The sequence below is a fragment of the Vigna unguiculata genome, chromosome 11, assembly GCF_037176805.1.
Source record: "Vigna unguiculata cultivar grain cowpea cultivar isolate G323 ecotype 2 chromosome 11, ASM3717680v1, whole genome shotgun sequence".
NCBI classification, from domain to species: Eukaryota; Viridiplantae; Streptophyta; class Magnoliopsida; order Fabales; family Fabaceae; genus Vigna; species Vigna unguiculata.
This window is the reverse complement of record NC_140802.1, coordinates 17,421,952-17,494,040: the sequence shown is the minus strand read 5'-3', so window position 1 is coordinate 17,494,040 and position 72,089 is coordinate 17,421,952. Positions and strand designations below refer to the sequence as shown.

The 72,089-nt window shown below is 34.4% G+C and overlaps 4 non-coding genes and 1 pseudogene across 5 annotated transcripts in view; all 5 read left to right on the top strand.

The window, feature by feature from the left end:
• Positions 1 to 1,750, top strand: part of LOC114170621 (cellulose synthase-like protein H1) — an 8,059-nt pseudogene extending 6,309 nt beyond the window's left edge. The window contains exons 5-9 of the transcript XR_014986367.1: positions 1 to 49; positions 157 to 274; positions 398 to 585; positions 661 to 1,011; positions 1,099 to 1,750. The exon at positions 1 to 49 is cut by the window's left edge and continues 164 nt beyond it. The product of XR_014986367.1 is annotated as a cellulose synthase-like protein H1 (transcript). The remainder of the gene's footprint in view (positions 50 to 156; positions 275 to 397; positions 586 to 660; positions 1,012 to 1,098) is intronic.
• A 46,015-nt stretch (positions 1,751 to 47,765) lies between these two features.
• Positions 47,766 to 47,839, top strand: TRNAP-UGG (transfer RNA proline (anticodon UGG)). The gene has a single exon. It is a non-coding gene; the product is annotated as a tRNA-Pro (tRNA).
• Positions 47,840 to 48,004: 165 nt separating this feature from the next.
• TRNAW-CCA (transfer RNA tryptophan (anticodon CCA)) lies at positions 48,005 to 48,078 on the top strand. Its single transcript has one exon. It is a non-coding gene; the product is annotated as a tRNA-Trp (tRNA).
• A 9,212-nt stretch (positions 48,079 to 57,290) lies between these two features.
• On the top strand, positions 57,291 to 57,361 carry TRNAG-GCC (transfer RNA glycine (anticodon GCC)). The gene has a single exon. It is a non-coding gene; the product is annotated as a tRNA-Gly (tRNA).
• An 8,154-nt stretch (positions 57,362 to 65,515) lies between these two features.
• TRNAS-GGA (transfer RNA serine (anticodon GGA)) lies at positions 65,516 to 65,603 on the top strand. The gene has a single exon. It is a non-coding gene; the product is annotated as a tRNA-Ser (tRNA).
• Positions 65,604 to 72,089: the final 6,486 nt, after the last annotated feature.

Genomic DNA, 72,089 nt, shown 5'->3' with positions numbered 1-72,089 from the left:
TGGGATAAAAGACGACCCTTTTGGAAATCAGAGGGTGTCTGCATTTGAGGTGTTTTTCTTAGTTTTAAATGAAGCTCCAAGCTTTCTCTTCTCAAGAAAATTTTATCAAAAAAGATCTTTGCGAACCAACATTTTCTTGTTTAATATCTAATGCAGTACGTAATACGGGGAATGGCAGGACTTCAAGGACCCCATTATTCAGGAACTAACACATTCCACAGAAGAAATGTTATTTACGGTCTTTATCCTGATGAAATCGAAATTGGCAGAAAAGGTCTTTCCCTCATAAATCACGAAATTCTCTCATTCATCATCATACTTTTTCATGATCCAAATTTACATTGTGCTTATTAATAGTTGATTCTCATATATATGCCTTTTTTTTTTTATTGTTTAGGAAAATTGAGAGAAAAGAAATTACTAACACAGCAATTTGGAAGTTCAAAGGAGTTTATAAAATCAGCAGATCATGCTTTGGATTGGAAAACAAACTTTCATAATGAAACCATTCCTTCAGATTGTATTGAGGCAGCAGTTGAAGTTGCTGGATGTGAATATGAATGCGGTACTTGGTGGGGTGAAAAGGTACACAGACTAAACAAAATTACTTTTCAAACTTTTTTATCTCTGCAAAATTTAAATTTTTGTTAAAATTTTTAGATTGGATGGATTTATGGATCAATCGTAGAAGATGTACCAACAGGATTGAATATTCATAGAAGAGGTTGGAGATCAGAGTGTTGTACCCCAAATCCAATTGCCTTCACAGGGTGTGCTCCAAGAGGATTACCCTCTTCAATGGTGCAAAAAAAGAGATGGGCCACAGGTCTCACTGAAACCTTCTTTGGAAAACATTCTCCTATTATGGGAATTATCTTTGGTAAGATCCAATTAAGGGAAGGTTTATCTTATTTTGGGGTGGTCGATTGGGGCTTGCGTGGTGTATTTAATGTTTGTTATGCACTCCTACCGGCATATTGCATAGTCACCGATACCACTATCTTTCCAAAGGTTAGCTCATACATAAAATTTCATCAGCAGGGTTATAGCATTCACTATATAAATGATTCACAGAGTTTTACTCATATTTTATTCCAGGGACCTGGTCTATGGATTCCAATTGCTCTTTTCGTGATTTACAGCGTACACACTCTTTTAGAGTACCTTAAAATTGGGTTGTCAATTAGAAATTGGTGGAATAATCAAAGAATGACCATAATAACAACCACAAGTGCATGGTTTCTTGGGTTTTTGATTGACATGCTTAAGCTAGCAGGGGTATATGATCCTGTGTTTGAAATAACGGATAAGGAACCCTCAAGTTCTGATGCTGATGGAAACGAAGCAGATGCTGGAAGGTTCACCTTCGACGAGTCTCTAGTTTTTGTGATAGGCAGCACCATTTTGTTGGTGCAATTGGGAGCCATGTTGATAAGGTTGTTGAGGTTGGAAGCATCTCATAGTGGAAATGGTTGTGGAATAGGAGAGTTCATATCTAGCACTTATGTGGTTGTGTGTTACTTTCCTTATCTGAAAGGGTTGTTTGGCAGTGGAAAATATGGGATTCCACTGTCCACCACATGCAAGTCAGCAATCTTGGCTTTTATCTTTGTGCACTTATGTAGAAAGTAACGTTACATGTTCGGTGGTCACTGTTCCTATCTTTAGTTTGTTTAGGTGTCGTTGTCTGGAAGTTATTACGGACTGAAAGGTGACAAATAATTTGGAGAATACTATCACTTCTTCGTCAGCTTCTACACCAACTATGTTAATTGAACAATGAATGTCAAATCTTTAATATTAATTCTTCAAGATTATAAATTATCATTTATATTATAACTACATTTTTAGTGTGCCTAAATGTATAATTTTATATTATTAGTCAAATAAGAATTACTTATAGTATGATTTTAATTTACATAATTTATTATTATGATTATTATTATCTTTCTGTCACGTTCTTAAAATAAGTGTTTTTTTAAATTTATATATATATATATATATATATATATATATATATATATATATATATATATATATATATATATATATATAAAAGTTAGGAATATTTTAAAAGAATATACCATATAACTTGTGAATGTTAAATTTAATAATTTTTTGGTATAAAAGTTAGAAATTGAATTGGTATCCAGTTATACCAATGCTGGAATTATAGTTTTTTTATTGCACAATTCGTAGATATTCGGATTATATAATATAGAATTCAAAATGTACATTATTAATTTATATTGTAAAATTTGTAATACATTAATGATTGTAAAATCTGTAACATAAACTTGGAATATAATTTGTAAAGTCTGTAACATAAACTTGGAATATAATTTGGGATGTAAAATATAATTCAAATTACGTAATGCATAATGTAAAATTACATTATGAACTCTGTAATGTGTAATCTATAATACAACATTAAAAAACAATCTAAAATACAAATTTTATTTTAAATTGTATCATTCATAATGTAAATTTAAAATAGAAATTATATTTCGAATTTTACATTCCGTAATACAAATTTAGATTACAAATTATTAAATTCGTAATATAATGTAAATATAGAAAGGCTTTTATTTGTTTGGTTACTTTTGGAAAATGATCTAGAAACTGAGATTCTATCGGTCATGAAAATGGGGGACCAAACTAAGGCTCTGAGATTTTTAATTAACGAGGCATGGAAATGGGGGCCCAAACTAAAGCTCTGAGATTGTTAACGAGGCAGTGTAATAATTCATAATGTTTATTACTTGTCGTACCAAATTATTGGCGTTGAGTCATCAACTTTTCAAATAATATAGACACATTTCAAATAATATTGACACATTTTGGAATTATTTGTGTAACTCACTTTGTGGGACTCATAGGTTTGATTTGTTGGGTGGAGGCTTGGTTGTAGTAGTAGAGAATAATAGCATTGTTCATAATCGAACATGGTGGTCTGGTTTCTAATTCTAGCAATGGAAGTGCGGCGCTGTTCCGAAAGTTGGGGAAATATTATGGTTTTTAATATATTTTTAGTTTAGGATAGTTAATTCATGATTAAAATACCTTTTTGTCCTAATTTTCGTCAAGTTTTTTCAAACAAGTCCTAATTTTGATTTTGTGTTCAAATAAGTCTTAATTTTCGTTAATTTTGTTTAATTGGGTCCTTTTCTCCTAACATCGTTTAAATCATTAATGGTCATGAATAGTGACGGCTACGTGTCATTTCGTGATTTTTTGAATTTTTTTATTATTATTATTTTTTTATTTTTAAATTTTTTTAAATGTACACGTGTCAACCTAGTAGCGTGCCACGTGTCACTTCATGGTTTTTTTTGAATTTTTTATTTATTTATTTTTATATTTTTTTAAAATGTCCACGTGTCAAACCAGTAGCGTGCCACGTGTCAAAATCAATGTTCTATATTCAATTTGGTCCCTATATTTGTTCATGACCAAATTTAATTTTTATATCAAAATTATAATGATGTGAATTTTAATACATTATATAAAAATATTTAATAAAAAAATGTGAATTTTAATATAAAAGTTAAATTTGATTTCAATTTTGAGAGAGACCAAATTTGTTAATGTTAACAAAAATTGGGACTAAATTGAACAAAAATAACAAATATAGGGACCAAATTGAATATAGAACATTGACTTTGACACATGGCACGTTACTGAGTTGACACGTGGACATTTAAAAAAATTTAAAAATAAATAAGTAAAAAAATTATAAAAATCACAAAGTGACACGTGGCACGCTACTAGGTTGACACATGTACATTTAAAAAAATTTAAAAAAAAATTAAAAAAAAATTAAAAAAAATTAAAAAAAATCAGAAAAACCACGAAGTGACACATGGCAGTCACTGTTCATGGTCGTTAATGATTTAAACGGTGTTAGCAAAAAATGACCCAATTAAACAAAATTGACGAAAATTGGGACCTATTTGAACACAACACAAAAATTAGGACTTATTTAAAAAAATTTGGGAAAAAAAAATATTTTAACCTTAATTCATTTTCTTAGGACTATGGGGTGTTGGAAGAAAATATAGGCCTGTAGAAAGAAATACCATCCTTGAAATTTGTATAAGAGAAATGAGTTTAAACTATTTGTTTATAAGGGTCTGCACCCCAATGCTTTCTCTTGTACTCCCAATTTCCTTCACTAATTACATTTATATCCTTATGAGTCAAAGTTGGTAAGATAAATTAAAATACTTACTGTCCGATGTTTTTTAATTGAAACCTACACCTCCAAATTTTCACGTTTTTAAAACACAACCTCGGCCTCTTCCTTCTTTCATCTTTACAACGACCTTTTTTTTTCTATAATGGTGTACTATGCTTGAGCTTCAACATTTCAAGTTATGTTCTCTCTTGTTTGAATCTGTGGCCCCTTTGCACTCGTGTCTCGTATCTCTTTCTTCATCCAGGTACGAGTTCACTCTAACATATTTTAGGTTGCACATATCATTTTTAATGCATAGCTATATATATATGTCTTGTTGTTTGTTGATATAAGGTGTTCATTGTTTATGCATTCTTTGGCTTCGTTTATATTCTTGATGCATTCAAAATAAAAATCGTGATTAAATACCGGATATGGACTTCCGCTTCGGAAAAACTTAATAAAAAAATATTGGTTGTCGATATTCGATAGCTTTCAAAATCGGATGTCGAGATCCAATCTACATCGTTTATAGATGTGGTCATCCGTAATATAAAACACATTTTTTTAAGACTAAGTGACTCCAGATGTCGATATCTAGTATGTCTAAAATTTGGTTGTCAAGATACAGTTTGTATTTACAACACTATTGGTTGTAGACATTTGGTATGCACATAAATCAGATGTCGACATCTAGTATGTTAAGAAAACGGATGTCAACTGCCATCGAATGTCAATATCCGGTGTTGGTGAAGTCCACGGATGTCATTTCATGAACCGAATGTCGACTTTCGGTTTATATACTTACTGGTTGTCGACATTCAATATGGATTCAAAATATATATATATATATATATATATATATATATATATATATATTTTTTTTTTAAATAATTGTTGATGGTGTATTTTGGTCTTCTACATTTTTTTTGAAGGTCGTATATGATTTTGTTAGTTTTAGAAATATTCATTTAATAACTGTAACTTTTTATTTTTTTAACAATTTGATAAATCTATTTAAAATAAATTATTAGAATTTTAATTACGAATGTTTCAAATATGGTATTTTGAGTAATATTTATTTTCTTGTATATTTTTTTGAATTTTATTAATTGAATGGTGCTTTTATAATTTTATAATTTTGGTGATTTTTTGTTAATTAATTGTAGGTCATTTTAGTTATTTGAGTTTTTTGGATTCTACGGTAAATTCAAGTTTGGTGTCAAATTTTCTTCTTTCATTAATGATATATGCGAAGGAGATTATACTTCTAAGTTTACAACCAATGAGATTCCCCCCACACGTGAAGATTTATTACAATGGGTTCGAGGAGTTGCCTTTGATCTTGGTTTTGTTGTCATTATTCTAAGATCCGATAAATATAATGGACAACTAGGAAGAAAGATGTATGTATTATTAAGATGTGAAAGAGGTGGAAAATATAGGAAATACATATATGATGCAGAGCCTAGTTTATTTAGCACAAGAAAATGTGAGTTTCTGTAACATCATTACTTAAGTAATTTTAATAATAAATAATTAAAGAGATAACATTTATTCAACACATTTCCCAAGACGCGGGAAATAAGAACTTAATTATAAGCGCCAAAATGTTTAAAAACATAAATTTAATCCATCCATACATAACCAAATACAAAAACCAAATTTAATATCCAGATTACAACTTCATAAAATAACTATAGAAAATAAAATCCCCCAAGCTGCCTCGCTCCAAAGCTAAGTCTCATCGACAACTCTTGCAACATCATCTGCTCCCATGTAATGAGTTACATGACCATCGCCAAACACACAAAGATAGGGTGAGCTTAACAGAATAAAAGTGCAATACACAAAACATAATTAACCATTTAATATTTCATACACTTCTAAAAATGTCCCATTCTTACACACCCAAACTTCATCACTTGCCCTGGACGCCTTTTAGGTCCACACCCTTTAATGATTACATTGACCGATCTTTGCTGCCACGAGTGTCTACTCACCCCTCCGATGAGTTCAAAATTTTGCCCTCATTTAATATTTAAATTTGGGAATTTAATTGAATTTTCTGTGCTTAAAGATTGATTTAATTAGGATTTGTGATTATTGGATTTATTGAGTAAGTTTGGTAAAAGTGGCGTAAAAATTGATTTTAGTTGCATAAAATATTATTGGATATTCTAACGTTTGTTAATGCAGCTGGTATTTATTTTTGGTCATTAATAGTGTGGATTTAAAATATTCAAAGTTACAAAATAAGTCCAAAATCAGGAAATTCTGGAAAAGAATAAATCAGGAGCTAAATGCACCCCCAGATTTTATTTGCACACTCCTTCTAAAGTGGACCACCAAAAACCTGTTCTGCACCCCAAGTTTTCACTAACTTGCACCCCTCTTACCACTTAAACTCCACTCAACCAGATTATGCCATGTGGCAATCCTCACCTTTTAAAATTAGCCAACCAGAGCAAGCCACGTGGCAATAATCCTTGCACTAACAGGTTGTCCAATGGAAGGCTACCACGTCATCATTTTCATCTCCCAAAACAAAAACCCTAATTTTCCTCAAACCCTAGCCGCCACCATCAATCTCCACGGCAGCCGCCGCCGTTTCTGACCACCGCGCCTGCACCTGCAACGCGCATCCAGCGGCGCCGTCTCCGTCAGCCACCATGGAAGCTTGTTTTCCGACCACCATCGCGCCTCAGCCATGGCAGCCACCAACCATCTTCAACCTCCATCTCCACTACAGCTTCAACCTCCATTACAGCAGCTACCAACACCATGCATGACGAGCCACCACTGCAGCACCGTTTGCACAATCACCGTGAATGAAACGCAGAAGCGATGCGACCACCACCTGCATCCTTGCGAGAATCAGAACCAACATCACCTTCTCGCCGGAAACCACCGCAACTCCGTCCGCAACAGCAGTGAACACCAACGTTCCAGCAGCCACCAGCGTGACCAGTCACGGCCACCACAGATTCTCACGCAACCACCGTTCCTGCAATCTCGCGAGCAACATCACCTCCACGCACCAGATCGGAGAAGAAGAACCTCTGAATCTAAACCATTTTCCATCTTCTCCGAGCACCACCACAGCCGCAGCTGCATCTCCATCATCACCAACAATCTCACTAGAGAAGAAGACGAACATGCACCAGTTTGCATCAACCATTGCAGACGCGAGATAGCTTCATCTTCTCTACAGCAGAGCCAGATTCACGTTCCACCATCCAACCACCATTCCTGCAACCTGCGCCGGAAAAAAACCACCGCATCACCACGTCGGAGCAGCCGTGCCATCACGCACAGCCAAGGGAGGGAGAAAGTGTGAGAGTGAAACCCTAATTATGGAGAGAGACTCTCTACGCCACGTGTCAGCCTGCTATTGGACAGTCAAACTAGTCAACTGGTCAACACTGGTCAACTGGTCAAAGTCAGCAGTCAACTCTGGTCAAAACTGCAAAAATGGTTAAATAAGAGGGATAGAATTGGAAATTGGATACGAATTAAGTTGCTAATTAATTAAATAAAAATAAAAGATTTTAGCAACTGACAGATAAAGCCCAAAGTCCAGTTCAAGCCTATATAAAGAGACTTAAGGGAACAGATAAAACCCAAAGTCCAGTTCATTTGATTAAATAAGTTTTTGCCAATAATTGAGACTTTAATTTGATTAGAGGTAATTACTTTAACTAAAATTAGTTAAGACTTTACTTTGATTAATTAAGTTTTCTATTTGGTAAAGAAACAAAGGAATAGACATGATTAGACATAGTAAAATTAATTGAGACTGTACTTTGATTGAATTTACTATGGACAATCTAACAATTCTCACTTTTAATTGAGATTGTACTTTGATTAAAAGTGAGGATGCCAAGAAATGAATTGAGTCTTTACATTGATTGATTTGTAAATCAACAACAATAATTAATTTAACAATAATCTCTAGATAACCAATGAAGAATCTTATTTAGAAAAAGCAGTGGAATTGACCTATTTACTATTACTGTGTTTACAATCTTCCGTGTCATTTTCTCTGCACATCAAAATCCCCCTATTTTTATAGTTGCTAGTTTTAATTGCATTTTTAAGAATCAAATATTTGAGATCAATTCCGTATTCGTTGTGAGACGACTCAGGATTATCTTAACCCTAACTATTTTGTTCACTACTAACTAGCAATACTGAAGTTGCTAAAGTAGTGGTAATTTGATCGCCTAACGACAGCGATATCAAATTTGGCGCCGTTGCCGGGGAGTATGGTTAGTATTTCTTTTATTTTGATTCTGTTTTTATTTATTTTATTTTATTTTTTATTTTTATTTATTTATTTATTTTACGCATATACGTTTAATAGAGTTTGTTATTTTGTAGTCTTTAGTTTTCTTTTAATATATTCCAAGCAAAGTTCTATTTTTGTTTTGATTAAGAATTTCTTTTAAGAAATATTTTAAGACTAGTTTGGAAAACTCTGTCTAGGAAAGACTTGGTATTTAAGTTGTCCACTGTGACGCACCTCTCTTTCCTGGGAGTAGACCTAACGATATCTTAACTCATTTCTTTCTTGAAATCTTTCTCCAAAACAAGAATAGGAAGAAAAAAAAACACACAGGGAAACACTTTCAGGTGGACTGCATAGTGCATGACTCGGGCCAATCCGGGTCAATTCTATCAACTTGATTCAGAACTTGAAAGGAACTTGCGTAAATCACGTAGGAGACTTGAACTCAGGTGTTCTACTGAAGGAGCACCGTCACTATCTGAACCTACCACTGAAAGTGTACCACTAGAATCACCTCCGGTGATTAACATATCTTCTAATCCATCACCTGAACCAGAAATTCAAGAAGATAGAATGGAAGAAAGAACAATAAGAGAGTTGGCTTCACCGGATGCAGCAATTACACAAAACATGTGCATCCAATATCCAGATGGAGAATGTGAGCTTAAGTCTAGGTTAATCCATCTTTTACCCAAATTTCATGGATTAGCAGGAGAAGACCCGTACCATCATTTGAAGGAATTTCATGTTGTTTGTTCATCCATGAGACCTACAACAGTGACAAAGGAACATATCAAGCTTAAGGCTTTTCCATTCTCATTGCAAGATGCCGCTAATAATTGGTTATACTGCCTTCCACCAGGATCCATCAATACTTGGGAGACTCTGAAAAGATTATTTCCGGAAAAGTTTTTTCCAGCATCTAGAGTTGCTGCTATTCGCAAAGATATTTATAGGATAAGGCAACAAGAAAGAGAAAATCTTCACGAGTATTAGGAAAGATTCAAAAAGTTATGTGCTTCCTGTCCTCATCACCAAATAAACGAGCATCTCCTCATTCAGTACTTTTATGAGGGACTGAGTATCATGGATAGACAAATGATAGATGCTGCAAGTGGAGGGTCATTGGTGGACAAAACGCCAATAAATGCAAGACAATTGATTGAAACTATGGCGTCGAACCATCAACAATTTTCCACAAGGAGTAATTCTATAACTCTATTGAAGGGAACCCATGGAGTAGAAGCTTCATATGTTGCATATCACAAGAAAATAGAAGGGAAGTTGGATGACTTAGCGGCAATGGTAAGGACCTTGACAAACTTACAAAAAAAGCCTATCCCTTCTAATTTATGTGGAATTTGTGCTTCTACTAATCATCCTACAGAGGCTTGTTCTATGTTAAAAGAGACAGGAACGTTAGACAATGAACAACCTCAGGCATATGCTGCAAACATCTATGGCAATAATAGACCACCTCGGTAGCAATACAACCATGATTTATCCTCCAACAAGTACAACCCAGATTGGAAGGAATATCCCAGCCAGAAATGGGGAAATCAACAGCCTCAACACCAAGAAGTCTATGTTCCACCTCAACAGAGGCAACAACCACAACCAGCTGCAACCTCTGGTGATTCAAACATGGAAGCAATGATGAAAATGATGGTTGACATGATAAAGGGACAAATCAATGAGTTGAAACAAACAATGGAAGCAACCAATCAAAATTTGTAGAACCAGATTGGACAAATGGCAAATGAGTTAAATCAAATGAAGTCTCAACAAGGCTCGAGCAATTTGCCTACACAAACTGTAATCAACCCGCGAAATGTAAGCGCTATTACTTTAAGATTGGGTAAGCAAATACAAGGCCTTGGGGATGCCCAAGAAGATGAAGATAAGGACAATGAAGTTGTACCTAATGATGAAAGAGGAAGATCAGATGAAGCAACACAAGCAACATCTGAAATGCCTGCACCCAGTGATAACTCCAGGTTGGTATCCCCTGATACTTCCTCTAAAAATTCTTCTCCTTATTCTCCTCCTCCTCCCTATCCAAACCGTTTGAAACCAAAAACTAAAAAGATGGAGAAGTTAGACAAAGAAATCTTGAATACTTTCAAGAAAGTGGAGATAAACATCCCTTTGTTGGATGCTGTGAGACAAATTCCTAAATACACCAAGTTTCTCAAAGAATTATGTACACATAAAAGGCGTATTATGGACAAAGAGGTAGTGAACATGGGAAGAAACGTGTCTAGCTTAATTAAGAAGCCTGCAGTCAGAATGCCGCAAAAGTGTAAGGATCCAGGTATGTTTTATGTTCCTTGCATTATAGGAAGTACTAAGTTTGACAATGCTATGTTAGATTTAGGAGCTTCCATTAATGTAATGCCTTTATCAGTTTTTACTTCACTTCATCTTGGACCTCTTAAGTCTACTGGTGTGGTCATTCAATTGGCCAACCGTAGCACAGTGAACCCTGCAGGTGTGCTAGAAGATGTGCTTGTCCGTGTGGACAAGTTAATTTTTCCTGCATATTTCTATATCTTGGACATGAAGGATTATGAAGGAATGAGTTCAACCACAATTATCTTGGGAAGACCATTCATGATGACAGCACGTACCAAGATAGACGTGCATGCAGGATCCTTGACTGTGGAGATAGGAGATGAGAAGGTGCAGTTCAACGTGCTAGAAGCCATGAAGCACCCAATTGAAGACCATTCTTTGTTTTGTATTGATTTATTGAGTAATGTAGTGAACAATTATGCTTTTGGACTTTTGGACGTTTTATCTGGTTTTTCTTCTTCTTTGGATTTTTCTTTTTCGAATATTTCGGGCTCAATTTTAGACGAAAGAGAAAATTGTAAAACAGGTGATATTGAGGACGCAGTGTCACTATTTGATACCTTTGTGGCGTCCGAATGTGATGCTGAGGTGGCTGAAATTACCTTAGGCAGTAAAATGTTGCCATTTGTGGAACAGCCACCCACTTTGGAGTTGAAACCTTTACCATCTCATTTGAAATATGTTTATCTTGAGAGGGATGGGAAACTCCCTGTTATTATATTTGCCTTGCTTACTGACGAGCAGGAACAAAAGCTATTGTAGGTTATCAAAGATCACAAGCGAGCAATAGGCTGGACTTTGGTAGATATTCCTGGTATTAGTCCTTCTTTCTACATGCACAGAGTACTCTTGGAGGAGGATGCTAAGCCAGTAAGGCAACCTCAGAGGAGACTGGATCCTCAGCTGATAGAGGTTGTGAAGAAAGAAGTCACCAAGTTGCTACAAGCAGGTATTATATATCCTATTTCTGACAGCACTTGGGTGAGTCCTGTACATGTGGTCCCCAAGAAATCTGGGATCACCATGGTCAAGAATGAGAAGAACGAGTTGATTCCTACTCGTATTCAGAATAGCTGGAGGGTCTGTATTGATTATAGAATATTAAACCAGGCCACCAAGAAAGACCACTTTCCTTTACCATTCATGGACCAAATGTTAGATCGATTGGCAGGTAAGTCTCATTACTGTTTTCTTGATGGACTCCCTGGGTATTTTCAGATTTGTATTGCCCCAGAGGATCAACATAAAACTACCTTTACTTGTCCATTCGGTACATATGCTTATAGGAAAATGCCATTTGGCCTTTGCAATGCTCTTGGAACATTTCAGCGATGTATGATGAGTATTTTTACAGATTTGTTGGAGCATTGTATTGAGGTTTTTATGGATGATTTTAGTGTATATGGTTCATCTTTTGACCACTACTTGTCTAATCTTGCTAGAGTCTTAGAGAGATGTGAAGAAACTAACCTTGTTCTAAATTTTGAAAAATGTCATTTGATGGTGGAACAAGGTATAGTTTTAGGTCACGTTGTTTCCAAGAATGGTATATATGTAGATCCTGCTAAAATTGATATTATTTCACAATTGCCTTACCCCTCTTCTGTGAAAGAGGTTCGATCTTTTCTTGGACATGCAGGATTTTACAGGAGATTTATCAAGGACTTCAGCAAGATATCCAACCTTCTCTCCAACTTGTTGTGAAAGGATGTAGCATTTGACTTTGGAGAGAGGTGCAAAGATGCGTTTGATACATTGAAAAAGGTGCTTACCACCACTCCTATCATCCAGCCACCTGACTGGACATTACCATTCGAGCTGATGTGTGATGCATCAAACTTTGCAGTAGGAGCGGTGCTTGCACAAAAAGATGGAAAGCTATCACATGTGATATATTATGCTTCCAGAACGTTGGACACAGCGCAGGCTAACTACACCACGACTGAGAAGGAATTATTGGCTGTTGTGTTTGCCTTGGACAAATTCAGACCGTATATACTTGGTTCCAAGGTAATTGTTTATACTGATCATGCAACATTAAAATTCCTTCTAAAGAAAGCAGATTCGAAACCAAGGTTGATCAGATGGATGCTACTGCTCCAAGAGTTTGACATTGAGATTCTAGACAAAAGTGGAGCACAAAACTTAGTAGCCGACCATCTTAGCAGGATTGAAAATGGAGAAGATAATATTCCTATTCACGATGACTTTCCTGATGAAGTCCTCTTAGCATTGACTGCTGTGAAAGGTATGTTTCCTGAACCTTGGTTTGCTGACATTGTTAACTATTTGGTTGTTTCTGTTATTCCTCCTTCCTTCTCCAAATATGAAAGAATCAAGCTAAAATGTGAGGCAAAATACTATATCTAGGAAGACCCAGTCTTATGGCGCATTGGTAGTGACCAAGTCATCAGGAGGTGTGTTCCAGATATCGAAATACCTCATGTGCTTGAGTTTTGTCATTCGTCTCCTTTTGGTGGACATTATGGCACACAAAGAACAGGTAGGAAGGTGTTGGATTGTGGATTATATTGGCCTACCATCTTTAAAGATGCACAGAGGGTATATGAAAATTGTGAGCAATGCCAAAGGGCAGCCAGATCCATTACAAGAAGGGATGAAATGCCTCAACAACCCATGCTATATTGTGAGGTATTTGATATTTGGGGTATTGATTTTATGGGTCCTTTTCCTCATTCTTTTGGGTTTTCTTATATTTTGCTTCCTGTAGACTATGTCTCCAAATGGGTGGAAGCCATAGCTACAAGGACTAATGATTCTCGAGTTGTTATGAGTTTTGTCAGGTTTAACATTTTCTGCAGATTTGGGATACCACGAGCCATCATCAGTGACCAGGGGACTCATTTCTGTAATAGGTTACTTGAGAACATGTTGAATAAGTATGAGGTGACACATCGCATTGCTACACCATATCACCCCCAAACTAATGGGCAAGCAGAGATCTCTAACAGGGAGATTAAAAAGATATTAGAGAAAGTAGTGAAGCCTAGTCGAAAGGATTGGGCCACAAGATTGGATGATGCACTTTGGGCATACAGGACAACCTACAAAGACCTATAGGTATGTCGCCTTTCAGGGTGGTTTTTGGAAAGGCTTGTCATCTACCTGTGGAGATTGAACATCGGGCCTATTGGGTCGTGAAAGCATGCAACTTGGATTTGGAAGAAGCAGGAAATGAGCGAAAACTTCAGTTGCAAGAACTAGAGGAGATTAGGCTTGCAACCTATGAAAACTCAAAGTTCTACAAAGAGAAAACTAAGAAGTTCCATGACCAAAAGCTTGTGGCTAGAAAGGATTTCCAGGTAGGCCAGAAGGTGTTACTATACAAATCCAAGCTTGGTCACATGAGTGGTAAGTTGCGCTCTACTTGGGAAGGACCATACATTGTTACAAAAGTTTTCCCTTATGGAGCAGTGGAGGTCAAGGAAGAATCCTCAGCAAGAACTTTTAAAGTTAATGGGCATCGTCTTCGGATATTCAATGAAAATCAAGATATGCTGAATAAGACGATGGATGGGATGAACTTGACTTCTCCCTCATACCTTCCACCTTGAGGAGGTAAGTACCCTTCATACTTTTTCTTTGCATTTTATACATATTGAATACATTGAGGACAATGCATGGATAAAGTGTGGGGGTGTGGGGAGATTTCCCCCTTTTCTGATCTTGTTTTCTATTTGTTTTGTTTTTCCTTTTCTAATTTTGTTTTCTGTTTGTTTTTATTTAAAAAAAAAGTTTTTGCTTTCAATAAAACATATTGACATTCAATTTTGGGATTTGATTCACTAATTGGAATGATCATAATTCTGGGAAAATAAGAGTCATGTGCTATGAATGGATTGTTTCTGTGATTTACTAATTGAGTTGATTTGAGAGTTTCTGGAATAAATCTTTTGTGAAAGAGTTTTTGACCTTGTGAGTTTTGAGCTTTATTTTAAGGATGAACTACTGTGTGTCATTCCTTTTTTTTTTTGTGTGATTTGCTCATGTCTTGTTGGTACTCAAATGTTTAGCTTGATTCTGTTGTTTTGCATCTTAGGTGAACATGCATGATTTGATATGACTGAGGCATTTCTTGTTTTTAGCTACTTGGCCAAATAAGCCCACCTTGATATTAATCCATTGGTAGCCCCTTTGAGCTTAAACCTTTTTTTCTTGTTTTTAGCATATTGCTAAACCTTAAAAAGAAAAAGACCATGTTTTTCCTTACCTTAGGGAGAAAGAAGGAGCTAGTGGATTATGTTGAGATTGGTTGAGGAATAAAGTGTGGGGGTGAGTATTTCCCCCACAAAGTTATAAAAATGGCAAAAAGGAAAATAATTGTTGATGACAGAGTGTTGAAATGAAAAATGATTGCTGTCTGAAAAAGAGCAACAAAGGATAAAAGAGAAAAAAAAACAAAGAAAAAAAGTAAGGATTGTTTTTGAAACTATGCTCCATTATTCTTTCTTCCTTACTATTTCAAAAGCACACAAATCCTAAAGTTTTTCCAACCTTTGCCTTGGCCTCATTATAACCTGTGAAAAGTCCTCATGATTTTTGAATGCATGTTTTCTGAAAGAGGTGAATATTAGAGTCTTGCTAAGCATTGAGAGTGTTTACTTGCATGGGTATTTTGAGTGAAAACACAAGCCAAAACACTTGAGCGAATTTTGGTGAGAAAATATACATTTAACTTGACTGTTTCTCTTTCATATTTGATTATCTTGTAAACTTAAAAGATTAACTCATGTGTGAAAAACAGAATTTAATCCATTTGTTTGTGCATGACAACATGATTTCTAGAAGATTGATTTGTTTCCATTTGTATTCATTTCTTTAATCCACTGAAAATATGGAATAAAATACCTCAGAATAAAGTTTTGAAATTGTTCAATTTTGCCCAGGAGTGCAAAAGCATAAGTGTGGGTGTGTGATGAGTTCAAATTTTTGCTCTCATTTAATATTTAAATTTGGGGATTTAATTGAATTTTCTGTGCTTAAAGATTGATTTAATTAGGATTTGTGATTATTGGATTTATTGAGTAAGTTTGGTAAAAGTGGCGTAAAAATTGATTTTAGTTGCATAAAATATTATTGGATATTCTAATGTTTGTTAATGCAGCTGGTATTTATTTTTGGTCATTAATAGTGTGGATTTAAAATATTCAAAGTTACAAAAAAAGTCCAAAATCAGGACATTCTGGAAAAGAATAAATCAGGAGCTAAATGCACCCCCAGATTTTATTTGCACACTCCTTCTAAAGTGGACCACCAAAAACCTGTTCTGCACCCCCAGTTTTCACTAAGTTACACCCCTCTTACAACTTAAACTCCACTCAACCAGATCATGCCATGTGGCAATCCTCACCTTTTAAAATTAGCCAACCAGAGCAAGCCACGTGGCAACAATCCTTGCACTAACAAGTTGTCCAATGGAAGGCTGCCACGTCATCATCTTCATCTCCCAAAACAGAAACCCTAATTTTCCTCAAACCCTAGCCGCCACCATCAATCTCCACGGTAGCCGCCGCCGTTTCTGACCACTGCGCCTGCACCTGCAATGCGCATCCAGCAGCGCCATCTCCGTCAGCCACCATGGAAGCTTGTTTTCCGACCACCATCGCGCCTCAGCCATGGCAGCCACCAACCATCTTCAACCTTCATCTCCACCGCACCTTCAACCTCCATTACAGCAGCTACCAACACCATGCTTGACGAGCCACCACTGCAGCACCGTTTGCACAATCACCGTGAATGAAACGCAGAAGCGTCGCGACCACCACCGCAACTCCGTCTGCAACAGTAGTGAACACCAACGTTCCAGCAGCCACCAGCGTGACCAGTCACGACCACAGATTCTCGCGCAACCACCGTTCCTGCAATCTCGCGAGCAACATCACCTCCGCGCACCAGATCGGAGAAGAAGAACCTCTGAATCTGAACCATTTTCCATCTTCTTCGAGCACCACCACAGCCGTATCTGGATCTCCATCATCACCAACAATCTAACCGGAGAAGAAGACGAACATGCACCAGTTTGCGTCAACCATTGCAGACGCGAGACAACTTCATCTTCTCTACAGTAGAGCCAGATTCACGTTCCACCATCCAGCCACCATTCCTGCAACCTTCGCCGGAAAAAAACCACCGCATCACCACGTCGGAGCAGCCATCACGTCAGAGTAGTGAGGGAGAAGAGAAGAGTGTGAGAGTGAAACCCTAATTCTGGAGAGAGACTCTCTGCGCCACGTGTCAGCCTGCTATTGGACAGTCAAACTAGTCAACTGGTCAACACTGGTCAACTGGTCAAAGTCAGCAGTATACTCTGGTCAAAACTGCAAAAATGGTTAAATAAGAGGGGCAGAATTAGAAATTGGACAGGAATTAAGTTGCTAATTAATTAAATAAAAATAAAAGATTTTAGCAACTGACACTTAGAACTCTCTGGTTTTGGCAAATACCATCTCCACCACATCTCTCATTCTTTCTTTTATTTTCTTTCCTTCATATCATCATGTATTCCATCAAAGCCATGGAGGGCTAAGCTTTTAGGGTTGATTCCACTGTAATTTCTTAACTGGATTCTGAGGTTAAATGAATTTATGTGTTTGTTATTTTGATTATTGTTGTGGTTTTTGTTTATCTATGTCCTTTGTTTCTTAATCGAATAGAAAATAATGATTTTAAATCTACATGCATGCTAATCATATGAGTTAAAAGGTTTTTAAATTAAATTGAGACTTTACTTTGATTTTGTTTAGAAACTTTCATTTGATTAAATAATTTTTTGCCAATAATTGAGACTTTAATTTGATTAGAGGTAATTACTTTAACTAAAATTAGTCAAGACTTTACTTTGATTAATTAAGTTTTCTATTTGGTAAAGAAATAAAGGAATAGACATGATTAGGCATAGTAAAATTAATTGAGACTGTACTTTGATTGAATTTACTATGGACAATCTAACAATTCTCACTTTTAATTGAGACTGTACTTTGATTAAAAGTGAGGATGCCAACAAATGAGTTAAGTCTTTACATTGATTGATTTGTAAATCAACAATAATAATTAATTTAACAATAATCTCTAGATAACTAATGAAGAATCTTATTTAGAAAAAGCAGTGGAATTGACCTATTTACTATTACTGTGTTTACAATCTTCCGTGTCATTTTCTTTGCACATCAAAATCCCCCTATTTTTATAGTTGCTAGTTTTAATTGCATTTTTAAGAATCAAATATTTGAGATCAATTCCGTATTCGTTGTGAGACGACTCAGGGTTATCTTAACCCTAACTATTTTTTTCACTACTAACTGGCAATACTGAAGTTGCTAAAGTAGTGGTAATTTGATCGCCTAACGATAGCGATATCACCCCTCCGATTACAGGTCACCACCTATTAGTCCACATGCAGGAATACATTTGTCACAACCACAATCCGTGACACCAAGTAGAGTTCTCCAATACGAATCGCAGTCCGTATTTGTCCCAAGACCACCAAACTCGTCGGATAACACCGAGGAGGGCAATCTTTCGAAACCCGTCTGTACGAGCCACGATCTCGCACACTCCACTAGACTTCCAAAACCACCAGGCTGCAACCTCGAGTGGCCACTTGTTACCCTAATATAAGTTACACTTGTAATTGGGCCCCCAACAAAACATCGCATCAAAACCTGCATGCAAAGCTTTGTAGAACCCTCCATGTAGTCCAACTCGGTACCCGGAATGGCCTGGCGCCACTCACTTCGTCGCCAAGCGCCATGTGCCTTTCAAGACTTCTGCCAGTTGGCCTTCGCCTAGCGAGACGACCCCCTTTTCGCCAGGCGCCACACTTTCAATGCTTTCCTTATTTTCCCCGTGGCACCTAGCGGCTCATCTCGTGCCGCCAGGCACCACACCTGTAGCGTGTCTAGTACTGGCTTTTTGCATTTTGGGACTGATTCTATTGAATCTCAAGCACTCAATACAATATACATAGCACAATTACAATCATTTAGTCATAACTATGTGATTGGATCACAATTCAACTCATTCATGGATTCACATTTAAATTCATGCCACTATTCAATTATAATGTCCTCCATTATGCACTCATTATTTTACCAAATATGCATACCACATTTAACTTAATCCAACTCTTAATATGCATATGACATGAATATATACACAACAGGCACTGTAAAACATCACAGTCACATGAAGCATTACTCTCATACCCTTTTGGGTCCCAATCATTACATGCTCATACACATTTTGAATCATCTTACATGCATATGTTTCATTTCACACCTTCTGTTCAATTAGCAAATATTACTATGCACCAATATTTATAGACAATCCAATCACGAACAAGCCACATGAAACAACTCAATGCCTCCATGCACTGATGAGTCGCCTAGCAGTAGTTCATGTACCGCAAGGCGGTACGTATAATACTGGAAAAACCCCAGATTTTCCCTGCACTGCGCAAACCCTAAAGTTTCAATCATCCATCCAAGCAGGCGTTTTGGCACACTTTTAATGTTCCGACAACACATAGAGTTCATGGTTACCTTAATACCAAATAAATTTCATGGAACAACACACCAATTATATTCAGAAATCATGTCATCTTATTCCCAATCCCAACATGAATCCTAAACCCTAATTATAACCATATTCATAGAACTTCCAACAAATCATACAATCTCAGTCATTCAATCACATCTTCAATCATACCATTTTATAAAAACATTCCATCCAAGCATCACCAACGTCGCATGGACTATAGAAACCAATCAAAACTGACCAAGTCAGTTAACATCGCCTAGCGGCTAGCATATAGCCGCCAGGTGGTTCATTCCCAAAACCTAGAAAATTAGGTACAAAAACAGAGTTAAACACAAAATTAGGTTCATTCCCAAAATTTCCAGAAACGCGCATCGTTCAGAATCATGGCAGAAATAGAGGTTCACACCATTGTCATACAACACATAATCATATAAATATAAAGTTAAACACAAAAGATAGCTTCCCTAACCTAGATTCCTGGCTTAGCTTGATAAATCCTTGAGTTCCCCCGCGATCAAAACTAGCCCCCAATGCTCTTCCGTAATTCCGCTATTACTCTCACTAACCAACTTAGTTTCTACTCTAAATTTTTGCCCCTCACAGTGCACCCCAATGATAGACTCCCAAAAACCCTTTCTCTTACCCTTAGTTGGTTTGTTAATCATGTCTTAATTTGAGTTAATGGCCATAAAACGAAAATGGGTATTTACTGAGCATAATGATCATTCAATGGTTGTTTTAGTACCAAATTGTGAGCCTTCTAATATCATTGTCGTTGACGCGATCAAATTAATACTACTTATCTATAACAACTTCAGTATTGTTAAGATAGTAGTCAACATAATAGAAAGGGTAAAGTAACCCAAATTCGTCTCCTAACGAACACGTAATTGATTTTTAACAAGTTAGTTCTTATAAAATCTATACAAAACGGTTAGTCAAATAAAATAATAAAAATATGGGAGGATTAAGATAAACAAGAAAGAAATAGAAAAGATAAAAAGAGATAAAAACAATAGTAAAGAAAATAGATTGATTCCATTTTTCAAAATAGATTCATCATCGGTTATCTAAAGATTATTGCTCAATTAATTATTGTTATAGATTTACAAATTAATCAATGTAAAGTCTCAATTAATTTGTTGGTGTTCTCACTTTTAACTAAAGTACAGTCTCAATTAAAAGTGAGAACTTTTAGATTATCCACAGTAAATTCAACCAAAGTACAGTCTCAATCAAATTTACTATGCCTAATCATGTCTATTCTTTTATCTCCTCACCAAATAAAAAGCTTAATTAATCAAAGTAAAGTCTCAATTAATTGTAGTTAGAGTAAATACCTTTAACTAAAGTAAAGTCTCAATTATTGGTAAAAACTCATTTAATCACATGAAAGTTTCTAAATAAAACCAAAGTAAAGTCTCAATTAAATTTAAAAACCCTTGACTCATATGATCAACATGCATATAGATTTCAAATCATTACTTCTTACGTGATTCAAAGATAAAAGACATGGATGAATTAAAACCTCAACAATAATAAAATGAACAAAGAAATTATTTCATTATAACCTCAGAATCCATAATGAAATTACAATGGAATCAACCCAGGAAGTTTAGCAATCCATGGAATACAAAATAAAAATAAAAAAAGAATAGAGAGAAGAAAAAAGAGAGAAAAAAATTAGGCCCCCCTAAGGATTCCTCAATTCTGACGGGCCGAGCTTGTTCTTTCTGCTTCCCCCTTGTTCTCTTTATATAGGACTTGGACTGGGCTTTTCTGTTGCTAAAATCTCTCAAATATCTTTTAAAATAAAGATAAAGATAAATATTTAAAAATATTTGGAGAGATATATACTATTTGACAAATATAATTGGTTGGTAATATCAATATCTAATATAATTAAACTAATTAGTTAATTAAAGATATATGATAAATTATCACCAATTAGTATTTGTATTAATTTTCCAAATCAACCCTTTGCAATCTCCTTAAATTATCTTCTAAATAATCCAATATCTTCAAGATATATTTGTTTGTTGTGGAACTAAAAAGATTCAAGAAGATCTTGTCATATTTAAAAAGATTTGGTAGTTATTATCTTTTAATATTTTATGATATAATTAAATAAGATAATTATTTAAAAATATCAAATAAAATATCTAAAGATATATTTTCCCAAATTATCTTCTATCATAAAGATAAAGAAAACCGCAAGGTCCAATTTTTCTTTCCTCTTTTCTTGGTTTAGCCAAACTTCTTCACTTTTTCAAGCTTTTCTTGTCGTCTTCATGCAATGCTTGGCTTGAATTTTTGTGCTTTTGATAATTTCTTATTCTTGGATTTATCTTTAAGGTGTCATGAAGCTTTAATCAATTTATTTCCACACCTTCATGAGCTCAACTTAGTTGCAACTGCACTAACACACCTCAAAATATGCAAAGAACATTTAGGCAACTAAAAAGCTATTTTTACATATTTTTGTATCTCATGCTCAATAAACCCAATAATAGGAAATCCCAATTAAATCAATCTTTAAGCACACAAATTCAATTAAATACCTAGAATTAAACATTAAATGAGGGCAAAAATACGCACTCATCACCTTCCTAGCTGCCCACTAACGATAATGGTCTTCTTCCTAATTTTGTATATTGTTTGGTTGTTTAGGATTGTGTTGGACTATGATTCAGTCATGTGATTATGACTAGATAAGCATATTTGATATTATGAATTATACATTGAGTGCTTGGGGTTCTTTGGAACTTGCTCTAAAGTGCCAAAAACCAATAGGAGTGACGATACTAGTGTGGCACCTGGCAGCACACCCCAAGCTGCCAGGTGATAAGGGAAATCCAGAGAAGCCTAGAACGCATGGCGCTTGGCGGAAAGGGTGACCTGCGAGGCAAAAAAGATCTGGCAGAGGCTCTAGAAAGTGCATGGCGCCTGGCCCAAAATTCGTCCAAAATTACTTCTAAAGCCCAATACATGGCCCAAAGAAAACCCTATTCTACTAGGCCCAAAATACAAAGCCCAAAATAAAATCCTAATCTAGTATTTACAAGCAAAGTGTCCTAGGCTAGGTCTTCACATCTTCCTTGGCCCATGTGAAGTTCATCTTGGGCCTTGCATGCGCATTTAAGGCCCATTCCTCTTGTATTCTCCTAGCCATAAAAAGAATCAAGACAATTAAAGATAGCACAAAAGAATGGACCAATAAAAGTATAAGGCCCAAAATGATTATTTATTTAATGACAAAGAAAAACTAAATGGGCCAGGCCATTGGCCCAAGCTGAAAAGCCCTGTAGGGTGATATTCATCATCCCCTCGCTCTTGAAGAGGATCTACCCTCAGATCTAGAGGATTCTTTAAGGCCCACAACTTTGAAAGCTTGATTCCTCCAGGATCAAAAATATGTATGCAGTAATCATCAAACAATTTTCCTGTTACTTTCCGAAATGGAAGCAGAATATATTTGTAAGGGCTTTATGAAGAAGGCCTTTTAATTTTGGAAGGATTTGGTACATAGCCTACTTCACAAAAATATTGCTTGTCACTTTGACTTAATTGATACCTAAAAGGTAACTTAAGTCAAAGAAGATTTTTGGAAATTCTTTTGAAATGTTTAAAATGAATGATGAAGGTGGAAAAACAATTTTAGGGAGAACTAAGACAAAAGTATTAACAACAAATAAAGAAGAGTTGAAAGATGGAATTACTCCCTTAAGGTCTATGCAAGGAGTTGTAGGATGTTGTATCTCTCTTCCCTAAGCATTATTTCTTTTCTCTCAATCTCTTCCTCTTTTCTTTTAAACTCTACCTCTTGTCTTACTCTCTTTTCCTCTTCATATTCTATTCTCTTTTCTTCCTCCTTTTGTTTTCTCAACTTTTCCTCTTCTTCTCTCAATTCTTGCTCAAATTTCTCTCTTTCTTTTTGCTCTCTTTTTTGAATTCTTATTTTTTTTCTTTTTCTTCCTTCATCTCTCTTAAGAGTATTGTGAGTTTTTCCTCCTTCCTTCTTGCTATCTCAATTTTCTTTTTCTCTATCTCACGATCTAAATCAAAGGAAGGTGGTATGAATGTTCTTCTCATGCATGCTCTCAACTCACTCCAATTTTGAATGGGAGATTTTCTTCCTTTTTCCACTCTAAACTGCCTATAATCCCACCACTCTCTTGCATGTCCTACAAAACTTGAAATGCACAAAGTAAGAAAGTAGTATTTACTATGTCTAAGATGGAATGATTACACCAAATCATCTATTTCCCTATCCCAAGATATGTATGATAATGCACTTATGTCCTCACCAAAGAAAAGGAATGTACTCTCATGTGTATGATGCATTTTATCTTCACTATGACCACCTAAATGCAATCTATTGTACAAACGATAACTCATTTTGGAAAACACTTTTGAAACACTTATCTAAACAAATTTTCACAAAGAAACTTTAGGAATTTTAAAGAGAATATAAAGGAAAAGATTTCTAGAGATGTTCCCAGGAAAGGGAGGTGAGTCTCATGGATAGGCTTAGAAACAAAACCTTTCCTAGCCAGAAATCTCTAAATTTCTTTCACAAAAATTCTCAATAAAATTTCCCAACAAGACAGATCTTAATTGTGAAAAACAACTTCCAAAGTGTGTGAAATCTTATGACCAAAGAAAGGTCAACTAACTGTTTAAAGATTTGCATCTAGATATCACGGTGGCCTAAAACATAGAAGCAATCATACAAATTACACATAACCTGGACATTTAAAACATAAAGACAGAAAACATAAAAACTGAAAACATAAACTAGACGAAAATCCTAAGTGAAAATTCAAGTGGCCTTTGGAACCCCTTGAACCTCACACTACACCTTAAACTATTACAATTAAATGCTAAGGATGGGATTGCTCTAAAGCATTTTCCCACCTAAGCCAAATAAAAAGAGAAAATTGAAAGAAAGAAAATTACACAAAATTCATGACATCAAAATAGCAAAAACCAAAATAAAACTATGCTATGCCAAGCTACGTCTCTCAAGCTCTCGGTCCAGCCTCTAAAGTGTGTCTCCCTCAAGTGTTTGCTTTGAATTTTGTCCTTTGTGAACTTCACTTGTAGCTTGGAGTTCCACTTTGGTTTCCACCTCCTAAGATGCTACCTTGAGTATTTGGTTACCTCCAAAGAAATCTTTCACCAAGAATGTAACACCAAACCAAAGAAGGCAATAAGGAAAAAACAAGAAAAGCTTAAATGAAAGAAGAGCTAAACTCAAGTGGAATATAGTTGAAACATACTCAAAGATTTAACAAAGAAAGACAAACTAGAAATAAGGCAAACAAACAAGTTAAGCACTCAAATGAATTACCTAAAGAATGGCACTAGAATTGAAGAGAAAATCTGAAAAAGAAGTGCTCAAACATGAAGCTTATAGTACTCATTGCAACAGTGCCAAATGAAGGGAAGAATCCACTTGAAATTAAGGCAACTCAAGGCAATATAGAGCACACACTTAAGCCAAGAATTATATCAACAAAGAGCACTTAAAACACAGCAAAACGCACACAAAACAGAACTGAAAAAGAATTTTCCAGAAACTGGCAGTCCAAAAAACACTGATTGATGCCTCAACTTCACAGATTTTTCATATTTTTTTGTACTCAACATTTTTTAGTGATTATTTTTTTTTTTGTTATTTTCGTCTATCTCTCTTCTTTAAGAGGCAAAAATCAGAAAAAACATGTGTTCAGGATAAATCACAAACAGTAGGTGTGCGTGCAGTGAAAACTGAAAACAGAGACTGAAGCATAGTTGCTCACGAAAATGGAGAAGATGTTCTATGAAATTCAAGTAGAATGAACTTGATTATGATCTATAATCAAGCATGAATCATAGAAGAACATCTAGAACACACAAAAGCAAGAATCCAATCGGTGAAATGGATCAAAAACAGTGAGAACATGCCTTACACATCCACAAGCATCACTTTGATGTTCATTGCTCTTTTGTGTGATGTAGGACTTGGTTCTCATCAAGAAAATGTAGAAAATAGCAAATGAAACGAAAATGGAGATGAAACAAAACACTTAAACATGACTTAAGACAAAACACAAGATGATAAACTGAAAATAAATGGAAACCACCAAATGAAAATGAAGAACACACACTAGGAAGCAAAGAAAATGTTGCTGGAAAAATAAATAGAACTTAAGAACAAATGTAAACCAAAAATCATGGAGATCTATCATTTGAATCCATAAAATTCATGTAGACTCATAGATGTTCGGTTGATTTGAAGGAAACTTGAAGAAAACTCAAAGAAAATGGAAGAACAACACAAAAAATGAAAGAACACAAAGAAAAATGGATGAACAACACAAAAATTGGAAGAAAACCCACAAGGAAGATGAACTTATCTCTTGACGTCAAGCTTGATCAACCAAGGTTCTAGATACCACATGATGAGTCCATCTTCAAGAGTAAGGAAGCCAAAGAGAAGCCATGCGGAATTGATGAAGCTTCCATTGAGAAGGATGAAGGTGCGGAAGCTAGAAGATGAGAGGAGAAGTGGTGCGGCAATGGTGTTTGGAGAAGCTCTCAAGTGAGGTTGGGCCAACACTCAAGGAAGAAGGCTAGAGGAAACCAAGAAGGAGAACTCTAGCCTAAGTTGATTCACAAAAAGAGAGGAGTCTGGAGACATCTCAACAGAATTTCTCTACTATATTCATGAATGAAATTACAAGGGTCCTAAGCTCTCTATTTATAGGCTAAAATGAGACCAAGGAGTCTCCAAAAAGTGGAGGGAAAAAGGAGTCTAGAAAGTTGAATTTTGGAGCTAAAAAGGAGCATGTGGGAGGTGTGACTTGCCACCTAAGCAACTCACACTTGTCTTGCCATGGGAAGCTAACTTTCATCCTTGGAGAGCAAGTTTGAGAAGCTTCTAGGCTTTTCTAGAGTAGACACACTACTCTTGGCCCATTTGGCCCAATTCTCCTTTTTGGTCCAAAATTACTTCTAAAGCCCAATTTCCTCTAAGGCCCAATACATGGCCCAAAGAAAACCCTATTCTACTAGGCCCAAAATACAAAGCCCAAAATAAAATCCTAATCTAGTATTTACAAGCAAAGTGTCCTAGGCTAGGTCTTCATATCTTCCTTGGCTCATGTGAAGTTCATCTTAGGTCTTGCATGCGCATTTAAGGCCTATTCCTTTTGTATTCACCTAGCCATAAAAAGAATCAAGACAATTAAAGATAGCACAAAAGAATGTCCTAATAAAAGTGTAAGGCCCAAAATGATTATTTATTTAATGACAAAGAAAAACTAAATGGGCCAGGCCATTAGCCCAAGCTGAAAAGCCCTGTAGGGTGATATTCATCATGTGGTGGGTGATAATGTAATCCTAAAATTTTAGGAATTATCACAAATGTGAATTGGTTGAATTGGTTGTGCAATTGTCTTGTGATTGAGTGGTTGTGGGTTCAACCCTTGCTGAGAACTAATTAACTCTCTTTTTGCCAAATTTTCCTTTGGCATGGATATGAAAGGGTTGAGGAACCCTAGAAGCCAAGAGAGGCAACCTAAAGGGCTGAAAATATTCTGTTAATGGGTATTGAATAGTCATTAAGCCACATTCTAATTAAATTTTTGTTTAGGGTGTAAAGGGTAATTAAGAGAGAATTAATTTGGAGAGAGGGAAAGGAATTAGAGAGAGAGACCTGGTATTGTTGGGTGAGCGTTTGGGCAGAGAAGTCCTGGCATATTGGCAAGGATTGTAGAGAAAATGGGATTGAAAGCCATCTTTGAAGAAGGACCAAAGGTGAGGAGAGTTTTGGTTGAAGGACATATATTCAAATTCGAAATTGGGGCAAAGATTCCAGGTAAGGGGAGTTGTTTATACATTGTTTTACTTATGTTCAATATATTGTGACTTGTATGAATTGAATTGGATGAATCCCTATGCATATTTACGCAGTTTTTCGCAAATTCAGGGTTCTCGCCCAGAAACCGCCTGGCGGGCATGAAGGTGCCGCCAAGCGGCACATCAGTTTTAACCCAGTATCTGGGTTCTGTCTCGAGTTGCTTGGCGGCGGGCATGAAGGTGCTGCCAGGCGATGCATAATTGTTGTTGTTGTTCTGCTTTTTTTGTTCGTGAATTTCATCATATGTTGAGGTCCATTGGGATATTTTTGCCTAATTGAATGTTTGATTATACTTGTATGTTGTCACTCGGAGTGTTTAGAATTTGGGTTGTGATTATGAACTTTAAAGGTTCATTTACGTGTGGGAAGGATTCTGAATTGTCAGAATTTGACATCAACGATGCCTTGGTTAAATTGGTATGAGGTTATGGAATGGATTAGTAGCGTGAAATTGTATTAATTCTGAAATATTAATGGGTAGTAGCTGATTGGAAATGAAGAAGGGAAAGATTGGGTTCGCCGGAACAAGAAACCTGGAATGTTACCCAGGAACTGTCGTGCCGCCTATCGTGAAGTTGGTCACCACTATTGTAAGAAATCTGGTACAGTGGTTGCGAGAGAGATAGTGGGTGAATGGAATTGGAAGAAAAGTTATAATGACTGGAGGAAATATAAAGAAAAGGGAAGGTTGTTATGATTATAGGTAGGGTATGGATTTGGAGAGTAAAATTGGAATGCTTTGATGTTTAATAGGTAATGAACATTCATGGGGACTAATAATCTGATACCAGGGAACTATGACTATAGAGAATAACTAAATTTAAAAAGGGAAGGACAACGAAATTGGAAATACGAGTTATGGTGTAGTGGAGTAGGTAGAATTGGGCATCACAAATGAATGCTGAAAGGGTGTGGTAACAGTTGGTTAAGTGTGGGATTGTGTGTTAATGAGCCGAATTGAGTATCAAAGTGGAGTAAGAGTTGTGTTCTGTTGTAGGTGGACTAAATCAGTGTGTAACTAGAGAGGGTGAATGAATTATATAGTTTAAAAGGGTTGAATGGTATACATGAGTTATAAGGAATCAAATTGTGTTGTGGTGAATGGGTAAGTAGACCTAGGTACTGATACAAGAGTGCGCAATATTGGTTATAAGCTATTAGGATTGGAGAACAAACTAAAGAGAGTGCAAAAACCAGCAGGAGTGTGCTTCTGGTATGGCGCCTGGCGGCTTGTTGATGCTGGCCAGGCGATAGGAACAACGTGAGAGGTCCGTGCACCGCGTGGCGCCTAGCGGCAAGATGTGCTCCGCTAGGCGGTGTTTGTAAAACAATGGGTCTAGGAAAAGTCTAGCGCCTGGCGGTGAAGGGGTTCCGCTAGGCGGTCTGCACTAGTTTCTCCTAGCGGCGCTTGGGGCTACGCCAGGCGATATTGCGATAGACTATGACTTGTGTGTGTTGCGTTTAAGCAATGATGCTATACTTGGATCAGAGGATGTTGTGCCATGAGTGGGCAGGTTCATGGATGATAATGAACATGTGATGATATGAGCAGGGAGGTTCGTATCTAGTTACTCTCGTGTGGGGATATGAGCGAGGTAGGTTTGTATGTTTCGTGCTCACACTTGAGAGATGCTGCGTGCGAGGAGGTACATGGCTCCTGGATCACATGTGTTAGACTACGGGCGGACAGGTCCGTAGAGTAGGACTACGAACGGGGGAGGTTCCTAGAGCAGAACTACGAGCGAGAAGGTTCATAGAGGCAGGACCACTGGCGAGCAGGTTTGTGTGAGCATCATATTCCTGAGTCCAAGGCTAACTAATTGTGTGATGGATGGTTGAAAAACCTTGGGGGTTAAGGTCTTGGCCAAGAAATAATTAGGTTAAATAAGATGGGTGTCTTATATATATTCTGTGATTATATATGTTATTTTTATCAACTCACCCTTTCTGTTCGTGATTGGCAATGATCGAGTGATTCGTTACACGGGAGCAGATGATGATACAGGTGATGTTGTGGATGCACAGACGACGAAGTGAGGGCTGGTTGAGATTAACACTAGGGATTTTATTATGTTTTCACTTGTCATTATGGATTTTTTTGGAAATTGTAATAACCTCATGTTTAATTTCATTTGAATTTTGTCGCGTTGGATATAAATTTTAAATTTTCCCGCGTTTGGGAATAGTAATATTGTGATGTTGAATTTTCTTTTTCGTTATTTATTTATTTAATTAAGTAATATTCCCTAGGGATGTTATATGGACTATAGGTGGTGGCCTATAGTCGGAGGGGCGAGTAGACACTCATGGCAACAAGTATCAACCAAAGTAACCATCAAAGGGTGTAGAATCAAGAGGCATCCAGAGGAAGATGTGAAATTTTGGGTTTTAGGTTTGAGTGTAACATAAATGTTAGGGGTTTTAAATTGTTATTATAATGTACGTTGTAATGTGTTTTTATTTTGAGATCACCCTATCTATGTGTGTTTGGCGATGATTATGTAACTCATAGATGTTGATGTAGGTGAGCACATGTATACTTAGAGCCAGAATGGGGTCAACATGGGAATTTTTACATGGAATTATTTTATGGATTTTATGGACTATTTTTGTAATCAATTACTATAAATCATTTTATATTTGTAAGCGTTGAACACATTTATAGATTTGATCTTTTAGCGCTTTTAATAAAGATTTTAATTTTCCCGCATTTTGGGAAAAGACATTATAATATAGGAGGTTTTATTTATGTTGTCTTTATTTTATTATTTAAATTCGTAATATCCGATAGATGTTACAAAATGTATATTACATAATTGTTTGGTAAAATGCCTACAAGAAACCCTAACTTTCACTAGATGTTTCATGAAATGCCTATATAATATGAAACTATGAATTATGCAAAAACTTATGAATGAAACTTATTTCAATGATTCTTATTATGCAAAAGATGTATTTAGAAGTATCAAAATACCCAGAAATCTCCAATTCACTATCCAAACTAATATTTGACAACAAAATAGACTAAACTGGTTAATGCAAAAATGGGTCTAAATGCAATGCAATGCATGAGATCATGAAATGAACAATTAAACATATTTTAAACAATGGAAATTAACTTTTGGAACACAAAATTACTTAAAATTACAAATGCAAAAAGTTATAAAATCCATAAATTGTAAATGGGATTGTAATTTAAAAATACATAACTAGAAATTGCAATGAATTAAAATTGTTCAAAAAAGCCAGAGATTGAATTACAATAAAACAATGAAATAAAACTTGGTTCAAGTTTTCAAACACTACGAAGTCATGGTTGTTTTTTTTTCTCACATTGTAATTTGAAAACAAGTAACTTCTAAGTAAAATGCTTTCCCAAACTAAAACTAAAACTAAAGAGAACTAAGAACTAAAACTAACATATCGAATCAATTATGTCTAATGATTCTCTTTTTTCTAAGTTCTATCAAGGTCTATTACAAAGGTGGAAAATAATGAATTAATACTAGAACTAACTAGGTTGGCCTCTATTCTATAAATTAGACTCATCTTCATAGTCCATTACATTTTCCCATGCTTGCAGAACAACATCCCATGTGTCAATAGAGTTCACTAACATTTTGCATTTGCCTGCACATTTTTCTGGATGTGGAAATGACACAGAAGATGATAATATTCAAGGAACATAGTGCCAACAACATTCATTAAAGACAGATCCCTATCAGTAACAATCACTTGTGGACCACCCTCAGACATCATAAACAAACCTCTTAGCTTTCCAAGAGCCCAAGTGAAATTATTTTTTCTTTCACTAGATAAAAATGCACATGTGGCTGAGAATGTTAACCCTATTGACGTAACACAAACAATCTCAAGCAATGACAACTGATATTTGTTGGTTTTGTAAGTGCTATCCATTATTAAAATAATATTAAATGCATTTAAGAAATTCACGGCATTAGGATGTGTCTAGAAGAGGTCGATTACCACCTCAGATTTATCAACATATCTACGAAAATGAATATACTTATCACATTCTAACATCACCATCAGCTGTTGTAACTCAATCCTCGAACCTCTCAATGATCTTTTATACTTGTATCTTGCATTGTATACTTGCTTCATAGTGGTCACATTACACTCATCTTTTTCTTTTAAGAGTAAGGAGTATGTTTGCAGGTTTCACTTGGCTTTTAATCATATCAACAAGCAACGATAGTTCACTGGACTTCAACCTATTGGCAAATGGATGACCAACTAGAGTATCTAACAAATCATTATTATGGTAACCACATATTACCTTCAACACCCACCCCTCCCATTTAGAGATGAGTTTGCCTTTCAATTTAAATGGAAACTATAAGACCCGAGGAACATAAATAATTAAATAAATAATTATTTAATAAATGCGGGTAGTATGAGCCTTTATGACATTTAATGCTAACTTTTATGATGTGGAATAGTACTAGCTCAAATGGTTGAGAGTATTTAGTTGTGTTGAGAGGACTTGGGTACAAGTCCTAGGTATGCCAAGTTATGTATTATTTAATTGTGCAAATTTTTATTATATGTTTGAGCGTGATGAATGATAATATAATTCTATATGCATAGGAATTATCACGAAACTTGAATGGTTGTGCATTGGCTCTGGATCATAGTCCAACACAATCCTGAATAATCAAACAATATACAAAACTAGGAAGAAGACATAATCATTGCCCCAAAATATCCCACGGACAATAAAACAATAATAATGATAATAATAAAAATAACAACAACAACAATAATAATAATAAAATAAAATAATAATAATAATAATAATGAAAATAATAATAAAATAAAATAAAATAAAATGAAATGAAACAATAATAATAAAACAATAATACTAATAAGATAAAAAAATAATAGAAAAATAATAATAATAATAATAATAATACAATGAAGCAATAATAATAAAACAATAATAATGAAAATAAAATCATAAATAAAAAAAAATGATAATAATAACAATAATAATAAAATAATAGTAAAAAAATAAAAATAATAATAATAATAATAATAATAATAATAATAGTAAAATAAAGTAATTAGAATAATAATAATAATAATAGTAATAGTAATAATAATAATAAATAATAATAATATATAAATAATAATAATATAAATAATAGTAATAACAATAATAGTAATAATAATAATAATATAAATAATAATAGGAATATTAATAATAATACTAATAAATAATAATAACAATAATAGTAATAATAATAAGAAGAAGAAATTTAATAATATTAATAGTAATAATAACAATAATAATAATAATAACAATAATAAGATGATAATAATAATAATAATAATAATAATAATAATAATAATAATAATAATAATAATAATAATAATAATAATAATAATAATAATAATAATAATAATAATTGTGTCGCATTTAAAAGAAAAACTCTAAACATAACGCTAAGTCAAAAAAAGAAGAATCATAATAATAATAGTAGTGATGGAGGCACAAAGAGTACTCTCTCTATTATTATAAAAACCACATGCACACACGTACTCTCTCTAAAATCACATACAACAAACATCAAGAGGTTAAACAATAAAAAAATTTGGTTAGAAGAAGGCTTTCATGCATCAATACATAACGCAATTGCTTTACTAATGTTCTTCCTTGCTCCCACGTTGATCTTCACCCTTGAGACCTTCTCCCAACCTTCTAACACCTCACTAACTCAACTTTTTAGGTTCCTAAACTCTCTAGTTGGCTGCCATACGAAATTCTCTTGTTCTCCCTCTTTTTCCAGCCCTAAAACAAAGTTAAATTAAAATCGAAATAAATTAAATATCCTATTTAATTTAGTCCTTAATACCTAATTAAGTCCAATTAACACCTCTTTGTTTGTGTCCAGATTTGTAGAACCTATCTCCAACTCTTCCTCTACTTAAGTCACCCCTAAGGCATAAAAAAAAAAAGATGCTATGGTTTTACTCTAAGCTAAAGTTTGAACCCACAACCTCCCAATTACTAAGTACATGCACAACTATCAAGTCAATTTGCATTATTTAACTTCTTTGCATTAGTTTCATTTATCATTTTAGACTAGATAGAAAATATTACAGTTTCCTCCATTTTTATTTTAGTTTCCATGAGTAATCAAACATAAAATACATACTAAAATTGGAGTTCCTTGGATTGATTCTAAAATCCACTTTTGGTTCAACTCACTGATGAATTGGCGTTTGGATGAATTTAATCTTTTTATGATTCTTTTAGATTTAAGAGTAGTTTCTATAGGTTAGAGAGTTTCCAGGTACGTTCAAATATGCTTATTTGTACTTTTCTTTATGTAGTGTAGAAAAGCTTAAAGAAAAGGTTGGTGGTTAGATATCTTGAACGAACAACGCTTTAAGTCAGGTAAATTGTTTGATTGATGTTCTAGATTGTATTTTTTTTTTTTGAGGTGTTTTTTATGTGTGGTGGAGTTGTGTTATTATTGTGTGTTCATTGTCGTTGTTGATTTTGGAATTATGATGATATTTAATATGAATGATTGAATGATTATTGATAATGTAGCCATTGTGTTTGTGGTATGATGTCACTGAAGTGATTATATATGAGATGGATGAATTATGTTAAAAATATGCTATTTGCGGATTTTGGAAAGAATGAGAACGTGAGAATCTTAGGTATGTTAGATGAATCCATTGGTTGAATTCTCGAAAAATGTTTTAAAAACCATGTTTAAAATATGTTAAACCTTGTAAATGAAAAATGATACGCAAGTAAGCCAAAAGAGCCAAATGACATAGTTAAGAGTGTACTGTTGTGGTATAGAGAAAATTCGAAGGAAAATGTGAAGAGAAACGATAGGGAAGAAAGTAAAATGGAGTTAGGATAACAACTTTGAACAGGGAGAAATATAAGTGTAAATAAAAAATGGAACATTTGAGAAGGGTTATGGAAGATAAAATGTAAAATGCTTTACATGAATTGTGACACGGCAAACTCAAGCATTTCATTTTTTCGAAATTGAAATTTCAAATCAAAAGAAGCCATAAGTCAAAAAAGTATGTAAAAAGGCACTTGTAAGAAAAACTAAAGATTGTAAACATGACTTTAAAATTCTCATTAATGAGGATAGAGACATTCCATATATTAAGAGGACCAATCATGTGTCCAATAAAACATAAAGTTATGACCAACAATGTTCGAAACAATGGGTCGATCTCGTGCAAAAAAATTTGTAAAGTTAAGTACATCTCAATCATTAGCTAAATATATCAAACAATGGGTCGATCTCGTGCTAAAAAATTTGTAAAGTCAAGTAAATTTCAATCATGAGTTAAATATATCATATAATCTCATTCATTTAATAATTCGGTCCACTACAAAAGGTTATTAAACTTTTAAATTCGGGGGACTTATGTATCTACCCGATCTATATTTACAATATAATTATATTTTTAGCAGGCCCAAACAGGCCTAATAAATTATGGACTCCAGTATGAGATCCATATGATATATTAGCCACCCTAAAATAAGAGAAATATAATATTTAAGAGATATATGATATATGATAGAAACAAAATTTCTTGTATAGAATATAACCCATTGATGATATTTATATGTTAATATATTTCATCACAAGAAGTATAAACCATCTCATAAAAATTTCTTTTACTAACAAATACTCACTAAAAATCTTTACTAACTTTAGTATTAGAGAATCTTTGCATTATACTTACTCTTCATTGTGACCTGGAGATTGACCACAAGTCAACAGTTTGATCAACCACCTTAAAAACTGCTCAACCAAACTCGGTATATCATATATATATATATATATATATATATATATATATATATATATATATATATATATTTATTACGAAATCTAAGTTATACAAAAGTGTTTATATAAATAAGATTTTATTTTGCCTCTATAATTTCATATCAAAATAATCATGCAAATAATTTAAATTTTAAGTATTATATAATTTATATTTTTACTGTCGAGCTTTTTCTAAATATACCTGGTTTCATGAAAGTAAAATATATAAATATATAAATATATATATTTTTCGCAATATCGGATTACACATTTATACTTTTATTTTAATAGCTTATAAAATAAAGTATCTTATTGTTAGTTAAAAATGAAAATTTAATTCAATAATAACACATGACAACTTCTATGTTTAATTTTGAAAATCCAATTGTCCTACCACAAAATTGGGTTCTTGACTTAATGATATAATCATGGGAACTGAAGTCATAGTGGCTCACTATGACACATTGGAGTGACTTCACACTCAACAATGATTTTTATTTTTAAAATCTAAAAGTTTTAGTTATTGTTTTATTGTAATTTTGAAAATTATGACCCAAATGTTAAATATTTGGCTAAAAAATTTGATGAGAAATTGAATGTTATTAATTAAACGTGCAGCTTTGTATTTGATTTGATGGAGTAATTGTGATTGATTTGAAACCACGACCATATCATATACTTGTGTCTTAATATCCATCGATCAAAATCAAGGCTATCACACTTTAATATTAATTAATGCTGAATAAGGTTATATATGAAGTTTTCGTAGCAATTACAAAGTGTTATTATTCCATATATAACTTCTGAAACTTTCGTTACCAACTCTACTTTTGAATTTGTACATGACAAAACCCCAATCAAGAACAATTGTGAAACCCAAAGTTAAGATTCAAAATTAAAGTTGAGATGACCGAGTTGGTCTAAGACGCTAGAATACTTTGGTAATTGAATTTGGCTATAACCATAGTACAATATGTACAATAAAGTGTGTCAAGTACAATTATACAATATGTTACTCGTCCCCACTACAATAAAAATCTTAAATAATGATCAAATTTAGTGACAAAAAATAATTAATCATTATAGTGACTAATTTAGACATTAACTTATAAACTAAAAATTATTGGTAACTAAACTATTTTCAAAAAATTACAATTGGTCTCTAAATTGATAACTAAAATAGTTTCCTATTATGAATTGGTCTCTAAATTTTTCACTACCATTACTAATAGTTTTTTGTTTATAAATTTGTCAATATAGTGACTAATTATTTTTGGTCACTAAATTTGGTCATTATTTAAGATTTTCTTGTAGTTGTGGAAGGTGTTTAAGAAAACTTTATTTACATCTTATAACATATCTTTCTATTTTTTAAGTGATAAATTAATATCATGGGACTTTGTTGATTGTAGTGGATAAGGAAGTTAAGGATACTTCACGCACAACCAAATATGTGTATGATAACTGATATCATTGGCAAATCTTAGTAAGGGTATAGGGGTTGTGCCCCACCACCCATTTATATAAATAAATTACTATATAATTTTAAGTATTTGTTTATAATTTTAATATATTTTGGCACCCCACAATTTTTTTTACATCTATATAAAGATTTTGATACTCTAAAGTATTTGTTGAAGATCCGTCATTGACTTATATAAGAACAACTAGAGGTGAGCATCAATTAGGTTGGATTGCATTCGGATCCAACTTGACCAATCACTTGAGACAAGTATGGTATGATCTTGTGATGTTATTGTATGATGAATGCATATGATATTATGATGGTGTATGGTCAATTATATGATGATGAGGTATGATATACATGTATGTATATATGTGTGGTGATTTATGCATTGTCTTGTATCAACTAACACAATAAGTATTGTTAGGGTTAAAAATAAAATTGCGCATTGTTGGAGTGTCTTCTTTGCGTGGTGTAGTGGCAACGTGTTCATTGTCGCGTTTCGTCTCTAACAGTTGCAGAATACGCATGTTCTCTTCTTCCACAAAGGTTCCATTCTTCCTTTGTTGTAGAGCACGCGTCCCTTCTTCACTATTATAGAATTCTTGTTAATCGCCTTTAACTTGTTTGTCAATCATGGCCTCTATTCTTTAAATATCTTAATGATTCGTGTATCATTCCTTATAAGAAATACTTTGTGAAGGCTTGGACAAACATATATGTTTGCATCTCAAATATTGTTTCTTTTTTTCATATATGGTTTATGTTATTGTTCGTAAAATTTGTATTAGGGTTGAGTCTGCTCACTAGAGCCTAAGAAAGTTTTAGGAATCAATATGAGAGACATGTGCTCGTGTTGGGATGAAATTCACAACGTCATTATCCTGTAACATAATTAAATAAAGGCGTCATTTGAAAGAAGTTTTAATCTCTTAAGTGATTCTTACAAGGCATTGAGTTATAAAAGATTTGTTGGATATGTATCTAGACATGCCTTATCTTGACCTTATCAAATGTTTCCTCTTCACAACTACAAGGGCAGTTATCTATTCAAAGCGAACTTGATCTGGTGCTCAATCATTTCAAAGAAGTTGACATTGCAAGGAAGGTGATCGTCAATCAAAAATTACTTGACACCATTTTCCCTTTGATGACATCAATGTTGCTGCTAGCAAGTAAAATTAAAATGAAGGCTACATAAAAGAGTCATCGATCTCAGAATTCAACAAAGTGTGATCCCTCATATTTCGAGCATGTAGATGCCTTCATTAAGAATTCAAGACATGATACCTCTGTTGCAAAGAAAGAAAATAAATTGAAGGTCAAATGTGTAATGCAAGAAAAGAGAATACCCATGTTAGAACAGTTCCATTTGATTTATCAACCTTACATTGAGGATGTTATGGATGTGGTTGTTGATGGATATTATGGGTATAGATGCATTGCTGCATTATTGGAAGCCATTGATATATATTGTTAGACATGATGTGTACAAAGAACTTAGTTAGTGGTGTGATGAATATGCAACATTAGTTGGAAGCCATGATCGACTAGAAGAATTAAGAAAGTTTTTGGTAGAACATTCACCATCAGGGGTATAAGTTATATACACTACTCTTGACACTTATTTAATAATCATTTCTTATGAATTTGTTTTATTATAATTTCATTAATTATAAAAAAGCTAATCGAGACAAGTGGATGACTATACCAGACATGGGGTATGCGATTGCTAATCGATATAACGTAATCCTAGTCTATTTGTCATCGGTTCAAAATTTGACGATATTCTCACTGTGTACATCCCCACCTAGTACACATAGTCAACATTGACTGATTTCTATCAGACATGTTCATGGTTATCATTTTGTGCAAGTAAAGTGATTTATTAATTTCTATCAATTATTTTCTTTACTAACTAATTATATGTTTAAAGGTTTGACTACAAGAAGGTTGTCCTATATCAATGGTGGATATGATACCATCCAACAATTGTTACCCCAAGGAAAAAGCGTGGACATCGTTTTATGCTAATAGGATGCACGCATTTCTACAATTGATTGTCGTTAATCGTACTTATGTAAATCTTATAGAGGACCGATATTTGTTTTTTGTATTATTTTTTTACTTTATTACTTTATTTTAGGATTTTTAATATTTTAATGTACCGCAAAAAAATTTTGTAGTTATTTTGCTTATATATAAAATGCTAACTCCTCTAGCCAAGGGACAAATCTATTTTACCCGTATTGTTAACATAGTAGATGTTGATAATTTCTAATCATAAATGGAATTAATCAATATAAAGAACAACACAAAATAAATAGACATAGAATATCAAAGTTCTACACATATAAGATCAAAATACAAATATAAGGTCTAACATCAAATACACATATAAAGTAAAACTACTATCCCGATGCGGAAGGTCATCGGCCTCGAACACTATGATCTCCTCTACTTTCTTCTTCTTCCATGGCATCACAAGCTATCTATAATAACTCCTGCATCCGATTCCAAGCAACTATGCCATCACTAACGTCTCTATAATTTATCATCCTCTGAAGGTCGATTGGAATGTGTTTCATGGCACCTTGCAATAAGACCATAATAATGTAAATTTTTTAAGAAAATAATAATATTAACAAATAAATTGCTTACATACCAATAAACTAGAAGATTATGACTCTGATGTCCTACGCATTGGAATATCATATGGTAGATTTCGACAAAGTCATGGCATAACCACAAGACTGGGTCACTTGTCGTCAACATCACGTATAACATAAGGATGGGACACCCTCTTAAATCGTCAACACATGAAAATAGAGCTGACGCGCGTGTGACCTCTATTATGACATATTGTTGGAAGTGTATCTAGCTATCATCAATAATGGACAAGTCGACAATAAGAAGTGCATTTGGCGATCGTGGAATAGGCTGTATAAACCCATATTGTCGTAAAACACGTTTCGACATATGATAATGAACCATGCTATCAAGCCTGATAAAGCCAGAAAACATAGAAATTGTTATAAGGAGTCGAGCAGTTTTATGTGATCCATATGTGGACCAAATCACCCCATCATATGTTAGAGCATCTAACTAGGCTCTAACATCATGTAGAGTACTCGTCTAGTGATATAACGTGTAGCACGAGGTTCAATCTCGACATACGTACCACAAAACTACTTCCTTCCCAATGTAGGGAAGTGCTCATATATCCAACTCTAAAAAAAATTACCATAGCATTTTACTACTGATATCAAAACAGAAATAAAAGTACAATATATGTGGGTACGTATAAAAGAGGTAAATATCCAGATAAATATTTTGTTGATGCAAAGCTAACATCTCCTAACTGCTCGTAAAGGTAGACAAGAGCAGCAACTCCCCAAGCATATTTGTGACTTGAAGGCAAATCTCTAAACAACTATAGATACGAAACATGGACGAAAGTGGCACTCTTATCAACAAATATAATGCACCCAACAAAGTGCAAAAGATACGCTCGCACAACAAACTCACACAGTTGGTTTACGCAATAATTGTTATATAGGTCTCTTAGGCAACTCAATCTAACTTGGGAACCACGACACTAGTTCAACTCATCTGTAGCCATAACGTGGTCCACACCAAAAAGTGTCATCAAAGTCTCTATTGCATCTTCATAATCAAGTGGTTGATTTAGGCAAAACTCTCCCATGATAGGAAGATGTATCAGTGCCCACACGTCATCTAAGGAGATAGTCAACTCACCAATAGGTAGATGAAAACTGTTTATCTAAGGGTGCCATCTCTCAACAAAATCCAATATCAACCCAGTATCGGGGTAATCGTACAAAATATCGCATAAAGGCAATAAACTTGAATTCAACATAAAAGGCTGAATAGAGACGTGAGGTTGTCCAAATCTTTAAATTTCTTTAGCATGGGAGACCAATTTCATAACTCGATCCTAAAAAAAATTCCTTAAAACATTCACACAACATATCAACCATAAAAAACCATATATAAAAACCTTTGACTAACCTAACCCTCCCACATCACACGTGCTACATGATCACCATAATGAGTCAACAAGGAAGTATCAAATGGGCCTCTAGGAAATCTTACTCCATCATTTCCAACCTCCTACTCCTGCTCCTGAGCTACGACGGCATCACCGTGCTTAGTAAGATACTCATCTTAATGACCTGATAGTGGACTTTGGTCAGGTAAAGCAGGTACAACATGCTGACCCCTTCCATGAGCTGAAGTTATCGGTTTCTTTTGTGTAGCACCATGTGTATAACTCTTGGGTACATCATCTGCAGAAGAACCACCACATCCTGCTAAGCCACCTCGTGTCCTAGGCATATCTATAAAATTAAAAATCAAATGAAAAACGTTCACTTTTCTCTCACCCACACCCTACGCTGCCTCACACCCTATGCTGCCTCACTAAAATCGTTCATATTCATCACTGAAAATCTAACCTTATGTTACTCTCCAATCATCAACTAAACCCTCCATATTCATCACTAAAACCCTATCGTTCTCTTACTCCACGATCATCTGAAACCCTAACCTTTTGTTACTCTATGATCATCAACGAAACCCTACCCTAACCTTTTGTTAATAGATTTGGTTATGGCTTCACTAACAAAGAAGATTATCGGAGAAGTCTTCAAGTCCAAAGATCAGGTTTTGGTTTTGCCTTCACCGTTTACCCTTTATGTTTTTTCTATCATCGGTTTTGTTTATGATTTGGTTTTGCCTTCACCATTTTTGTGTATGCCTTCAGTAAACAAACTGACAAAGAGCTTTCCATGGTGTTTTATTTTTCATGATTTCACATTTTTTAGGGTTTATTTCTAGCTTTTTCAGATTCATATACAAGATGCAAGTTTGAAGAAGATATAAAGGCATTCATAATCTATTACTCTCCGATCATTAATGAAACCCTGTACGAAATGTCTATACTGTATTTTATGATTTCCATCATATTCGACCACTACTTCATAAGGTTTTGGTGTTTTTTGTTTACATGATTATTTTTGTGTTTTTTCTACCTTCGTTGTTGTTTATGATTTGGTTATGCTTTCACTAACAAAGAAGATGATCGGAGAAGTCGTCAAGTCCAAAGATCAGGTTTTGATTATGCTTTCACAATTTACTTCTTTTATGTTTTCTTTATCTTTATCTTTTATACAAAATGATTTCACATTTTGAGTGATTATTTCACATTTCTTTAACTTTATTCTCATCACCATATTCATGATTTCAAATTTTTTTACCTAATTTGTAGGTTTTCGAGATTGATATACAAGATGCAAGGTCGAAGAAGATACCCTAATGTGAAATCACGTTTACCCTTTCTCTCTCAAACACATCACAAAATTATGCACAAAATGACAATGATGAGTTTAGTCTGAAGTTGGAACTCATTGAGTTCCATTTAAATGCATTCATATTCATAATTTTCATTAATTTCTTTTGTTTAAATGCATTATGTTACAGAGAATTCCATTATCCATTTTCAGGCGAGTATTCCATTATCGAAGTACATGTGTGTAGAATTTGATATTTTTTTCATCTTCTTCCATTATTTTTCTTATTGTTGTATTGTTGATTTAAAGATATCATTTTAATTTTGTTTCAATTCATTATGTTCATCTTTTATTGTCCTGAAATTAATTTCTTTTTCACATTCATGGTTGGTGGTTGTTGATATTATTATATTGTATCTCTTGGTTGTTGATATTATTTTTCACATTCCTGAAATTATTGATCTCTTGGTTGTTGATATTATTATATTGTATCAGAAGTAATTGTATTAATGTTTAAGTAGTTTTAAAATGTTCTTACTTTTTGTGATCTTAGTTCTTCTGGAAATCCAAGTTATGCACTTAAATCCACACAATTTTATTTTTATATGTTTGATTTCTGTGTTGCTTCTGATTTTTTTAAAGGACTTACTCAGATTCGTTGATTAGAACCCAAGGTGGATCTGTTGTCTCAGGCAGTGATGGAATTCAAGGCAAAGCAAGTAATGTTTTTTATGCAAAGGAGAGAATGCTTGTTGTAATATTGTGCAAAAAAGATGGCCAGCTGCTATGCTCATGCTCATGCTTGCTTGACGAGCTCAAAGCAAGAACAAAAGTTTTTGTCTATGGGATTGGATATGAGAACTAATAATGTAGAAGTTTTGAAAAACATAGATTAAATGAGTATGTATTTGCTTGACATTGAATTAGACAAAATATGTCCATGCTATCATTGTACCCAACAATAACATTAATTGTCATATTTAATTTAATTTTACTACAAATACATCAAATTGTATATATGTCTAAAAAAGTGAATGTCACGATAAAAAGCAACATACTTTGACAATCTCTATAATTTATGTTGGAAATATAATTTGTTTATTAATTTAAAATAATTATCTTTTAATTATTTTATTCAACCTTTTAATTTATTTCTAACCTTATTACTCTTTTATTTTATGTAGGTTTTCCCATATTTTATGTTGGAGTCCTCAGTTAACTAAAATAGTAAAAAATGTACATGACAACATCTGGTCAGTTCTTTCCTTTATCTTTTTATGTGATATAAAAAAGCTACATGACTGCATCATGTCACTTCTTCCCTTTTTCGGCTTTCTGTTCTCTTCATACTTTTGTTTTTCTTCTTTCCTTTTTCTCTGTTGTCTGTTGTTCTCATTGAGTTCCATGGGTTGAATGGAATCCTTTTTTGCTTATATAATTTTTGATGAATTGTATGCATCAAAAGGTGCATGTACGGCTTTTAAGGAAAAAATGGAATCCTAATCAATCGACTTTATCGAGAAAGATTACTTTTTTTAGGTCAAGATGTTGATAGTGAAATATCGAATCAACTTATTAGTATTATGATATATCTGAGCATAGAGAAAGAGAATAAAGAATTGTCTCTGTTTATAAACTCTCCGGGGGGGTGGGTAATACTTGGAATAGCTATTTATGATACTATGCAATTTGTACAACCAGATGTACAGACAGTATGTCTGGGATTAGCTGCTTCAATGGGATCCTTTCTTTTGGCAGGAGGCACAATTACCAAACGTCTTGCATTTCCTCACGCTTGGCGCCAATGATTCTTTTCTTTGAGAATATATAGAATAGATATCTATCTATATATACTATACCTTCGCCATAAAAACCAAAGTAATAATAGCATGGTATTTTGAATTCCATATGCAATTTTTTTGAATCATTTAATTATATATAGAAAGAGTAGTATGAAAAAGAGGGTATTTTCCATTTTATCTGATCTATAAGAAACCTAGTTTCATTTTAGTAGTGTCGCATACTTTTTTGTTTTTTTTCATACCAGAAAGCTTGTAACAATTTTTATTTGAATCAGAAGAAAACTTAATATATGAAAAAAAAAAGAAACTTTTGGATTGTTGAATACCAAAATGATATAAAAAACAACGAAACCATCGTAGTATTTAAAAATAGATTCAAAAAGAAAGTTGGTTATTCTATTGTTTATTATTTAAGGATCCGGATCCAAAAGACCTAGTAGATTTTGTACTTCTTTTTTCTTTGATAGAAAAAAAGAAATTTGTAAATGTAGAAACAAAATTCATCGAAGAAAATACTCTACTCTATCCATAGAGGAAAAAATGAATTGCATAAGTACAAAAGCCGTATGCATCAATACGCAGAAAATGCTTGTACGGTTATTGAATATACTTTTTGCCCTTTATCTTATTTGTCTTTGTCCCTTTTCTGTTACCTTTATTTTGGGAATAAAGACAATCTTTAGCAATCTACCAATATAGTAAAAAGAATTCTAAAAAGATTTATCAAGATAAGGGAAATACTACTTAAGTGATATAATCAGGGTAATGATCCACCAACCTGCTAGTTCTTTTTATGAGGCACAAGCGGGAGAATTTGTCCTGGAAGCGGAAGAGCTACTGAAAATGCGTGAAACTATCACAAGGGTTTATGTACAAAGAACGGGCAAACCTTTATGGGTTATATCGGAAGACATGGAAAGGGATGTTTTTATGTCAGCAGCAGAAGCCCAAGCTCATGGAATTGTAGATCTTGTAGCAGTTGAATAAAAAATTGGTGGCAAAGGTTATTCTAATTAAATACAAGATTGGAAATTTAATTTTTTACTCTATCTTACTTTACATTTTAAAATAAAATCTCTAAGAGTTAATCTATTAATATAGTATATATAATTAATATAGGCTATAAATAAGGAATATAGAATATAAGTAATTCACGGTTAGGATATATCTAAACCTGCTCATTATACAAAAATATAGATATATATAGTACGACTTACCATGCCAACTATGAAACAACTTATTAGAAACACAAGACAGCCAATCCGAAACGTCACAAAATCCCCAGCTCTTCGGGGATGCCCTCAACGTCGAGGAACGTGTACCAGGGTGTATGTGCGACTCGTTCAGCTTAAATACTAAGAAAAAACAAATTAAAATTTTTCAGTATTGGTAATCAGTTAAGATAGTGTGAATGCAAAAACTACATTCACACTATCTTAACTTAATATATAATTCTTTTCTATATAATTATATAATTCTTTACATTCTTCTATCTTGTATAAAATTTATGGTTTCGATTGGTGCAAAACCAATAATACACATTTGCAATTTCATATGAGAAGGACTTTCCCATCGGTAACAAAAAAAAGTTACCCGTTAAGCGGAGAAAATACTATTTCAATTAAAAATAAAGTATGTCCTTAATGAATGTATTTTGATGGATTTTGTAAGAATGGAATAAGAGGGTCAGCTACCCAGCAAATTTTCATAATTAAATACCGTTACTATAGAATTAGATTTGGTTGTGAAAAAACCTACTTACTCAATATTGCATGGGTAGAGCCACAGAGTGTGAACTGTACAAGTTAACAATAACATTCATTAAATGAATCAAAAATGAAAATAAAAAGGCTCCGGTGTATAGAGAGGACCTGGTCATTTCTAAAAAAAATCATAGAAACGAAGGAACCCACCAATTCATTATAAAAATATGTGTCCTATTTCATTTACTATTTTTATTTTATTTGATATCTAGTATCTATACAATTTCTGATTTTGAGGTTAAATGTTTAATATAAAAAATCGTGGTTGGGGCGGTTATAGTAGCAAGAGCCGTTGGAATTTTTTTTTATACATCGGAAGAATCCATTTTTGTTATTAATAGACTAGGAAGAAAAAAAGAATAACTGAAAAATGAAAAAGTTATTCCTGAAAATATCATTTATTAAATGACCAGAATTAAACGAGGATATATAGCTCACAAACGGAGGACAAAAATTTGTTTATTCGTATCAAGTTTTCGCGGAGCTCATTCAAGACTTACCCGAACTATTACTCAACAGAAATTGAAAGCTTTAGTTTCGGCTCATCGGGATAGAGATAGGAAAAAAAGAGATTTTCGTGGTTTATGGATTAGTCGAATAAATGCAGTAATTCGCGAGAATCAAAAAGTATCTTATATTTATAATAATTTAATGAATAGTCTATACACCAAGCAATTGCTTCTTAATCGTAAAATAGTTGCACAAATTGCTATATTAAAAGAGAATTGTCTTTTTATGATTGCCGATAATATCATAAAAACTTAAAACCCCTTATTTACTGCAGGAAGGTATAGACTAGAAATTTGTTTATTTTGATAGCTTTATCATACGATAAAGCTATCAAAATAAACAACCATGCTTAAAAAATTATTCTTCGTTACCTATTATCTTTTTTATTCCAACAAAAAAATCAAATGGAATTATCCTAATTTTGAACAAAACATCAATCCATGTTTAATTCGAATCTAAATTCAAATTGGATTTCGAATTTTTAATTTCTATTTTTTTTTTCTTAAAGGAGTAATTTTAGCAGTCGACTCGCTTTTTTCAAATTGTTTTTCGTTATTAAGAAAAGGTAACGAAGATAAAATACGAGCTTGTTTTATAGCAACAGTAATTAATCGTTGTTGTTTTAAGGTCAATCTATTTACACGTCTAGATAATATTTTTCCTTGTTCACTAATAAATCGACAAATTAAACCCATGTTTTTATAATCAATTCGGTCCCCCGATTGAATCGGGGGCAAACGTCTACGAAAAGATCGCTTGGATTTAATAAAGAGTCGCTTAGGTTTTTCCATAGTTTATTTATTCCTATTCCAAAAATAACATTGATTTAAATAAATATAATTATAATAAAGGATTTGTATTTTTTTTCTTCTTTAGCATATGTTGTTATATAACGACGGGGACATCATTTTCTCAATTCCAATCGACTAGGCGTATTGTGTCGATTCTTGTTAGTAATCTATCTAGAAATACCGCTTTATTCCTTATTTAGACTCTTTTTATCACAACCAGTACCTTCCAAAAGAACACTTACTCGGATATCTTTACCCTTGGACATGACCCTCCTTTGGGTTTTTAATTCACTTATAACTCTTTTTGGATTCGAATCTAAGAATCTAAGAAAAAGATGAAAACAACTAAGATAAGATAAAAAAGAAGAATTCGAAAAATTATGAAAGATTTCGTTCCAATTTAATTGAATCTAGTACAAAAAGAATACAAGGATCTGTAACTATATTTCGTTTCAAATTGCCAGTATTTTCGTTTTTTTAAAGTATTTTTTATGATATTGTTGCCCCAACCTATGGATTTCTGCTTTCACTTTCTTTTTCATAGGAATTGAATTAATAATTCAATTCCATTGAAGCCTGGACCAGATCCCGATCCCGAGTGTCACTCCGAATTTCAATGAGGCCAATTTAATCTTTCGTCTTTATCTTTCCTAAAAAAAAAAAAAAGAGTAGGTTAATTACACATATTTAATATATAATTGGACCTTTCATCTTCTTCACCCCTTCCCGTGTCAATAACTAAAATTAAAAAAAGGGGAATATCAATGCATCTGGAAAAAAACGATTGATCTCTATCAATAGACCCGCCAAAGCCCCGAACCATAAAGTACTTACTACTGGTGCCACGGAAAGATATGTTTTTAGATCTCGCATTTCAAATCCTCCTTTCTTTTTATTATTTAAGTATTTTTTCTCTGTTGATATATATCAACAGAGAAAAATGTGGAAAACAAGACAAAGATTCTTTACAATAACACTATAAACAAATGGAAAAGGGATGTAGCGCAGCTTGGTAGCGCGTTTGTTTTGGGTACAAAATGTCACGGGTTCAAATCCTGTCATCCCTATCCCTAACAATTACTTATTCTATGATATTCCGTATTCTATAATATTCCATATTCTATGAGATGAGCAATAAACTGGGAACCTGTGAAGACGAATTCCAATTGAACATACATACTGAATATCTATATGCAAAATGGATTTGGATCATATAATTTTATGAAAACAAAACGCTCTTAGTTCAGTTCGGCAGAACGCGGGTCTCCAAAACCCGATGTCGTAGGTTCAAATCCTACAGAGCGTGATTCTAGTATTATTCGCCTGATAATTACACTGAAATAATTGAACATTCAAAAGAAAGTCTGAATTTTATCCTTGTCGATTAGGATTAAACTAAATAAATAGGGAATCACAAAAAAAGAGACATTAATGAATCAAAGATCCAACTGATCACCTCGTCGGTATTGTAAATATGCAGTTACAAATAATCCAGCCAAAGTAATAGGAATTAAACCTAACACGATTCCAAATAGAAAAACTTCAATCATTTTTATTTGTTCGAAAAGTAAAAAGAAAGGTAATATAATATCTAGCCTTAAACATAAATCTGTATTGATCATAAATCTCAACGATCGAGAATTGTAAATTGACATAGTAAGGAATTTTAGAATGTCTTATACCAAAATTTACTATTCCTCTCAAAATTACAAATCAAATAAGTCGTATTTTACTAAGACCAATAAATAGAGACGAGGTTATAATTAAAACCGATAGTAAAAAACCGAAATAACTAGTGATAGTGGGCATATAGAAACTAAATAAAATATGTTCGTTCTTTTTATACATATGTTTATAAAGCACTTCCCTAAATTTCCATTTTTGAGAGAAAAAAGAAGATAAAAAATCCTACTTGAAAGATACAATTCAAAATTGGCAATTCCTCAATAAATTCAATTATTAGAGACGAAAAAAAAAAGAAATAGAGTAACATAATTTAGAAATAAATTCCTCATCTGTTACATCTACCCATCCTGTGATTTCAAATCAACATACTTCTTAATCAACTCAGGAATTAAGTAAACTGATCTAATGAAAATATTTAGTATTATTCTATAGATATCCAATAGAATTCTGTTTATATTGGAAAAAGAAAAGAAAAATTATGAATATTCAAACAAAGAATAATAACTCTGTTATTTCATTTTATTTCACTTTGAATTAATGTAGAAGAAAATAGAAAAAAAGATCTTCAACAACCACAAAAAATATATTTATTGATTTGGCAATAATTGAATTATTAAAATAGAAAATCTACTTTATGAATTATCTACTTTATTAATTATTAGAAACCCTTTTCTCATATTCCGATTTTAATGGATCTTTAGTTTCTAATCCAAAACTAATAATTTGAAATGTTAAGAACCTTCCTTTTATACTATTACTCTAAAAATTTAATATAAAAAAATTTGTTATATACCCAAACTTTGCAAAATTTTCTATCGGATTTTTGACTACATAGAGACAATCAATGAAAAAAGAAAAAAATCTAGTACTAAAATTTTACACTGATTGTGAAATTTCATTGCTCTGTTAGAAGAAGGATAGCTATACTGATTCGGTATACTCAAAAGACACCGTTGGTACAAAATGGACGATCTAACAAGGATTCTATTTCAGTAAATTTCGCCTTACTGATCTCGTCTTTTATGGACTCGATCCCCCCCTTTTGACTGTACAAGAATATGTGGAGTTCAAGATGTCTGGAAGCACAGGAGAACGTTCTTTTGCTGATATTATTACCAGTATCCGATACTGGATTATTCATAGCATTACTATACCCTCCCTATTCATTGCAGGTTGGTTATTTGTCAGTACAGGTCTAGCTTACGATGTATTTGGAAGTCCCCGCCCAAACGAGTATTTTACAGAGAACCGACAAGGAATTCCATTAATAACTGGCCGTTTTGATCCTTTGGAACAACTTGATGAATTTAGTAGATCTTTTTAGGAGGCTCCAATGACTATAGATAGGACCTATCCAATTTTTACAGTACGATGGCTAGCTGTTCACGGACTAGCGGTACCCACTGTTTCTTTTTTGGGATCAATATCAGCAATGCAGTTCATCCAACGATAAACTTAATTTGAATTATAGAGCTATGACACAATCAAACCCAAATGAACAAAATGTTGAATTGAATCGTACCAGTCTCTACTGGGGGTTATTACTTATTTTTGTACTTGCTGTTTTATTTTCAAATTATTTCTTCAATTAATTAGAATTAATAGAAGAAATAGGAATAGTCAATAATATATATATTAAGAATTCTTTTATCCCATTCGGAAGGATATCATTTCATAATTATCTATGACTGTTTGTTAATGTCTTTAGCATGACTGACTACGTGATTAAATGTGGAGGAAAGTGGGATAAATGGCCGATACTACTGGAAGAATTCCTCTTTGGATAATAGGTACTGTAACTGGTATTACTGTGATCGGTTTAATTGGTATTTTCTTTTATGGTTCATATTCCGGATTGGGCTCATCTCTGTAGTAATCGTATTCTATTTGGGTTTTTGAAATGAAAGTGTAAGAACTGAACAGGGATCCACTCTTTCTTTGACGAATGCAAGTGGATCCCCCTTGAGTTCTTAAGAATTCTAATTTTTTTTCATATAAATGACTACTTCTTCCGATGTTTCAAAAAATTCCATTTCATTCTTTTTTTTTATTTGTTCACTACATATTATTTTACATATTATTTATATACCATAAAAGATTATCTGGCAGAAAGATTCTAAGTTGAAAAAAAGAGAAACTAAGATATAGGATTTTTCAGGAAGGGATTCAAAAATAGTATTTTATTGATATTTTTAGAATATTTCTATTTCAACACAAACAAGAAGGAATAGGAATCGGACTCTAGGAAAGGACAAAGAAAAAAAAAAAGAAAAAACAAAGAATCCCCCTTAGAGTAACTTTTCGATATTTGAATATATATATATATTTTCTATTATACAGATATTATACAGAATATAATTACAAAAATTATCAAAAAAATTGAGTTATTTTTACGAGTTTAATATGTTGATAAATACGCGGAACTAAAAATTCATTTCGAACAATTGAACCTTCTCAAATTGTTTCTTCTTAAGAACTAAAAAGATTTGTGCTAAAATAATAGATGCCAAGAAGAACAAGAGACCTTGAACACGTAATGGATCTTGAAGTACTATTTCCGCATCCCCCTGACCAAATCCACCGACATTAGGATTACTTGTTAATGGCTGATCAAGTTTGATAGATTCACCTTCTGAAACAAGAAGTTCTGGTCCTGGAGGTATAATATCAATCACTTCACGCTCATCTAATGCATCTACTATAGTGATTTCGTATCCCCCTTTTTCTTTTCGTATGATTTTTTTGACTATACCTGCTGCTGTAGCATTATAAACATTATTATTACTCTTGCTCCCGTCAAGATAAATCTGGCCCCTTCCCCTGTTCCCGCCTACATATATAGGATATTTTAAGAAATGAATATCTCTTTTACTAGCGGGATCCGGGGAAAGAATAGGAAACGTGATTTCATTATATTTCTGACCAGGAACAGGGCCTACTACAAGAATATTTTTTTTTGTAGGGCGATAGTTTTGAAAAGACAGATTGTCTATCTTCTCTTTAATCTCAGGCGAAATACGATCGGGGGGTGCCAATTCAAAACCTTCCGGTAAAATAAGAACAGCCCCCACATTCAAAGTTCCCTTTTTACCATTAGCTAGAACTTGTTTCACTTGCATATCATAAGGAATTCGAACAACTGCTTCAAATACAGTATCAGGAAGTACCGCTTGTGGAACCTCAATATCCACGGGCTTATTAGCTAAATGGCAATTGGCACAGACAATACGACCGGTTGCTTCTCGGGGATTTTCATAACCCTGCTGTGCAAAAATTGGATATGCATTTGAAAAGGGTGCTCGAATTATTATATATATCATGACCGATATAGAAATGGATCGGGTAATCCCTTCCTTTATACAAGAAAAAGCATTTCTAGTTTGCATGGTCTAATCATTGATCCTGAAAATTTCTACAATAAGATTAGGTAGGTCACTCGCATAGTTCCCTATCCAAGGTGGGAACCCCTTTTTTATTTAACTTTTTTTTAAAGAGGGGAAAATGAAAAATTATCTTTTTTAGATAAAAACTTGAAATTCATTGAAGTAAATCGGTTTTTCTGTCAATCATTCATTGAATGATAAATCACTACAAGTGATGGAGATATGCGATTTAAATAACGGAAAATCCAATATTTTAAAATTGTATCTAAAATGACTGGAAAAGTGGACACAAGACCGGATATAATTTGATCATTTTGAGCAAATCCAAAATCTTTATAAACGAAGCCAAAAAGTAGTTCCCACCCATGGGTTGAATGGAATCCTATACATAAATCAGTTAATAAAAGAATAGAAAAAGCTTATATAATTTTTTTTGCTATTTGAAGGAAGAATAAAAAGATTCTTGATATTTTGAAAAAGTTTCTATTTGTAATAAAAAAGAAAAAGTGTAAAATTCAATAATGGAAAAATAAAAAAAAGTAAGTGGACCTAACCCGTTGAATTATATTTATATCTACTATTCTGATATTCAAATTTGATAAAGATTCAATTCGAACAATTTTTTTTCTTTTTAAGACTTTTTTCGTTTAGACTCCCTAAGAATCTCTGAATATTTCCAATGAAATCTTCTTGTTTCTGAACTAAGAAAAAAGGTTATGCCTTTTCTTTACTCAGAAGGGCCTTAATACGAATTTCAAGTTCCACCAAACAAGTTTTTTTAAAATTAAAATGAAACATATTTTTTTCCATAAATTTCTATTATTTCTATAAGATTAGATAGAATCTTATAGAAATAATAGAAAAATACATTAAATTATGTCTTCACATATCAAATAGTTTCTTTTCATATCGATGTGTACGATATTTTTCCAGCAATTCATATATATGAGACAAAAACTTTCATTTACAGTTTTTTCTTTTTATTATAGTATTTATAAAAAAAATGAAATACTAAAGAAAAAACTGTAAATGAAATAGAAATTTAGAAAACCTATGATCCTACAGTAGTTTCCTAGACAAAATAGAAGTCAATTCACAACCAAACTTCAAGAATAAGTTTCTTTGATGAAAGGAGAGAAATATGTCTGAAGATCCGCTAGGTATAAGAAGTGAAACAGGGGATCATTTGTTTCTTGAACAGTTCTGAAAAAAAAATTTCTATCGGATTTTGGAGTCATAGCAGATTTTATGATTGATGACTTGGAAGATTTTTAAGAATAGATAAGGAATAACCACATCGAGTTCATAGATTTGCCCTAGATATCAATAGACCCATAAATGATTTTTTATTCGAAACCGATTAGAAAACAAGGGAAAGTATACTTATATATTCTATATATATATAGAGAGAGAAATGAATAGAGATAAATGATCAAGGTCCGTCCCATCTCTGAAAATGCTCTATGAGGTGTTGGGAAATGGTTGAAGTAGTTGAATAGGAGGATCGCTATGACTATAGCTCTTGGTAAATTTACCAAAGATGAAAATGATTTATTTGATATTATGGATGACTGGTTGCGGAGGGACCGTTTCGTTTTTGTGGGTTGGTCCGGTCTATTACTCTTTCCTTGCGCCTATTTCGCCTTGGGGGGTTGGTTTACAGGTACGACCTTTGTAACTTCATGGTATACTCACGGCTTGGCAAGTTCTTATTTAGAAGGCTGCAACTTCTTAACCGCTGCAGTTTCCACTCCCGCTAATAGTTTAGCACACTCTTTGTTGTTACTGTGGGGTCCTGAAGCACAGGAAGATTTTACCCGTTGGTGTCAGTTAGGCGGTCTGTGGACTTTTGTTGCTCTCCACGGTGCTTTCGGATTAATAGGTTTCATGTTACGTCAATTTGAACTTGCTCGATCTGTTCAATTGCGACCTTATAATGCAATCGCATTCTCAGGTCCAATTGCTGTTTTTGTTTCTGTATTCCTTATTTATCCACTGGGTCAGTCTGGTTGGTTCTTTGCTCCAAGTTTTGGTGTAGCAGCTATATTTCGATTCATCCTCTTTTTCCAAGGATTTCATAATTGGACATTAAACCCATTTCATATGATGGGAGTTGCTGGTGTATTGGGCGCTGCACTACTATGCGCTATTCATGGTGCAACCGTAGAAAATACTTTATTTGAAGATGGTGATGGCGCAAATACATTCCGTGCTTTTAACCCAACCCAAGCTGAAGAAACTTATTCAATGGTTACTGCTAATCGCTTTTGGTCCCAAATCTTTGGGGTTGCTTTTTCCAATAAACGTTGGTTACATTTCTTTATGTTATTTGTACCAGTAACTGGTTTATGGATGAGTGCTCTTGGGGTAGTCGGTTTGGCCCTGAACCTACGTGCTTATGACTTCGTTTCTCAAGAAATCCGCGCAGCGGAAGATCCTGAATTTGAGACTTTCTACACAAAAAATATTCTCTTAAACGAAGGTATTCGTGCGTGGATGGCAGCTCAAGATCAGCCTCATGAAAACCTTATATTCCCTGAGGAGGTTCTACCACGTGGAAACGCTCTTTAATGGAACTTTAGCTTTAACTGGTCGTGACCAGGAAACTACCGGTTTCGCTTGGTGGGCCGGGAATGCCCGACTTATCAATTTATCTGGTAAACTATTAGGGGCCCATGTAGCCCATGCTGGATTAATAGTATTCTGGGCCGGAGCAATGAACCTTTTTGAAGTGGCTCATTTCGTACCCGAGAAGCCCATGTATGAACAAGGTTTAATTTTTCTTCCCCACCTAGCTACTCTAGGTTGGGGAGTAGGTCCTGGGGGGGAAGTTATAGACACTTTTCCATACTTTGTGTCTGGAGTACTTCACTTAATTTCCTCTGCAGTATTGGGCTTTGGCGGTATTTATCATGCACTTCTGGGACCTGAGACTCTTGAAGAATCTTTTCCGTTCTTCGGTTATGTATGGAAAGATAGAAATAAAATGACTACAATTTTGGGTATTCACTTAATCTTGTTAGGTATAGGTACTTTTCTTCTAGTATTCAAGGCTCTTTATTTTGGAGGTATATATGATACATGGGCTCCGGGGGGGGGGGGAGATGTAAGAAAAATAACCAATTTGACCCTTAGTCCAAGTATTCTATTTGGATATTTATTAAAATCGCCTTTTGGGGGCGAAGGGTGGATTGTTAGTGTGGACGATTTGGAAGATATTATTGGAGGGCATGTATGGTTGGGTTCCATTTGTATACTTGGTGGAATCTGGCATATCTTAACCAAACCCTTTGCATGGGCTCGGCGTGCACTTGTATGGTCTGGAGAAGCTTACTTATCTTATAGTTTAGGTGCTTTATCTGTTTTTGGTTTTATTGCTTGTTGCTTTGTCTGGTTTAATAATACCGCTTATCCTAGTGAGTTTTATGGGCCCACTGGTCCAGAAGCTTCTCAAGCTCAAGCATTTACTTTTCTAGTTAGAGACCAACGTCTTGGGGCTAATGTAGGATCTGCTCAAGGACCTACAGGTTTAGGTAAATATCTAATGCGTTCCCCGACTGGAGAAGTTATTTTTGGCGGAGAAACTATGCGTTTTTGGGATTTGCGTGCTCCTTGGTTAGAACCTCTAAGGGGTCCTAATGGTTTAGACTTGAGTAGACTGAAAAAAGATATACAGCCTTGGCAAGAACGTCGTTCTGCGGAATATATGACTCATGCTCCTTTAGGTTCATTAAATTCCGTGGGTGGCGTAGCTACAGAGATTAATGCAGTCAATTATGTTTCTCCTAGAAGTTGGTTAGCTACTTCTCATTTTGTTCTAGGATTCTTTCTATTTGTAGGCCATTTATGGCACGCGGGAAGAGCTCGCGCAGCTGCCACAGGATTTGAAAAAGGAATTGATCGCGATTTTGAACCTGTTCTTTCCATGACTCCTCTTAATTGAGACGTGAGATCCAATGAAGTAGAAATCCCTTTTTTTTACTATAAATATTTGGTTGAGTAGAGCGAGTCGTAAAGAAGAATTTATTTTCCTATTTTCTTAGTTTCTATCGAATCTTTTTTTCGGGATGTTGAGGATATATAGCCCAGTCCGAAAAAAAGATTCGATAGAAACTAAGAAAATAAACAAATCTATTCATCGAGAAAAAGGAGAGAGAGGGATTCGAACCCTCGATAATTCTTTGTTTCAAACTATACCGGTTTTCAAGACCGAGGCTATCAACCACTCAGCCATCTCTCCAAAAGCTAATATATATATTTTTTTATCTTTATTCCACTGAGTAGACCATGAGTATTTGAATTGATACCCTTTTATCGACCCATAGGAAAGATATTCAATGTGAATTTATTGGTTTAGTTTTCTATCGGTATGTATATAGGTACAAAATCCAGCATGCCTTTTTGTGAAGTAAAAAAACTATCCTCGATCAAAGCCTCAAAAGGGTTGATAATAAACAAAATCAATGAATTCATGATAAAACCCTTCTGCGTTTTTCCATTTACAAATTTTTTTTTCAATGAATATTAAGAAAGGCATCCAGGGGTTGAGGGATCAAATGGTAAAGTTCTTTTGTTGGTAAATTGGAGGATTAGAAACATGACTATTGCTTTCCAATTAGCTGTTTTTGCATTAATTGCTATTTCATTTATTTTATTGATTAGTGTACCTGTTGTATTTGCTTCTCCTGAAGGTTGGTCAAATAACAAAAATGTTCTATTTTCCGGTACATCATTATGGATTGGATTAGTGTTTCTAGTGGGTATTCTTAATTCTCTCATTTCTTGAAGTTCTTTTTATTCTAGATTAAAAATGAAATGACCCCTCCCTCAGAATTCTTTCGGATTGTCAGCCATAAAGGGAATAGATCAGTTCCTAAAAAAAAAAAAGAAAACTACAACACATTACATTCTAAGGGGGAGTAAACTTCTTCTATTGGAAAAATCTTATATCTTATACTTATATGGTGGTACATTGTGAAACTAAAAGAAATAAAATAGAAAAAATGAACTATAAAAATTTGAATTTCATTTGAATATTCTATTCATATTAATATGATATGAATAGAATATTCAAATGAAATACTATAAATCTATTTATACGTCGTCTAGTATTTAATAATATAGAATATCTATCTGTATCTCTATATAGATAAATATAATTTTTTATTAATAGGAACTTACTTTTTTAAGAAAAAAGTAAATCAAAATATTCGATAGAATGATAATTTCAATTCAATTATATAGATATATAGAAAAAAACCATATATAATAATAGAAATGTAATAATAGAAATGGGAATTCTTGATAAAAATGAATAGTAATAGAAAATATTTTATTTGGGAGACAATATCTATTATCTAAATTTCTTTTTCATTATCCCTATATCCCTATATAGAATATCAGGCCCATCTCTGTATAAATAGAATCGCATATCAAGTACAATGAAAACGCGGATATAGTCGAATGGTAAAATTTCTCTTTGCCAAGGAGAAGACGCGGGTTCGATTCCCGCTATCCGCCCTATGTATTTAATAGTCATAGTATGAAAAATGCCATAGAATTTACTGCGTATAATGCCCTTCTTCTTGAAACCTTGTTTTTTTATCAAATTCAAAAAGTTGCGGAGACGGGATTTGAACCCGTAACCTCAAGGTTATGAGCCTTGCGAGCTACCAAGTTGCTCTACTCCGCGATAAAGAAAAGAATTGATAACTAATGAACAAAAACAAAGATGGAATGCGTCCCTTTACCATATCTATATAAATAGAATAAACCATTTATACATAACGGTAAAGGGACCCTCCTATGATCGCTAATAATAAAATGAAAAAAATGAAGATAATTGGAAATCCTTACCAACTGGATCTTGTTGCACCCGGCAAGAAACATGCATGAACCATTTCCCGAAGTATGTGTCCAGATAATCCAAAGTCTCGATAATTAGCTCTCGGTCTTCCGGTCGAAAAACAACGTCGATGAAGACGTATAGGTGCACTATTACGCGGTAGTGATTCTAATTTTCCATGAATTTCCCATTTCTCACTTAACGACGGAACTTTGCTTATTTCTTTTTTTGAGGATCGGCGAATCAAATGATATTTCTGTTCCAATTTTTGTCTCTTCTTTTCCCTCTGAATAACACTTTTCCTTGCCATAATGGTTAATTTGCTATTAGCATCAATGATAGAAGTCGGATCCTAGATGTATAAGTGGCTTCTCTTCCCTATAGAAGGAAATGAGATTCTTGCCAGATATATATAATAAAGAATTCAATTAACCGAATTTGCCCGATGTAGAGGCAATTAAGAAGGCTGCATAAGTAAATATATAACCTACGGAAAAGTGGGCTAGTCCAACCAATCTTGCTTGCACAATGGAAAGAGCCACTGGTTTATCTCTCCATCGAATCAAATTAGCCAAAGGTGTACGTTCATGAGCCCATGCCAAAGTTTCAATCAATTCCTGCCAATATCCGCGCCAAGAAATTAAGAACATAAATCCAGTAGCCCAAACAAGATGTCCAAACAAGAACATCCATGCCCAGACTGATAAACTATTCATACCAAAAGGGTTATATCCATTGATAAGTTGTGAAGAGTTCAACCATAGATAATCTCTTAACCATCCCATCAAATAGGTAGAAGATTCATTAAACTGTGAAATATTACCCTGCCATAGTGTAATGTGTTTCCAATGCCAATAAAAAGTAACCCATCCAATGGTATTTAACATCCAGAAAACTGCCAAATAAAATGCGTCCCAAGCGGAAATATCACAAGTTCTGCCTCGTCCCGGGCCATCACAAGGAAAACTATAACCAAAATCTTTTTTATCAGGCATTAACTTAGAACCACGCGCATCCAAAGCACCTTTTACTAAAATCAAAGTAGTTGTATGTAAACCAAGAGCAATAGCATGATGAACCAAGAAGTCTCCAGGCACTATTGTTAAGAATAGAGAATTACTATTCTCATTTACAGCGTTTAACCAACCAGGCAACCATATGCTTCGTCCCGCATTGAACGCCGGACTGTTCGTTGAAGATAAAAGTATATCGAACCCATAGGAAGTTTTACCATGAGCAGATTGTATCCATTGGGCAAATATAGGTTCAATCAAAATTTGTTTCTCCGGAGTACCAAAAGAAAGCATGACATCGTTATGGACATAAAGTCCCAGAGTATGGAACCCCAGAAAGAGGCTAGCCCAACTTAAGTGGGATATGATAGCTTCTTTATGGTCTAACATTCTTGCCAAGACATTATCTTGATTCTGCTCTGGATTATAATCTCTAATAAAAAAGATAGCTCCATGAGCAAAAGCCCCTGTCATAATGAAGCCTGCTATATATTGATGATGAGTATATAAGGCAGCTTGAGTAGTAAAGTCTTGCGCTATAAACGCATAAGCAGGTAAAGAGTACATGTGTTGTGCTACCAAGGAAGTAATAACCCCTAAAGAGGCTAGAGCAAGACCTAATTGAAAATGAATTGAATTATTGATTGTATCATAAAGACCCTTATGCCCACGCCCCAATCTACCCCCCGGAGGAGTATGTGCTTCTAAAAGATCTTTAATACTGTGACCAATCCCGAAATTAGTTCTATACATATGGCCAGCAACTAGAAAAATAAACGCAATAGCCAAATGATGGTGTGCAATATCAGTTAACCATAAACTTTGAGTTTGCGGATGAAATCCTCCGAGAAGTGTTAGAATAGCAGTTCCTGCTCCTTGAGGGGTACCAAATATATGATTATTGGAATCTGGGTTTTGAGCATAAAGATTCCACTGACCTGTAAAAAATGGACCTAATCCCTCGGGGTGCGGCAAGATATCTAATAAATTGTTCCATCGAACGGATTCCCCCCTGGACCCCGGAATAGCAACATGAACTAAATGCCCTGTCCAAGCCAAGGAACTTACTCCGAATAGTCCTGACAAATGATGATTGAGGCGGGATTCGGCATTTTTAAACCACGAAACACTCGGTTTCCATTTTGGTTGTAGGTGTAACCAACCTGCTATTAAAGATATAATAGAAAGTATTAATAGAAAAATAGCTCCAGTATAAAGATCCCCATTAGTACGTAAATCGATTGTATACCACCACTGATAAACACCAGAATAGGCTATATTAACAGGACCTAGAGCACCCCCTCGAGTAAAAGCTTCTACAGCTGGTTGACCAAAATGAGGATCCCAAATTGCATGAGCAATAGGTCTTACATGTAAAGGATCCTGTACCCATGTCTCAAAATTACCTTGCCAAGCTACATGAAAGAGATTCCCGGAAGTCCACAGAAAAATGATTGCTAATTGCCCGAAATGAGAAGCAAAAATATTCTGATAAAGACGTTCCTCAGTAATATCATCATGACTTTCGAAGTCATGTGCGGTAGCAATACCAAACCAAATACGACGAGTAGTGGGGTCTTGAGCTAAGCCTTGACTAAAGCTTGGAAATCTTAATGCCATAATGATTTTCAAATCCTCCTAGCTATTATCCTACTGCAATAATTCTTGCTAAGAAGAATGCCCATGTTGTGGCAATTCCACCTAGAAGGTAATGTGTTACTCCTACAGCACGTCCTTGTACAATGCTCAAGGCTCTGGGCTGAGTAGCAGGAGCAACTTTTAATTTATTATGAGCCCAAACAATGGATTCAATAAGTTCTTGCCAATAACCACGCCCGCTGAATAGAAACATTAAACTAAAAGCCCATACAAAATGTGCACCCAAGAAAAAAAGACCATATGCAGATAATGAAGAACCATAAGACTGAATTACCTGGGATGCCTGCGCCCATAAGAAATCACGAAGCCACCCATTAATGGTAATGGAACTCTGCGCAAAATTTCCTCCTGTGATATGAGTTACTATCCCTTGATCACTTATACTACCCCAAACATCTGACTGCATTTTCCAACTGAAATGGAATATAACTACGGAAATTGAATTGTACATCCAAAATAGTCCTAAGAAGACATGATCCCAAGCGGATACTTGGCATGTCCCCCCTCTTCCAGGTCCATCACAAGGGAAACGAAAACCTAGATTTGCTTTATCCGGTATCAATCGTGAACTACGAGCAAATAGAACACCCTTTAAGAGTATCAATACTGTTACATGAATTGTAAATGCATGAATATGATGGACCAAAAAATCCGCAGTTCCTAAAGGAATAGGTAACAAAGCAACTTTACCGCCCACTGCTACTAAATTTTCACCTCCCCAAGTCAAACTGGTACTTGTTGCTGCACCTGGGGCTGTTGTGCCAGGTGCTAAAGCGTGGGTATTTTGTATCCATTGAGCAAAGATCGGCTGTAATTGTATAGCAGTATCTGAAAACATATCTTGAGGGCGCCCTAATGCGCTCATGGTATCATTATGAATATACAAACCAAAACTGTGAAAACCTAAAAAGATACATACCCAGTTAAGATGTGATATGATTGAATCACGATGTCTAAGGACACGATCTAATAGATCGTTGTATCGAATAGTCGGATCATAATCTCTTACCATAAAAATCGTTGCATGCGCAGCAGCACCGACTATGAGAAATCCACCAATCCACATGTGATGTGTAAACAATGACAGTTGTGTACCATAGTCAGTAGCTAGGTATGGATAAGGAGGCATAGAATACATATGGTGAGCTACAACAATGGTCAAAGAGCCTAACATAGCTAGATTAATAGATAATTGAGCATGCCATGACGTTGTTAGAATCTCATATATACCTTTATGACCCTAGCCTGTAAATGGACCTTTATGTGCCTCTAAAATGTCTTTTATATTGTGACCAATACCCCAGTTGGTCCTATACATGTGACCCGCTATCAAGAAAAGAATTGCAATAGCTAAATGATGGTGTATAATATCGGTCAGCCATAAACCTCCAGTTACTGGATCTAATCCTCCACGAAAAGTAAGAAATTCTCCGTATTTTGACCAATTCAAGGTAAAAAATGGGGTTGCTCCCTCGGAAAAACTCGGATAAAGTTGAGCCAAAAGATCCCGATTTAGGATAAATTCATGAGGAAGTGGTATCTCTTTGGGATCTACTGCAGCATTTAGAAATTGGTTAATCGGTAAAGATACATGTATTTGATGTCCTGCCCAAGAAAGAGACCCCAACCCTAGGAGCCCTGTCAAATGGTGATTCAACATAGATTCTACATCTTGGAACCAAGCCAATTTTGGAGCAGCTTTGTGATAATGAAACCAACCAGCAAAAAGCATTAAGGCTGCAAAGACCAATGCACCAATTGCAGTACAATAGAGTTGTAATTCATTAGTTATTCCAGATGCTCTCCAAATCTGAAAAAAACCAGAGGTTATTTGTATTCCTCGGAACCCCCCCCCCCTACATCACCATTCAATATTTCTTGACCCACTATTGGCCAAACCACCTGAGCACTAGGCCTAATGTGAGTAGGATCACTTAACCATGCCTCATAATTGGAAAAACGAGCACCATGAAAATACATGCCACTCAGCCAAAGAAAGATGATAGAGAGTTGGCCGAAATGCGCACTAAAAACTTTTCGGGAAATCTCCTCTAAATCATTAGTATGGCTATCAAAATCATGAGCGTCAGCATGTAGGTTCCAGATCCAAGTAGTAGTATCTGGTCCCTTAGCTATTGTTCTTGAGAAATGACCAGGTTTTGCCCATTCCTCAAAAGAAGTTTTTATAGGATCCCTATCTACCAAAATTTTAACTTCTGGTTCCGGTGAACGAATAATCATTGAGTCCTCCTCTTTCCAGACAACACATACAAAGAGACCTGCCAACATAAAACAGAATTAGTGAACTTATTAGAGATGTTTCTATTGAGTTTTGTTCTCTCCTATCTCTCATGTATTGGATATCTTAGTAAATTTCATTTCTTTAGTTTTTCACTAGAACAATTATGATCTCGAAGTCAATTCGGGGCAAGTGTTCGAATCTATTATGACATAAGAGTGAGGCGCTCAACGGACCTATTTTAATCTTCTAAGACCTTTTTGGGAACTCTGAATGGAAGTTCAATAATTTTTCGTGCAGCCTAATCAAATGTATTCAGATTTTATTCTAATTCTATTCCTTAGATTTTATTTTTTTTTTTAGATAAAGTATAAGTATGTACTCTATTTCAAATTGAGCAGGCATTAGCATTCATTATTAGGCAATATACCTATATTTTATTTCTTTTTTTGAAGGTCTCTTTTCTTAATTTGATTGAATATTAGTTTAAATAACAGAAAAAGGAGAAAATTAGAAGGGATATATTTAAATTATGTGATTGGTCGTTCCTATAGAAATGATTTTTGAATTTGATAGGGACAAGAAACAAGAATTTATAACAATATATATTTATCTATCTATATCTTTATATAGATAGATAAATATATAAGAAAAAAAAGAAACAGAGTGTTCTTATTCAAAACGCCCTGTGATCTTCAACCAATTCTGTGCTGCAATATAATTACCGGGGGTGAGAGCTATAGCTTGTTTCCAATATTCAGCGGCTTGATTAAACCAAGACTCCGCAACTTCTGAGTCTCCCTGCCGAATGGCCTGTTCTCCTCGGTCGAAATAGGTGAGTCAATTCCTTTCCTTAGAACCGTACTTGAGAATTTCCTGACTCATACGGCTCAGTAGTCAATTCTTTTTTTGTTCTATTATCTTGAAGTTAACTAAAAGAAAAAAAGAAATTATTAATATGAGTTTCAAACTTTCATTTTTACTAATAAATAAAGAATTTCATCTTTTTTTTTAGTTTTATCTTTTCTCCTACCTTCAGAAAAGGGAATAAAGCATTGGCATTAACGCCCTAATTCTAATTTTCTGAAAGGTAACTATCTCGATTTTATATATCATATACAAAAATATATGATAGATTCATTTCTATAGAATCTTGGTAAAAGTTTTTTCTTTCTTATCTTATAAGTTCTTATAAGTAAAGAGAAAATACTTTCTATCTTTGGGATTTGATACTACACCGCTGCTCAAAATACCAGGGGATCCTTTTTATTACATAAGTGGATTCCTGACTTCTTTATTTATCATGAGATAAGGAAGCAGTTTTTATTATATCGATTGAAAACCGTGTTAATTGATCCTTACGATGCTTCCTTTATCAATTAGATCTTTTATCCATAGAAAAAAAGGGTATCTAGACATATCGATTTCTTCATATTTTTACTTCTATGAAGTTTCTTTGCTACAGCTGATAAAAATCGTTGTTTTGAACGATATATATATGTAGAAAGCCTTTCTTATTTATAATTATTTATATTTCTATATTTCTTATATTAAAATTTGTGGATTTGCTTGTTCTTTTCTTTTTTCTTTCTATAGTGGAGATAGTCGCACGTAATGACAGATCACGGCCATATTATTAAAAGCTTGGGGTAAAAATGGGTTTCGTTCGAGCGCCCGAAAATAATATTCCAAAGCTTTAGTATGTTCTCCGTTACTTGTGTGAATAAGGCCTATGTTATAAAGTATATAACTTCGATCATAGGGATCAATTTCCAGTCGCATAGCCTCATAATAATTCTGTAAAGCTTCTGCATAATTTCCTTCAGATTGAGCTGACATCCGTTACGGTCGTCATTCGGTTCAAAGAATCTCCGCTCCAGAACTGTACGTGAGATTTTCATCTCATACGGCTCCCCCCTTATGTGTGTAATGAGAAAAATCCATCAAATCAAAAAATATTCCAGTATTCTCATTCTCAACTGAACAGAGCTAGTGTTTTTACAATAAATCTCTAGCCAACCTTCCTGTCAAAAATTATTTCTTAACATTAAGTATGTAGGTACTTGATAAAAAAAAATAAGAACTTCAACAATTTCTTTGTCCTCTACGCTGCTTAATTTCCTGGAATTAGTCACCTCAATAATCTTCGATGGTTCTATGGGTATCCAAAATATGAACGAGATGGATATTTATTGTCCCAACCATTCCTGTTAGTCCCAATCTCGATAAGCCATGGATATAGATAGATACAAAGTTTTCGTGTCCTTGATTCCCAAGCGTAGTGCTTCTTTCCCAATGTTGCCTATCAGTACTAGTAATTTGGGGTTGACCTAACCCCATAAGTATAGGTATAACCTTTCGCTTAATACTAGAAACCTAAAATTCAAGCATATAAGGCTTCATTAATCGAGGATACACGACAGAAGGAATTAATCCTTTTATTTACAAATTTCACCTTCAACACGCGTGGGGTTTTTCCATTCCATTTTTTTTTGACCGAAATCGGTCAAAAAAAATGGAATCAAATCACACCATCTCTGTAATAAGTGAATGCCCTTTTTTCTCCTGAAGTTGTCGGAATTATTCGTAATAAGATATTGGCTACAATTGAAAAGGTCTTATCTATAAAATTTTCATTTATCCGAGATCTAGGCATAGGTAGAAATCCATTCTATAATTTAATTAATCATGGTGTGAGAAATCAATCCCACAAATAAAGGAATTGTATAATTATAATACAGTGCGAAATAACGTAAAAATGAACTCATCAATCAAATTTGTTTATCCTAAGACCTTGTAGGAGGTTTTTTTTTAATTTTACTTTGTATTTTTATAGTTTGAATAGGTTTTATGCATTTATGAAAAATAGGATTGATTCACTATTCAACATTCAACCGGTTTCTGGGCATCATTATATAGGAGAGATGGCCGAGTGGTTCAAGGCGTAGCATTGGAACTGCTATGTAGGCTTTTTGTTTACCGGGGGTTCGAATCCCTCTCTTTCCGAATCTTTACCAAATTCATCAATATTACTCATCCCAATGCATACCATTATTTCATATTTCAAATTTGTTTGTTGATATGGACAACTTTATATTCCTCATTTTTCGGTAATACAAAAAATAGTGGATAACGGGTGGGCAAGGAATAAAAATTTTCGCATATCCATGTCTATGATATATGAATAGCAGAAAATCCTTGTAAAAAAAACTCTTGTTATTTTAGTTAAGTTTAAGTTTGACGAGAATAATATTCTACAACCAGTAATTCATTTATTTTCAAACCAACCCATTTATTATCTATTATTTGATTAATTAAACCTTTATATTGGAAAGGGTGAACAGTCAAATGATATGGCAATTTCTCATGGGGGGCTGAATCAAAATAATTTTGAATAAGAGTTTTAGATTTTTGTTCATCCTTTGCTGTAATAATATCTTGAGGTTTACAACGATAACTTGGTATATCCACTATACGACCATTAACTAAAACATGTCTATGGTTTATAAATTGGCGGGCTTGAGGAATAGTCGCAGCCATACCCAATCGAAAAAGTATGTTATCCAAGCGCATTTCAAGTAGTTGTAATAAAACCTGACCAGTTGATCCTTTAGCTTTTCCAGAGATACGAACGTATTTAAGCAATTGTCGTTCTGTAAGACCATAATGAAAACGCAATTTTTGTTTTTCTTCTAAACGAATACGATATTGAGATTTTTTACTGAAGCGCAATTGATTTCGAAATTCCCTTTTGTTCAAAAACAAGATCTTTATTTCAAATTAGATTTTTATTTCCTTTTTCAAATTATGTTTGATTCTTTTGCAAGCATTTAAATCTCCATCAACTTTTATTTTTCTTTTGCTCTCTGCCATATTTTCCTTTTATTCCACAACATTGAGCCGTGTGAAAAAGAGCTTTTGTTTTTTTCTCTGGTCTTCATATGTTTGACCAATTGTTTTTCCCAAATTTTACTCAATTTGGGAAACCAAAACCAGAGTATGTGTATGGTTTTGGTTTTACTGTATTATCTCTACAAATACATAAGACCATTCTTATGTTTTTAGGTTCTCTACAAATACATTTATCCACACCTTCCTTTGTTCACTATTGTCTATTTTCCCGCTTTCCTTACACCATGTCTGTTTTGCAAAAACAAATCCAGTCATTACAAGAATTGAACCTGGAGAAGGAAAGCTGGAATATCGTTGCAAGAGTGGTAAGGTTATGGTTTGTTGAAGATTACACAAAAGGAAAATCTCTATTTTCCATGGAGATTGTTCTTCAAGATAAAGAGGTACTACACAATACTATAAACGCCCATCATTTTCTTACTTTTCGTCATTGTTGTAGTTACAATATGATATTATTATGTCATATATGAAACTGTTTGTGCAAGGTGTCCTAATCCATATGTCTGTTAGACGCACACTGATATACAAATTGCAATCAAAAATCAAAGAGGATAAGGTTTACGCTATTCAATCTTTTAGTGTTTCATGTAATGATGGTTCTTATAGAACTACAAATCACGCCTATAAGATCAACTTCCAATTTGGAACCAAGGTCAATTTGGTAGAATGTACCTTAGTTCCCAAAATTAGTACTGCATACACCCCTTTTTCAACCATCAAAGCTCCTGGTTTTGACACAGATTACTTCATTACTAAGTATATTCTTTTTTTTCTTCTTTGCGTTAAACTTTTCATTCATGTTTTATTTTGTTATTTTTTTATTTTTCCGCAGATGTCATTGGAATGTTTGTAAGACCCGGGAAAATTAAATAATTAAATAAATAATTATTTAATAAATATGGGTAGTAGAAGCCTTTATGGCATTTAATGTTAATTGTTGTGACGTGGAAAAGTACTAGCTCAAGTGATTGAGAGTACTTGATTGTGTGAGAGGACTTGATGAAGGATTATCTTGTTCCTTTTTAACATTATTGAATATGGTGGAAGTTGTTTAAGAAAGCTAAGTGAAATCCCCACTGGACATTAAGATAGAAAGCTATCTAGATGTGAAGGTTCCTTTCACAAAGCTCAAGAGAAAAAGATGATGGATTGATTCAAAACAAAAAGGAAATAGAAAGCACATAAACCATAGAAAACCAAGAACAATTAAAGGAAGAAGAAAACATAAAATGGAGAGAAAAGGAATGGTAAAAATGTGAGAAGCACGCCACTACAAGGCTAGGCTAGAAGCCATGGCAACCTTGAAGATGAGTGGATGTGTGCCGCCACTTGCTATGCAAGATAAGGCTTAAAAGTATTCACTCCCTAGGGAGGAAACTCTCACAAATGGTTGAGACACAAGAGTGTTTTTACTTTAAAATGTTCAACCCTTTTACATGTCTAGGAGCACCCCTTATATAGAAGAGTCTAGGGGCTTCTAAGCAAATAAAAGATACCTAAGGATGTCTCTACAAAAAACCTAACCCTAGCTTCTAGAAACTAGGTCAAATAAGGTTACAAAAAATGAGAGACAAAAGAGCTAACTATGGTGTGTGCAAGGCTAATTTCGTTCTAGCACAAAAGGAGACAAAAAATGTGTCTCATATGTCTCCAAAAAGTTGCCAAAGTGTGCTAAAAACAAAGGAGACCAAAGGTACATAGGTACACTTGCTTCATGCCTTTTACTTTATGCTTTATGCCTTTGCTTTACTCTCTCCTCCACATCATTTATGCTCCCCAATCACCATGCGCCACCTAGCATTGCTTTCTTACTCCTAATTAACCTACAAAGCAAATAAACATAGATTAGCATGTTGGCTTAAGTCAAGTCAACTATAGTCAACAAGTCAAACCTAGTCAAAGGTCAACAAGTCAACTAAAGTTGATTCAACTAAGTCAACTTTGGGAATCAAAACTAACAAACACAAATGAAAGGGATGAAGGATTAGTGAACTTCCTTTCTAAACATGCTTAGTGTTCTTAAGCATGTGCCTCCATCCTTTGTTGGGGTCAATCCTTCATCATCCTCCCTTCCTTGGAGAGAATTTGACCACAAATTCTTTAAGCCTTTGTAGATGGAGCTTGACTTGATTTGGGGGAGGATTTGTGCTTCCCTTTTATGAGTTCTTGTTCCATCCTTTCTAAGGGTATTACCCCTAGCTTTGGTTAGGCCATCTTTATTTTCTAGACTACTCTTCCTCTCTTGCTTTGGGCCTTCCTTTTTGGCTTGAGAAGAGAAGGAAGGGTGATGTACATCTTGTTTTGGAAGAATTTTTTTGTAGGCAAGTAACACTTTAGTGAAAGCTTGCCTCTTTTCTTTTTCTTCTTTATCTTTTCTTATTATATTTCTATCCTTATTAACTTCTTGAGGTGATAGAGGTTGTAAAGTGGTCTTTTTCCCATTTATGAAGAAAATGTATTGGTTGGTATGACCATCATGTAAAGTTTGTTTATCAAATTGCCATGGCCTACCTAGTAAGATATGTGTGACTTCCATGGGAACAACATCACATAGTACCTCATCTTTGTAGCTTCCTATAGAGAAGTTAATTAGGACTTGTTTATTGACATCTATTTCTCCTTCTTTACTTATCCAAGCAAGCTTGTAGGGCTTAGCATGAGGAATGGTCTCTAAGCTAAGCTTTTCCACCAACCTTGTGCTAGCTACATTGGTACTACTTCCTCCATCAATAATTAGAGAGCAAACCCATTTGTTAATTTTGCATCTAGATTGAAAAATGTTTTCTCTTTGAGTTGGCTCAAGCTCACTTTGATCTTGACCTATCATGTGCCTTAATAACATAGGGTCTTTCTCATAAATTTTAGTTTTACTAGAGGAAGAAGATTCTTTTGAAAAAGAATGGGGAGATGAGTGTTCACTTTCAACATCATTACTCTTCTTTAAGATCATGGTCCTCTTGGTTGGGCAATTTAAAGCAATGTGATTATAACCCAAACATTTAAAACATTTAATGGAACTTGATCTTGAAGAAGTGGAATGGTGAATGTGATCACTTGGAGACTTACTTTTACTTGGTGGTTCTTTATGAGAGTTAGAAGGGAACTTATCATGTTTCTTTTTATCATTTCCCTTCCATGAATGACTAGAGTAGTGGTTGGGTGAGTAACTCTTTTTTGCCCTTCTTTTTCTTTTCAATTGAATTTCAATCCCAAGGGCAAGTGTGAAAACATTTTCAAGAGTGGAGTACTCATACAACTCTACTTGGTCTTTTATGTCTCTCCTAAGACCACTCACAAATCTTTTTATTTTCTCTTTATTAGTTTCTTTTATTTCAAACCTACGCATTTAAGACTCTAATTCTTTAAAGTACTCACTCACACTCATAGAACCTTGGTGAAGCCTTTGGAGCTTCAAAGGAAGTTCCTCCCTATAGGAGGCAGGAACAAATCTAGCGCGCTTAAGAGTTTTAATGTCCATCCAAGAAGCCGCGGGTGGCCCTTGGTCATAATTCTTACAAACTTTATGCCACCAAGTATTGGCATACTCCAAAAATCCTAAAACTACTAGATCAACTTGTGCTTGATCCTTTACATGATTTTCATTGAAAATTTGATCAACTTTAGCTTCCCAATAAAGGAAGATTTTTGGATCACTTCCACCATAGAACTTAGGAATCTTTGGAGTTTGCTTCTCTTGTGATGGGTTGCGCCTAGAATGCCCTCTTTTCCTAGCCTCTCTTTCTTGCTCTTTAGCTTCAAGCCTTTGAATGTGCTAACATAATTATGTTGGGTGGTAACATAATTATAGAATTAGAGGAATTAACACAAACATGACTTGGTTGAACGAAACTAATCTCTTTATTTTTGCTAATATAATTGTGGTCTGAATGTGAAAGGGTGGGAAAACCCTAGAGGCAATCGGTAGCTAAGGGAGTTGGGAAAAAAACAACCCATAATGGCCCTTAAAATGCATTTAGAGACATTTAAAAATCAAATTTCTTTTTTTACCATTTACCATAATTATATGACCATATGAAAGGGCAAAAATAAGGCACTTAGAAGGGTTTTGGAGACTGAAACTGAGAGAGTGGTGAGGAGTACAAATTCTGAGTGGAGAGGTGAGTTTAGGATTGAGGGCAAAAATAGAATTTTGTTTTGGAAAAGCAAAGGAGGGTTCTTAGGTATCACCAAGCCAAGGTTAGACAAGCATTGAGGCATGGATTTCCAGGCAAGAGGAGCTATTTTTGTGTATGTTATTATGTGCAATTTTGAGAGTCATTCTTCCACAATTTTATGTGTAATTGATATGGAATTTCAAGCCTGTGTGATATGATGTGAGAAATTGTTGTATTGGCAATGTGTAACAAGTCTCTTGTGTAATTCGGTATGATTATGATGGGAGTATTTGCATTATATAGCTGTTGTTGTTCAATATCGATTTGGGAGGTTTGATTGGGTTTAAAGCATGTCCATAAGAATTTCTATTGTTCTAGAGCGATTTGGTAGGTAATGTTTGGATTGGGGTTTGGCTTGGAATTCTGGTTTCTGTGCGCGTAAACAAAGAGAATGCCTGCTAATTTCGCCCAAGCGAGCAAGACTCTCCTAGGCCAAAATAACAGAAACTCGGGTCTTGTTGTACACGAGCATCTCGCTCAGGCGAGAAATCGTGTTTTTCTAAGTGGTTCTGCTTGAGCACCTCGCTCAGACGGAGAGTTTTACGTTTAGGTGACAAAGCATCTCGCTTAGGCGAGAGGTCCTCACCTAAGCGAGAAGTCATGATAAGTCTGGAGTTCTGCTGGACTCGTCACCTAGGCGAGGGTTTTGGTTTTAGGCGAATGATGATCTCGCCCAAGCGAGAAGAGGCTCGCTTAAGCGAGACATCGTAGTGAGTCCCTGTGGCACGCTCGCTCAAGGGAGGTAGCTTAGCTTAAGCGAGACAGGCATGGTCGCTTAAGCTAAGGCTTCTAGCCCAAGCGAGTTTAGTGCAGTTTGTGTGTATTGTTTGTACGCATTGATGCGAACGTGGATCAAGAGATGTTGTGGTATGAGTGGGTAGGTTCATGGATGGTGGTTGACATGTGATGGTATGAGCGGGGCAGTTCATACTCAATTACTCTCTTGTGGGGATACGAGCGAGGTAGGTTCGTATGTTCAGTGCTCATAGTTGAGAGATGTTGCGTGCGGGGAGGTACGTAGCTAGTGGATCACATGTGTTGGACCACGAGCGGGCATGTTCGTGTGAGCATCATGAATCCTGAGTCTATGGCTAACTTTGTTGTTAAATTGGAGGTTTAAAAGCCTTGGGGTATTAAGGATGTGACCATGGTCTAACTATGAGAATATAATTGGGTGTATTTACATTATTTAATTGATATGTTTCTTATATTCTTTTGAGCTCACCCTTTGTGTTTGTGAATGGCGATGATCGTGTAATTCGCTACACGGGAGTAGGTGATGATACAGGTGATGCTGAGGGTGCTTAGGCGACGGAGTGAAGGCTAGTTGGGATTAGAGCTAGGGATATTTCTACTATGTTTTCATTATGTTTTGAAATTTTGGAATTGTATCGACATTATGGTT